The sequence below is a fragment of the Quercus lobata genome, chromosome 1 (assembly GCF_001633185.2).
Source record: "Quercus lobata isolate SW786 chromosome 1, ValleyOak3.0 Primary Assembly, whole genome shotgun sequence".
Classification (NCBI taxonomy): domain Eukaryota; kingdom Viridiplantae; phylum Streptophyta; class Magnoliopsida; order Fagales; family Fagaceae; genus Quercus; species Quercus lobata.
Genome location: NC_044904.1, coordinates 7,728,697 through 7,800,785, shown reverse-complemented (window position 1 = coordinate 7,800,785; position 72,089 = coordinate 7,728,697). Strand labels below are relative to the sequence as shown.

Sequence of the window (72,089 nt, the reverse complement as noted above, 5' to 3'; positions counted from 1 at the left end):
AAATTTATTTATTTATTTTATTGTTACTGTGATACCAAATACATCCATTGTCACATAAATTTCTTAGTATATGTTGTATTAAAATTGGTAATAGTTTTAGCATCTCTTTAAGTAATTAAATTTCTAAACTATTATGTTAGGGAAGTAGGGATATTATAAATTTTACTATATAAATCTTACAAATTAATGTCAACTTTTAAACACAAAGCCAAAAGGTAGTTAGGTTGGCACTAATTATGTTCATTCTTAGTTAATTTTTTTTTTTTTGGTAATAAAATCATAATGCTTTTAATAGTTTTTATTTATATTTAGAAATTGAGTCATTGCTTTATAAAATTTAGGGTTATGTTAATTACAAACACCACTTCGTACACACGTCTTTGTACAAGTGAATTTGAACTGAAATTGTGAGTTGAAGACACGATTTTCAACTCACAATTTTAGTTCAAATTCACATTTGTGCAAAATGGTGTTTAAGGGGTTTTACCACAAGATTTATGTAGTACCATTTGTAAAATTTTCCATTATAAGATTACTACTACGTTCACATGGTGAGTTATACAGAAAACAGATTTGCAACATTGGAACTGATAAAATTAAACTATTAGTTTGATAACAGGCGTTAGTGTATTCTAGCATCAGATAATGTTATACCACCATTTATCTAATGAAAAAGTCTGGTGTCACAACTTTTGCCACAATTTATTTATGTGGTAAGTTGTGTTAGGGAAGGGTGATGGTAGGTCCATATAAGGACACTTCTCTACCAACCATAATTTACTACATAGACAAATTGTGACAGAAATTATGTCACAAATTGTGGCACCAGAACAAACCTTATCTAATTCTTTGTATGCTTTCGCTTTCGGTGTCGGTCTCCTGTATTCACAGACACCTCGTGAGTCCCCACTTTTAGGATAAGGGGCAAATAGGTCGTGCAAATCTTACTCCCACTTGACCCACTTGACCACGTATTGCTCTTTGCATTTTGCACCCATCAAGGCCATTTCCTGGGGTGTCTTCTACTTTCTCTGCTGTGCAGTGCGGTGCTCCATAAATTTTCCATTTATGCGTGTACGTGAGTGACATAATAAAGAAGATAGAAAGAGAGAGAGAGAGAGAGAGAGAGCGACAGTGTAGACAGTGAAGAGTGGACTCTTTTTTATTTGCAGAGTAAAGAGAACATGGGTCTTGTTGTAAGAGTATTTCTAGCTAGGACACAAACTTTAACACACACTTCGTACTAACTTGCTTGGTTTTCAATTACTCCAATTATCAATTGACACTTAAAGAAGTTGCGAGGAAGTTTGTGTTAAATAATGTGTCCATAGACTTTTTGTTGTTCTGCTACTTCTGCTGTCACCAGAGAGAGAGAGAAAGGAATCCTACTTGTTATTGAAGTGAGTGTTAAAAAAGGCAAAAGAGCCAGCACATGAACATGTACTTTGCAGGCCTTGATCTTTGAGTCACCTCTCTTGTCTCCTCCCTAGATTTTTACCATAATTTGCATCTAAACAGTGCTGCACCTTTCTTTTCTTCTTCCTCATTTTTTTTTTTTTTTTTTTTTTTTTTTTGAGTGGGAGTGGGGTGGTTTTTAAAATAATCATATATTCCTTTTCCTGCAAAATGAATATTGAAAAAGACCTTTTTTATGCTAGTAAATTATCAGATAATCTATTTGTTTATGATGTCTTGCATTAATTATTTGTTTATTGAGGGCCTCTGGAGTAGCTGAATAATAAAAATACCATAAACAGGTGCACGTGAAATCTTATTCCTGCACTGTCAACAATCATATATAGTGCAGTAACAATATCCCAACTTGAAGTTTGGTTGGTTGTTGAAATAATCATCTCTCAGACTCTCAGTTATCTGCCATCAATAATACTTCTTTGACTGTCTAGTAAATGTTAAAATTATTAACTGTTTATCTTTTTTGTTGTTTTGGTGCAACTAATCTTATCTTCCTGTATTAAATTTTTAGAGACATACAGTACATATTGAAAATGACATGATTTGCATCCAATGCACTGGACACATGTTTGATTTTGTTATATGTTCGAATTGTGTCCATTCTAGTGTACTAAAGCCATAAAGCACTATTGGAGCCAAACTTTATCCATAATAAAAATACTAGCTCTTCTTGTCTAGTCAATTGAAACTAAAATTTTTTATAAAGTACTACTGGAGTCAAGCCTTACCCATAATGAAAATATTAGCTCTTTCTGTTCACTCAATTGAAACTTAAATTTTCTACGATAGAAATATGTTCTAGACCTGCCTACCTATCCATGCAAGTGGGGTTTCCTTAAAATGATTTTAGATATCTTAGATATTTGTAAGTTGTATTCAGAAAAAGGAATAAGGGAGTGGGCATGGTGAAGCAGAAAACCTTATCTCTTGACCTTATTCCTTTCCCCATTCTTATCATATATGGGCCGTAAATAGATCCATGTAGATTGTAGGGGCTGTCCTCATCACCTCGATTAAAGATAATGCATCAAATTGTTGTGATTAAGCAAATAAAATAATTTCAGCCCTTTATAATTACCTTCTTCCTTTTTTTGCATACTATATATATGGCTCCTGAGCTTTCTTTCTTTCCAACCACAGGCCTCTCTCTCACACACACACATCTACTAGTATTGTCCTATATATATATGCTTGTGGCGAAAAGCATGCTGTTTGTGATCCTAATAAAGATTTAATATCTTCAGCTAGCCTCGCATGTAGGGTGTAGAAAGAATTGTGCAGCCAAGGATGACTTGCCGACTCAATTGGTAGGTTTTTTCCTCTTCATAAATTCAAGGGATTTAGAGACTGAAGTTGGCAAGTTGTCTTTGGCTACGTGTTTCTTTCTTTTCCACATGCCAGGCCTTTGGCGATCACATTATTACTTCTTAACAATATATATGAACCATCTTCAAGAGCTAGCATTGCATATATAGGTATTACTTATGGATTCATGAAGCTGCAACATCAATTGCTGTTTAATTTCTTTTTCTTCATTCTTTCTACTAGTGTCTTGTCAATTATCCAGGTGTAGTATATACTATATGACTTATTTAATATAATTCTTCCTACAATTTAAATATTCAATATGGGGATCTCACACTTAATATCCATCTTCTATCTCTACTGATATATATCTGTTGCCTGGGAAGTTCTCTATCTGGAAACTTACAACCATTAGCCTTACTACCATTGCCATTTATACTTTATCGGTAATATCCTTCAATAATATGGTTCTATCTGTTAAAGTATCGGATTCAAATCCTTTTAATCCAATTGATACAGAATTTTACCCTTTATATCACATATTGTTTTTTTTTTTTTTTTTTTAATTGTTACAATAATGGAGAGAAGAGGATTAGAACCCTAATTTTGCTAATAAGGGAAACCACACAATGTCACTAAGCTACAAGAATTTTAGTATTTTCATACAGCATTTTAACCTTTAGATCACATGTGCTTAGTCAAGCAAGCTTTTGGCATTTTCATAAGTGTTTGATGTTATATATTAGCCTTTGGAGACCGAGATTATGTATGATAGGAAAGTCCAAACGCCAATTTGGTCCGAGGCATATATGTCACAGTGCTTGGTACTCTAATTACATGCTTGGATATATATAAGTTTTCTTCTTTTCTTTCCTCACTTTCTAATTGAATTCTCCTTATAAACCACATATTACAAATGTAGGAGAATTCTGATTCATCCAAAAAAAAAAAAGTAGTAGATAGAGTATCTTTTAGGGTGGCCATCATAGCCTCTACACCTTTACCCTTTCCAAACTGCCATACAATTGAGAGAAGATCATCAAATCCAACACTACCATTTACCATTGTGAGCCATGGATTGAGTGATTGGTTTTGGAAATCACAGTGACTACCCTAAACCTTAAAGTGGCCTTAGAGTACCCATTAGCTTGGATTTGTGATTGGCGTCTCAATTTGCTGAATTAGTACTAATGAAGAGAAAGGGCTAGCTGGTACAAGTAGTCGCTAATAGGAGCAAGGATCTCAGATACTATAGATTAGAAGGATTTGTAAGTGTAACGTATTGCAACTATCTTCTTTAATAGATTTATTTGCTGGCTATGTCCCAAATAATTGTTTTTCTCTCCAGAAATACATCTTGTGTTTGGGATTTGTTGTGAATTGTGTTTATCCATACAATATATAATTGACTAATTATTAATGAATTAAACCTAACTGATCAATCAATTATTATTTGGTAGATAATCGTTCTAGGATCTAAACGTGTTTGTTTTTCAATATCTCATTCTGTATCAAATATCAATCTTAATTTATGGAGGGAGAAAATAAGATGGCCTGGAAGTGACTTTAATTTATTGCTTCCACTAATCAAATTATGATTGATGATTGAAATGATACTAAGTTTCTAAAGATCTTCTCTATTTTACTTGAATCTTCTCTATTTTACTAAAATGAAGATAACCAATTTCACGGTTAAGATTTTTTTTCTTGAATTTAATATATAGTACACATTTAGTGTAAGACGAACAATCTGTGCTCTTGCCAATTGATGTAGAAAAAACAATATAAACCTTTCTTGAACTAAGATTCCATAAGTTGTAAGAATTTTGAAAAGTAGAAAAGTACCAGTTAAAATCATTAACGTTAATAACATAATTAATTTAAATTTGGTGATTTGAAAGGAATCATTGTAGAGATCAAAACTCATTGCCTTAAGCCATGACCTACACCTTTTAAATTCCTTTGTTTAGACTTTCAATTTGTTCCTTTTTTTTTTTTTTTTAATTTAAATTTTCAATGGGGAAGTTAGAATAAAGTCCCATTTGTTGGACGTTTCCCACAGTCCATAGGATCTAATTTTGTAATTTTTAATGATTTCTCCTATTTTCCAAGTTAATTTTGTGCTTAATATAAATTAGGATTTTCTAGAGTTCAATTCTGTAAGTGTATCCTAGCTACATAAGGATTACACACACACATATATATTTGACATTTAGAATTTGATAAATAAATTTTTAGAGAAGGTTTTTTTTTTTTCTCCTCCGGTGGATTCCAGGAACTTTCCTGGTAAATTCTTTGTGGATTCAAACATCATTTTCTTGACAAACGAATTCTGTTCTTTTGGCTTTTGCATGCACCACCAGCACATACATGATAAGAAAAAAATTTCTTGCAAGACAATTGGTCTTGGAGATGAAGAATGAGAAGAACAAAACTAAGTTGATTGCTTTAGATATGAAGATAAAGGAGTCTCTAACAAAAACATTGCTTCAGGCAATGAAACCAAAAGTGGTATCAGAGCTTTATGAGGAATGCTAGTAGGAGGACTCCTATCCAAAAAGAAGAAAAGCAAATGTGGGATAAGTTATAAAAAAGAAATGTAGGGTAGGTATTGGATATGGTGATGAAAACCCAATTGATTAAGAGCTTGGAGTGAAAATTGGTAAGCCTTGGTAGTTTGGATGAAAATTTGTTTTGAATGTCTCTGTGGTGAATTGGCATAATTTTGTAATGTTGTGTTTGAGTGAATATTTTCAAGATTGATAAGGTTCTGGATGAAATTTGCTTACCAAAAAATTTAAAATACACATCAGAATCTGAACTTTATAACTTGACTGTTGACACAAATGCCATAGGGATAATTACCTTTTTTTTTTTTAAATACACATCAGAATCTGAACTTTATAACTTGACTGTTGACACAAAAGCCATAGGGATAATTACTGAAAGCTAAATACTTGTAATTTTTTTTTTTAGGATGAAGTTATGAATTAGACAAAGGCAACAAGAAACAAGCTCTTAAGGGTCAAAACAAATTACAAGGGTGGGTAACATCTAAAAGGCCAATACAAACCAAGAAAAAACCAAAATGAACTGATAAACACAGTTCTTAATTTCTCAGTAGGCCATGATGTACGGGAGATTTCACGACCCCTTTTCGACAATGACTTTTGCAATTGTCAATTCATAATGGCCTAATGGGCACTAAGTTATATTATGTACTCTATCATTGAATTATTGATCCACCATGAACCCTGGACAGTTTCAATGTGCATTAACATCCTAATTTGTGATTAATTTGCAAGATTTACTCCACAGTCTAAATTAACAGATTAGCAGTTAACTTTTTTTTTTTTTTTTTTTAATATTAGATGCAATTGATTTGAACCTATAAATTATGATGTTTCCTTCATCATAATTTTTCTATATCATTAGGCTAAGTAATCAATTGATTTTTTACATAGGCAAGATTTGAACACAAGTCCATTATTCGATAGCAAATTTTTTTTAGCAATAAAGCTATCTAGAATTTATAATGCATAGCTACTTATACTAAACTAGTATGTAGCCCCGTGCTACCGCACGGGAATGGATATATTATTAATCATGAGTTTATTCATGTTTAAAAGGCTCAGTTAAATCTAAATTCATATTATTAACCAAAAAATTTCATTAGCAAAACTTAGCAGTATATATATTTTACACAGAAAGATGAACCTTGGTGACAATGTTTATCTAAAAGATCCATTCACGCTTTTGAATCTTCAATCTCTATTGGTGAATGAAATTTTCTCAGCTTAAAAAATTTAAAATTAAAAAAAAAAAAAAAAAACCCCTCAGAGTTGTACTCATTTTGTAGTTTTACGATGGGTCATTTTGTAACATGATGGGCATTTATGTGAAGAAAAAACCTCTGAAGTTCCATGGCTGATAAAAAAAATTCTCTTCAATCTCTTTTTATAGAGAGAGGGGTTTGTGCGTGTTTTTATACATCCTTCATAGTTGTATTATCACGAAGCAGATCCAATAGATTTAGATTGGTACTATCGATTCTCAAAGCATGAGTGTTTAATGTGTTATTAATTTCATCTCATTGGCTTCTGCACATGACAGCAAAATTAAAAATAATTAGATTGTACACGTGTATAGTAAAATTGGACTCCAATTTTAGATTCTAATTGAACAATTGGAATGATAATATATGATAGTAACAACAATAGGAAAATTCAAATAAAATTTCAAATTAAATTGTAACAATCTGAATAAAAAATTCCAGTAGAAAGACAGGGTGAAGTGATCCATTCCAAGAAGGCGACCAAACTTGCGTAAATATAGAATAATAAATCTCTCTCCGGAAAATTTACATTGTTCATAACCTTTACCTTCATTGAACATTTTAAAAACATAGTGACTCACATTTGCCATCCAGACATCTAAAGCCGGGTCTTCTCCAATTCGCGTGAGATTCCATTGATCACTAAGTTCCTTTGCAGCCTGCAAAAAGTATCATCCATCGGTCCACAGCAGTGCTTTCTTCATTTTATAGGTGCCAAACCTAAACAAAAAGCCAAATACAAGGATAGTGAATTTTAGGCATAATGTGCATCTAATCACATATTAGCAATTTATAACAAATGTAAAGATGCAAACTTTGTAAGTGAATAGTAAACAAAACTCAATGTCAGAACCAAGAAGAAAGCAGTTTAGTCCGAAACTCAGTGTAAATGTAAAAATGCAAACTTTGTAAGCAATTTATAACAAAGATGCAAACTCTGGCTTTGCTATCTTTTTGGAAATTATGCAATGTACCCAAACCAAGTTCTTATCATCACCGATATTAATCTCTTTGGTTTTCGCGTTTGACTACAAAATCAAGAAAAAACTTAATTAGCACAATAACTCACTTGACCCGATACATAGAAGTGGTTTTAATGAGAATGAGTCCACATACATTTAGCCACATGATGCAAAATTCAACTTCAATTTCAGATTCTAGACACATGGCACAAAATTAGAGTTCTAATTTGGAATTCAATTTCACACTCTCTCTGCTTCACCTATTATTTTATATATAGATTAACAGATGTCCCGTGCGATGTGCGTGTTTGTTATTAATTATTTTATAATACTCACATATGTTATAATATTTGAAAAATTAATTTGAATTATATATTATATGTCACTAAAATAATGAAGAAAAAAAATTGTAATACAATATATCCATATATAAGTAACTATAATTAATTGGACCCTAAAAATGCCACTACATGCCTATTGATTTTTTTTTAATCAAGTGTAAATGTATATTTGGTTCTTACATTTGACATTTTCAATATAAAAATTCTTATTATTTCTTCTTCTTTTTTAGGAGTATTTTTTTTTTCTTTTTTTAAAAGAAAACACGTAAACTTTTGAAGACTGAACATGTAAGATTTAAGATTTATAATTTTTAACTTGCAAAACTAAATATGCATTGCCAAGCAATTAAAAATATAATAACAATTGAACAGAGAAATTCAAAATTATACCATTTCATATCTTAAAATTAATTTTACATACGTTAGAGTATCTCAATCACTTACAAAAATTAAGCACTTCCCAAAAATATAAATAAACACAAATAACACATATAAAGGCTTTATGTCTTCCCTAAGCATACCTTTTAAAAACCCCAAATGTCGTTGAAGCACCGTATCAAGTTTTGACAATGTTGTTGAGAGGTTTAGATCATATGCATCTAAAAACAAAACAAAGCCAATTTCATACTCTCTCTCTCTCTCTCTCTCTCTCTCTCTCTCTCTCTCTCTCTCTCTCTCTCTCTCTCTCTCTCTCTCTCTCTCTCTCTCGCCCTTCAATATTTTGTGAAACTAGAATATATAAAATAGGGTTTGCTTTACCTTCAGTACTTTTTTAACTGGACATGTCCTTTTATTTTAAATATACAATGGCAAGTAGTTATGAGTTTTAATCCCTACATTTTATTTAGTTAGTGGGTGATGTGGCAGTCTCTCATTAAAAAAAAATGAGATTCATTTTTAAAAAGTACTAGAGGTAAGCCAAACCCTATAAAATAACATATGTGTTTTTTTTTTTTTTTTTTAAATTTTTATACAAGATATAATTTCTACTTTAACTTAATCTAAGTGTATATATGTGTGAAGCTCCCTCTTGGAGACTTGAACTCTGGCCTTACCCCCCACACCTCACAAGCACTTATACTTGTGGAGTGACCATTGCACCAAGAGTGTGCAGTGGTAAAATAACAGATGTTATAACTTATAACTTGAAAAACTAACATTGAATGGAGAAAACCTTTCATTTTTGAAATTAATAAAATTATAAGTGGAAGAGTTCAAGAAGTTGGAAGAGGGGTGGAAACAAATCTCTTAATCTTTTGTATTTATGGGTTAAACTAGTCATTAATAAGAAGCTAGGGTGAGGTGAAAGGCTAAATGAAATACTACTCATATTCCTCTCTCATAAAGGTCTTTACTTTTACATATACTAGTATTATGTCCGTGCGATGCACGGTTTAATTAAGAATCATATGTAACTTAAACAAAAGATAACAACAACTAAGTTTTTGTATTTATCTAAAAATTGATAGAGAAGTATAGAAAAAATTAATAAGAACAATTATAATTTTGTGTCTATCCATGAGGTGTTTAAAAAAAATAAAAAATAGAATTAAAGGTTGATATTAGTAGTTGTATAGTGTACTATGATTTTTTTTTTTAAATTAATGTTGATATGAACAATTAGTGTGAAACCAAAACTCTAATCCCCTGGAATGCTAGAACTCATAAATCATAAATGAAGTAGATCTCCTATTGGTAATAAAATAAATCACTTAGAAATTATAGATAAATTAATAATAAAAGGATTAGATGAAGAATTTGGATTGTATTCAAATTGAAATTTTTATCAACTTAGAAATTATAGGAGAAGAAGATAAGAAAAAAAAATTATATATATTTTTAAAAATCTAACAAAATTTCTACAATTTATTGAAGCCACATGGCATAACCATGGCTTCTAAGCCCAACTTTTATTATATAGTCATGCGATGCACGGCTTAATCAAGAGTCATGTGTAAATTATTGAAAATAAAAAATAATAATTTTATATTAATTAAAATTAAATAGATAATAAAAATAAACTAATCTTTTACTCTAATTTTTTTTTTTTTAAATGATGTAACCTTTTACTTTTTTTTTATAGAATACTTTGTATTTTAACATACACACAAAGGGAGATGGGAGAAGGGAGAAGGTTTGTAAAGAAACTAACAGTGGTGTATATCTAAATGAATGCATATTGTATAAGATTAAGTTTTTATTAAAAAATTCATATATAAGTCCAAAATTAATTGAATGGAATATAGTAGATAACTATGCAACTAATAAAAAAGGAGATGCTTGAAAAATATAAGGGGAGTTTGCATAATTAAAACTCAATCGCATATTTAAATGAAAAACCTTGAATTCAATAATTAAAAAAAAATTATTTAGAGAATATTTAAGTGGCAACCTCAATGTAATAGTTAAGAAATGCAATCATAAATTTGTATGATCTCAAAAATATAATGAATACATATTTAATTAAAGTTTTTTGTTTTATATTAAATAATATATGATATAAAAGTTGAGCAATCATAGCTCTTCCATATGTCATACATGTCAATAACATTTCAAGCCTTGACATCTCCTTTTTGTATAAATCTTCTATCATCTCTTCTTCTATAAATTGGATATCCATTATCATCAATTGTCGTCTCGTTGTAGTGAATGTGATGAATAGATTAGGATTACCTGCCCATCTACAGACTGCCATGGCATCTTGATAGTTTTGTATCATATATCTTGGTCCACCTATAAAAGTTGCAGGGAGAACTATTCTTTTACCAAGTGATTTACGACTTGTGTCACCTCTAACAACAGCATCACGCACGTTCTTGTAAAAATTTGCTCTTAATTGTGGGTGTTTTTTGCATACAAACCTTAGTCTTTCTTCTTCAATAGCTGTATATGCATCAACTATGAATTGTTGGAAGAGTCGACCACCACAGAGAATTGTTTGTCCTCCATTTCTTCGGTGTTGAATCCTATATGTGTAATACTCCCTCATTGTAACAATTTCTCGCTTTATTTTTCTTCTTCCTTCATTATTGAAATAAGGAATGCCAATGTAGAAACCATCTTCTCCAACAGGAAACAGTATTGGATAATGCATAACCATAAATGACGGATGTAGATCACTAATTCTTTGTAGTCCATCACTTTGAGTTTCTACTATAATACCTCTTTCTCCGTTTGTGCCTGTGAGGTCACCTACAATTAGTGCAGACTTCTGAAGAAGTTGGGGCGTTGTACTGCCTTGCATTTGTTTCTCTCTTGCCTTCGTCCTTCAATAATTCTTGGATCAATCTTCTCAAATTTTTTTACGCTTACTATATGATATATATATATATATATATATATATTTTATAAAGATACACTTACTTTATGATAACAATGAATTAGAGATAAGAATAAATTAGAGTCCTGATTAATCTAATATCCATTTAGAAATTATAAGAGAAGTAAAATTATATGTATATATATATATATGTATATATATATATATATATATGTGTGTGTGTGTGTGTGTATATATATATATATTTTTAAATCTAAAAATTTAATAAAATTTCTGTAATTTGATGAAGTCACGTGGCGCAACCACGACGTCTAAGCCCAACTTTTATTATATATATATATATATATATATATTATTTGTGCATTATTCATTATTTTGATTATGTTATCTCCTACAAGTTATATTTTGTTTACATCTATTTTTTGATAACTTTTCCATTCCCATTCATCACTTTCTTCATCTACTATTTCTTCTCAGTCTTTGTCTACTATAATTTCTTTTGGTGGTAGGCTGAGCCTCCCGTTTAAACTTCTGTTCATTATTCTGTGATTATTTTTTCTCTGGTGTGGTTGGCTTTATAGGCTTCTCTCTTGACTCTATTTTCTTCTGAATCGAATTCTTTGCCTAAGGCATCCATATCAAGGGTGAACTCCTTCCTTATCACCATGAGTTGATGATCTATTTCAGTTTCTGGCTGAAAAGGATCTCGCATATCAGTTCTTGATGGTGAAGGAGGCTTTTGACTATCTTAACTAGTGTTGTCTTCTTCTTGATCAACAACTGAGTCTTGCTTGGCTGTGTAACAAGGGGTACTAACTTGGGATTGGGTTCTTACACCTTGGAGCTCTGGTCCTAGGTCTCTCCTAGATCTGGGAAAGAGTACTAGTTTTCTGGATGAGCTACACTGGGATGCAGGTCTATCTCTAAGAAGGATAGTTGGCTGCCTAAAGGGTTGGTGTAGATCTATTGGGGATCTATACCTGGATTCATCATATTCTAAGGGTGTCCTAAACCTAGATTGGTCAAAATTAAGTCTAACCGTTCCATCGCCTAGTTGCTGGACAAAATCTAGATCTAGATTTCTATCAGGGTTTTGGATCTGTAGATAATGATTCTCATTTTCTAGAGTCCAGTTTGTTGGGAAGGTGACTTCAGACCACTTCAGGGTTCTAGGGACTTGAACTTTGGATCTAATGTCTCTGGTTTGGATGAGAGTGGTTTCTCCCACCTTTCTTTTGTCTATGGCTTGAACATTCATGTTTGTTCTGATGCACTTGTAATACACTTTATATATCAAGGCTAACTGTCGGGTTCCATGTAACATGAGAGTTTTATGGGTCTTGATGTTAAGGGTGAGGACCTTCATGATGTGAGGGTCATCAAGTGCTACTGTGAAGTTGGGGAAGTAGTCGAAATGAACTGGTCCACCACTAAGACTGGATTCTATGGTTCTTAAGAGGCTGTCATTAAATCTGATATGACGGGTGTCTCTAAGGGCCATAAGGATTGAGCTGTTCAACCCTTCTCTAATCAAAGGTTTAACTCCAACATGGACTAAACCTATATGGAGGAATTTGTGTCCATCTTTCCTGTGAGCTTTCAATGCTGCAGAAGGTAACAAGTAGCATGTCTCATACTCCTTATTGATGCTATAAACTTGTTCTATAGTCCTAATATGGTAATCTGTCTTGAAAGTTTTTTTCAAGGACCATGAAGATGACTTATAGATCTGGTTAGTGGGTACCTTGGGTATGTTCCAATTTCCTAGTTTTTGATCTATATTTGATAACCGGTAAGACTCTGAGTTGAGAATTCCATCTTCTTGAGGGATCTCAGGGAGGGATGTACTGGAAGATCTAATGCTGGTAGAAGAGCTGCTTCTAAACAACCTATTCATTATTCTGAATCAAAAGCTTAAGATAAACAATTACAACCTAATCACCTTTATCTTCAAATTTCTGGATCTATCCTTAGATCTAAAACAGGGTGTACAAATGGGACAAATGCCTTCTCTCAAGCTAACTACAATCTCTTATTGCCCTAATCCTTAAACACAGTGGGGACCACCCTTTTCTTCTAGTCCAGCAAAGGCCTTACCTGTGTCGCCATCCATTGTTGCCAACCGTTATTTGGTATCTACCATTCCAAAACCAAACTACAAAAGGCCCCATGGTCAGCACAGTTATAGCTCTGCCCTAGCTACTCCACCTCCCAAGACAATCACCACATACACAATCGAAGAACCTTTTAACCCGATAGTACCCCAAAAGCCTTCTTCTCTTCCTCCCAGAACAGGAAGATCCCCTTATGTTAGAAAGCCTTTTGTCCAGCATATCTCTTATATTGAGCCACACTTGGTTCATATAACAGAACTTTTAACATTAGCAATGGAAGTTTTGCCCTTAGGATAGCATTTCCTCCCCAAGCATCCAAAAAAGAACATCAGATTCTATAAGAGCATTCTCATCCAAGAAAAGTCTGCTCATATAGAAAATGTCATGAACAGGACAAAGCCTTCAGAAGTCCTTTACCATAAATTCATCATTATAGGTTTTGTAAGTTGCAAAGACTGGGGACATCTCTCCTCACTCAAGACTCTTACAACACTTAAGGGATCAGAATCCCAATACAATTATTATGATTATATGGATGCCTTTGAAAATGTTCTATTTTACCAAAATAAGAACTTTGACCATTCTTGGTTCTTGATGTTTGACAAGAAATTCTCCGGCCCAGTACCTTCATGGTTCCTTAAGTGGTGGGAAATGTTTGGATCAATCCCGCAGATCTTCCCAGAACCCCTTTAGGATGCCTTAAGATATTTCAGCTCTAGGTTTCAAGTCACTAGTCATACTTCCCAGTTTCCAGCAATCCTGCATATGACAATCATGTACAGAATTCACTGGATCAGTATGTGGAACTATGCAATCAATCATAATCTCCTGGACAGAGAATTCTCTGTAAAGTGGTGGGATAGTTTCAGGTATAATGACATTATTGCCCAAATTCACAGAGATTTTCCTCCACCAGTTCAGAGAGCTATTGCTCATAATACAAGGTCACAGTCTAGCCTAGACTCCATCCAGATTGCCGGAAAATCTAGCAAGGAATTAAAGGATCTTGCTCAGCAATTGCTTTTACAATCAGAGAAGTTAGAGTCAGAAGAAAAGAACTCTCTTGCCTCTTCAGAAACCTCAGTTAATCACATTTCAGTTGACCCCTTCCAGGATTCTCAAGATCCGTATAATGGTTACAACTTGGATAGTGATTAAGATATTTCGAATAGTTCCAGAACAGCTCCAGAGCTCCATAACAGCTCCAGAACAACCTTTGCAGTCCGGTTATTATTCTGCTACAATACCCGCACCAACAAAGTTCTAGATAGAACACTATTCATCCACAGCACCAATCACTGTGCATGAACAGTAATCTAGAAAAGCAATGGGACAAGTCACTATTCATGAACAGTGACTGTTACTGTTCATCAAACAGTGCCCCGACAGAATCATTCAGAACACTATTTGCTTTCGGTGGAAAAGAAATTCACCTTCAGTAAAAGTAATTTACTCTCCATGATTCCAACAATCTCCTAAAGAATCCAAGGCTTCCTCCAGCTATATAAGGAACCCTCAGCTCCATTCTTCAGCAGGTTCAATTCACCTCAGAGGTCTCATTTTAGGTACAGTTTAGAAACCTACTTCAGAACCTCCCTCTCTTTACAACCTTTAGAACTTGTAATCAGATGGCCCCAGTTTATTTTCCAGTTTACACTTGTAACACCATAGTCATGGTCTTCACAATTGTAATTTTATATTTATGCTTCCACACCCAGATGACCTCAGTCGGCCTCCCCCCCCCCCCCCCCCCAGTCTGTAATATATATATATATATATATATGTGGGGACATTTACAATGTACACCAAACAAAAATAATTATGTAAATAAAATCTTAATTAATTTGAGATTAATCCGCTACTTATCTTTAGACACTAGAATGAATATTGCAAATTAATTTAGCATTCAATTTTTTTTTAATAAAAAAAAAAACACTATTTTGGACAGAAAACCTTTATTATTATTATTATTATTATTATTATTATTATTATTTACTGGAAAACTGATATATATCTATTATATCTATTTTTGATTGTCAGTTTCTTTAAGATTTTCTCCCTTCTCTCGTGTGTGTGTTAAAATACTTAGTATTTTTTTAAAAAAAAAATAATAGTTGTAATTTATAATAACCCAAAAGGAATATCCCCATGCTTAATGATTTATGGGGTCCTCGAACTTTTACACATTGTTGATGAGGTTTGAGCTAAGATTCCCTTTGGTACTCTACTGTATTCGCATTGCTTGTACAAGCCTGTTCATGATAGTAGGGTTTAGTCAAAGTTAGGTTCAACAAATTAGCCCACTTATCAATTTGGGTCCAGTTTATGTTTCTTTTTATGGCAGGCCGCAGGCCCAAGTCTTTTGCACTTGTCCATCGTTTTTCTTTTGCTAGTGCTTGAATTGTTCTATTGATGATTGATCGACCATTGACTCTTGTAGGTTCCAATCAGCTCAACTGGTAAAATCTTCGACGGTTGTATAAAAGATCTGAGGTTCAATCCCCGCCTACACTAAAAACTGATTGATATCTTGGTCTGATGATAAAGAACTATCATCAGGAGCGAACGCCATAGGTTGAAACTCTCTAAAAAAAAAACCATTAACTCTTGAATAATAATAAGAAGAAGAAAAACAATGACTTTGTTGCATGGTAACGTGATTACTAACTCTATTACTCCATACAGTTATACTTTAATTGGTTGACACATTTTGATGTTAGATATTTAAGATTTAAATCCCCTCTTTCTCATTGTAAATATCGAATTATTAAAAAAAAATATTACAAAAAACTCGTAAATAATATTATTATTGGATTTTTTTTATAAAAAAATGTTGATATCTATTTTGTATACATTATATTTAAATTATCATTAGTAATAGTAATTAATTCCTTTATTCAGTATGTCATGAACAGAAGCATAATAAAAATAAATGCTATATTTAAAATTTTAGATATATATAACGAAATTGATATATATATATATATATATATTGGACCGAATGAACCGAAATAGATCAAAATGGACTGAATAGAATTGAATGATCGAAGTGGACAGAATAGGACCAAATAGAAGCAAAATGGACCGACTAAGACCAAAGGGTCAGAATAGACTGAATAGGACCGAAGTGGACCGAATATGGCCTAATGGACTGAATATGATCAACGTGGACTGAGTAGGACCGAATGGGACTGAAGTTGATTGAATAGGACTGAATAAGACCAAGTGAACAGAATGGAGCGAATAAGACCGATGTGGACTGAATTGGATCAAAGTGGACTAAATAGGACTAAAGTAAATTGATAGGACTGAATAAGACCAAAGTGGACAAAATGGACCGAATAAGTCGAAAGTGGACAGAATAGAACCAAAGTGGACTAAATAAGAACAAAGTGGATAGAATGTACTGAATAGGACCGAATAAGACCAAAGTAGAACGAGTAGGACTAAATAGGACTAATGTGGACGAAATAGGATCAAAGTGAACCAAAGTAGACTGAATTGGACTGAAATAGACGGAATAAGACCAAAGTGGATAGAATAGACCAAATATGACTGAATAGAACCGAAGTTGACCTAATATTACCAAAGTGGACCAAATAGACTAAGCTGGACCAAATAAGAACAAATAAGACCGAATAGGACCGAATTATTATTATTATTTTTAAATGTATAAATATTAGTCTTTTAGACTCCCAAAGTATTTTTTTTTATATGTATTTCCTAAGAAATATAAAAATTATTATCAAAGGGTTTAAATTTTATTGCATTTGTTTTACCTATGCTGCTCCTTTTATTATTATTATTATTACTACTACATATATGTTATGTGCACGACTCCAATGCAATATAATAAAATGTAAACATTTAATCTATAGCTTATTTATTCAATATTTTGAAACCAAATGGTTGAAAAAGAACTACTCAAATCTGTCGACAGTACCTTCTATATTAAATTTTAGTTCTATAATAAATTTTTTAGAAAAAAAAAAGTTTTTTATCAACATAATTTTGTTAATTTCATGACTTTCATATGACAAAATATTTTTTCAACACTTCTAAAATGCTTGAATTTGCAAAAAAATGCCCTTCAAAATTAGAGAGGGAAAAAAAGCTAGTAATAATCAATAATTGCATCAACCAATAAACAAATTTAATAAATTTTATTGGAAATATTCACCAATAAATCAGAAAGAAGTACTATTAGGAGATTTTTGGTGATATTCATCACAATTTGAACAAATTATATATTTTTCTTCATTTTTTTAAACAATTCTGTGTTATACATTAAAAACCAATTATTATTTTTCTATATCTACCGAAAAAAAATATTGTATTACATTGCTTAGCAGCATTTTCAATATTTGTTGCTAAAATAAGCAAGTATACCAATATTTAGAGAAATATATGGTGTAATCAAACAAATGGTGGATTATTTAATTTGCACTGTTAACTATTTATAATAACATTAAAAACGTGAAAATAAACAGTAAAAAGAATCAAAATGGTTTATAATGATGAAAAATATAGAAACCAATGGTTGTTTAATATGAAATAAAAATCATATGAGGATTTTTTTTTTTTAATTCATTAATATGTAGCAATGCAGACAAAATATTTAACTTGAAAATGTATAGCAATATTGTGAGGTCAAAGCTGTCATAAGCCCTCCATCAACCATAACATAACCTAAAAAAAACAAAATTTTCATATGCATAATATCTAAAATTGAACATTGGAAATTTGCATATTAATACAATATCTTAATCAATCAAAAAGTCACAACAGAAAAAATTAGAGCATTCCTTTACGTATAGTTTTTTAAAAAGTACCAATCCATGAAAAGGGGAAGGAACACCTTATATTAAAAAATTTTAAAAATACAATAATACTATCTCCAAGTACAAAAAAAAAGTAGGGTGGCGGGGGTGTTGTTAATTACTTTAAAAAATTCTATGAACATATACATTAGATACACTTTGACCTGTAGGGAATTAACCCGAATTCCCAACCTGTGAGAAACAAAAAATAGAAAAAACAATCACACGCATAAGATAATATTTACGTGATTCGGCAATTTGCCTACGTCCACGGAATTGTAGGGATTTCATTATTATCAAGGAAAAGTACAAAGTACGGCTACAATTTTTCTCTCTCACAAAACACGGCAACAACACCCACAATAAAACCCTAATCACCAAAGTCGGTTTCTATATACAAAACGGGCCAAAAAACCACGCAACATTATTTGGATTGGATCAGGTCATCAAACTGGATCAAACAAAACTAGACTCCATAAAGCCCAACATAACCTATGTATGACATTAGAATAATATGAGAAAAAAAATCAGTCATTTACATAAATGTATGATGATAACTTTTTTTAAAATCAAGGGTCCATTAGCTTAATTTTATATATATATAGATATCTTTTCTATTGAAAATATAGGAGGAACCCCCTCTGCCAATGAGTATAATAATTGTGGAGTCAAAAGATATATCTATTTATACGCTGTTGAAAAAATCTCCATTTTTTTTTTTTTTTTTGTTAAGAGGGAAAAATGTTTCACCTTTCACCAAACTCTCCATCCTTCATATTTGATTTCAGATTTTTTTTTTTTTTTTTATACAAGAATTTGAATGCTTGGAAGTGGGAAAAAAAAGAAAGTAAGAAGAAAGAATAGGTTTAGTGAACATTTTATTTATGTTTAAACTTAAAGCAATGGCTTATTTTTCCAAGAAGATATAAGAATTGTCACCCCACCCACACCAATATCATGATATCAATAGTACTATATCAAAAGCAAGTACACATTATTTATTCATCAAGGTTATCTATTTCAAAAGGAATTTGGACCATTATTATTATTATTATTATTATTTTCTTGTTGTTCGGGTCATCATCGTAAGATGGAACAGAATTTTCTTTGGTCCATCGATTGGTCTATGTTGGCGTAGTTTGTAAACATAAAATACTAGATCATCACATTGGACGACAGAGAATGTGGAAGCCTTAATGGTTGGTGAGCTCTAATTACAAGTTATTAATGGCAGATCAATTATTCTTCAGGGTCAGTGAAAGTGAAGTTAAGGCTCTTTTACTCTACCCATAGAGATGAGTAAAAAAAAAAAAAAAATTCATGCTTCAATCCACAATGGGTCCCTCACCAACTGCAACCCCATCTCTCTCTCTCTTATGCAAGGAAAAACCTAAGGTATTTTTGTCAAGAAGCTGCAGGAATCGAACAATGATTATCCGTAATAACATATGAAAGAAATGTGGGCTTAACTTGATGCTTTCACATGGCCTTCATCAGAGATACCTTAATAATTAAAGAAAAGGTTTTCAGGCTTTTTCCCTACGTGTTGAATTGGCTTTTCAACACTAGAGACATAGATTCTTTCTTCAGCATTGTACCACTTGTGAGATTTCAACAACTACCACACTGTCACTCTCTTGCTCTTCTCACCTGTTTCTTCACTTGTTATGCTTATAATATTGTATTCCAAATTCTTTGAAATGGGCATTTGCACATTCAAAGGTTTTTGGTTGGGGCTCTCTTGTAGCCATATTTGACCTTGTCATGGTCCAGGAAGGCTTGATTAGAGTTCAACAATTCAGCTATGGAGGGGCTTTGAATTGCTAAAGCCTTCATCCAGCCTGGTACTCTCTCTCTAGCTTCATTCACCAATTCTACTCAACAATCTTATAGTTACAATTTCTTGTATATTATTACTGTTTCTTAGTTTCCACACCAATTATACTACGATGAGTCTTTTCACATGGTTTAGTTCAGATTGTTGTGTTCTCCATATATATGTTCTCTTGCGTCTCCATTGGTTGCTGATTCTCACTTTTATTGACTCCGCATAATCCAGTGGCACTAACTTTTAAGCCTTCTACACTCAACTGTAACAGATTGATCATTTTGGCAAAAACTTACAATTTAAGATTATAAACTTCCTAAGCAACCCACCAACCCACCCACCTCTCTCTTTTGGTCTCCATGTCCTCCCCTAGGGAAAACCGATTACAACATAAGAATAAAAACTCCAAAACTCCACTAATAATTTCTTCACGACACTCAGAAGAAAAAAGAAAAATTGGTAAATGGGAAGAAGAATTTAAATTCTGGATGTCTTTATTGGAAATACTAGAAAATGTAAATTTAACCATTCATCTTTAATAAAACTATTTGCTCACGTTCAAGCTCCACTAATTAATTCTTGGGCTTTTCTCGTTTCTTGTTTCCATCTCCCGATACACACATCTAATACAGTTGATGTTGTGTTATTATGCTCTCTTCCTATAACTTTACAATCTTTACAACACTATTTATCAATATTTCACGTAAAGATGAAATCTGTTTGACTAACATTTGACCTATATTTAAAGATTAGCTAGTGCAAATCCTTCTTGATTAAGGTGATTGTCAATTTCAAATAATGAGCAATTCTTCTATACATACTAATGAATTATATAAAGCCAATAGCACTAGCTCAATTGACAGGTCCTCCACTCATAATAATGAAATGGAAGGTAAGAATGTGGGTTCAAGAATCACAATGTACACGTATAACTTATCAATAATAATAACAATAAAATTAATGACACACATATATATAATTTATAATAATAATAATAAAAAAAAAAAAAAAAACCTACATAATGGTGTGAGATGTTCTCCATGCAACTAATACATGAAAAGTGGGGCACGTGTTACAAGAGAATTGATAGTAGAGCTTTCACATCACTTTAAAGATTTTGAAAGAGTTATTTAGAAGAGAACCACTTTGCATTACTAAAAGTGTCTAAAGCTACCTTGGGAGTGAGTACTCCTTTTGAGGTGAGTTTGGGGCTTACACTTAGAAGACCTTCATCTAACCTTCTCCTTCTCCTTCTCCTTCTCCTTAGCATTTTCCATCACAAATAAAGATAATTCTCTTTCCCCGTTTTCACTATTAGTTTAAGTTACATATTCAAGTGTTAATCTATATCCAATTATTCATGATTCTGCCTATTTACATATTTTACAGTATCATAAATTAATTTATTTGATTTATGCAATGTGCACTTACAGTATGGACAACAGGACAGAAGAGAAGAGGAGAGAGAACTAACTTTCTATTATATATTACAGCCTAAGAAGACGGATTATGGAGTCAAAAAAATCTGTTCAGAAACTTTCTAGTACAATTCATTCCCTACTAGGACTAAAGGCACGTTTTACTTCCACCTGGGTCAAGTCAGTTTGTGACATAATAAGAAACCTACCACCTGAAGGACCATCCATTGAGTTGAAATCTGCAAACTTAAAGACAAGTCATTCTTCTGGAAACAAAGATTTGGACAGTGCAATTTCAAAGATTAATGGTAACTCCTTTCTTTTAATGTACTCAGATGTATCCCTATGTGCAACAGTGCACGCCTGCAGATGCATGTGAAAATTTTACCTTCTCTCAAATTACACTTCATAGTAATATGCCTATAAATTTTCTTCTGTCATTAACAGATGAACTTGCTGCCTTAACGTCCAACATAAATCAACTGAATACTCAGAGAAGGCAAGTACTCGATGAGTTTCTAGACTTGAAAGGTTAGTCATCTTCAACTAAAACTATTGTCTATTTTCTAGACTGAAGGTATATAAATGTTTTTGTACTTCTAAATGGTCGAGGAAGGGATTGGTGGATTGCCATCTTCCAAATCATAAACTCCAAGGGTCATCTCAGAGAAGAAGGGTCCAAGGACCAAAGTAGAGTTTAGTATTATCAATTCAATGAATAATAGGTTGCACTCAACCTGAAAAATCTTTGTAGCTTCTTTGCTGGAGACACCAATATATAGCATTAATATGCTCACCAAATTTTCCACTGCAGGGAACATTCGTGTATTTTGCCGTATAAGACCCATATCAGAGGGGGAGAATTTTGGCCATTTTAGGCCTGTTGTAGCTTCGGATTCAAGTAATGTTCTTCTAAGGCTTACAGATAATAAGAGTAAAAGTTACAGGTTTGACAAGGTTTTCCATCCAGGTTCATCACAAGGTGCTTGAAGAATATCAAATTTTTTTGTCATTTCATTTCTTAGCAAGGTTCAAAATAAACAATAATTTTTTTTGATATGCAAAAATATACAATCAATATCTTATGTGCAAATAGCAGATACAATATAGTCATTTGTTTTGAGACCAAAAATTGGATTGACAATTTTCAGATGAAGTATTTTCCGAAGTTGAACCAGTCATTAAATCGGCACTGGATGGCTACAATGCATGCATTTTTGCATATGGGCAGACAGGCACAGGAAAGACTTTCACAATGGTAAGGAACATATTATGCCATGGGCTTATTTACACATTCTCAGGAGTCATTACAAGTTAACTCATAACCTAACCAAGCAAGCATGCCACAATTCAGGCTTAAATGGCACCAAAATACTGCAGACTTGGTGCCCTAAGACTTTGTGTCATGCACTGATCTGGCTTATATATATATATATATATATATAAAACTCAAATAAATTATCACTTTTATGGCATATAAAGACAAAAGCTTTGGTGTTTCTATCATAACACATGAGCAACCTTACAAATGAGTTAGCATTACACACTCTGTAGCTTAAAATCAATCAAGGGTATCTCTGAATTCACTTACTCTGACAATACCTGTTGCTGATAAAAAATCACAGGAAGGCAATCCAGATTCTCCAGGGATGGTGCCCCGTGCTATTGAAGCACTCTTTAAGCAAGTGGAGGATAGCAACCATGCATTTCTCTTCACATTCAGTATGCTTGAGATTTACATGGGAAATATCAAAGACTTGCTCGTCCCTCAGCCACGAAAAGCAATGGATCCTATGCCACCATGGTGAGATGCCATTATATAATGCTGGACTACAGTCTAGAACTCTATATGGCCTAGCTACAGGCAGTCATTCCTCATGAACTCCATTTAAATGCTCACTTTAATATGTTTTAGCTAGTATATAAATGCAATTTAAGATAGAGAAGACTGGAGCTTATTATTTTCTCATATTTAACTAATATGCAGCCACTTCTATAAATCTGAACAAGATAATATGGTATAAGTTTTTTGTTAAATTACCTAGCTACAATCACCATACATGACACACCCAAAAATAGGAAAACTAAAAATAGAAGGAAAACTTGATAGGGGTAATTTTTTTTTTCATCAAATTTGATGAGTAATTTCACCACTATGCACCAGCTTGACTGGGTAGTTGTTCTCTCTTGACTTCATTACATTATTAAGGTATTAAGATGGATTGGCCACTGACATAGTTGATTCAATTTCATCAATTTGACTTCATTTTTTTAATTCTATATTGAGGTTAGGAATTGGGATTCTCTCAACCACATTATATACTAAACCTAGAGTGTTAAAAGTCTATAACCTTGCCAGTCATGTATGTGTAATGCCTAAATTCTAGACTGCAATTCTTTTACACCTTTAAAAGTAAAGAACGGTTCTGATTGACAAGGTTTACTTTGTGTCTAAAGAGAATGAGTATAGAGGCTTACATTTCAGATGTAATTAGATGCAATAATTGTTTACATTTAGGATTATGGTTTATCTTTCAGATACTGTCCATCTGCAGCTCCTTGACCATTGGCTCTATGTATGCACTAAATGTAATGGATGTAAACTCTTCTCAACTAAGCACTCTTCACAAAGTAGTTTTATTGTTTGCTTATTTGTATTGCTTGCATACACAATACTGTTTTTTATGGGCACCACTTGTCTTCAATTAACAAAAAGATCAAAGGTAACATTGACCAACTTTAAGTTTCCATTTTTAATTGGAAAGCAAAATCTCATTTTCCATAATCACTAGAAGAGACAACGGGCACATATTTTCAGTAAATAAAGAACTATGGTTCTCAAAGACTTGAGCCAAATGGGCCACTAATTGTTGCGTTTGAATTCAATGAGAAGTTACTCCAAAATAATACTCCTGTCTTTTAGGTTCTGCTTGTTAGGTGTGTTAAGACAGTGCTTACTGGCATAATTTCATATGTTCTATACAGTCTTTCAATCCAAACAGATCCCAAGGGAGGAATTGAAATAGACAACCTTGTGGCCATCCAAGTGAGTGACTTTAAACAAGCATTGAGGCTGTATAGACTAGGATGTCAGTCCAGATCAACTGCTTCAACAAATTCTAACATGAATTCCAGTAGATCACACAGGTAAGCCTTTCCTCAATAAAATCATAAAGAACTGTCTTCAACATTTTGATTAAATAAAGGCCCAAAATAGAACCCAGTGCAGCAAAAGCTGGGAGCAAATCTTGAAACCCATGAATCTGCTTTGAGTTTAAGTAGTAATTTTAGTAACTGATTAGTGAACGATAATAGTGTGCTATTCTGAGTTTTCCTTTCTGTTACTGCTTTAATAGCTTGATTCGCATATCAATCACATGTTTTGATGCTCCTGAGAGGCGAAGGGAAACAAATAAAGTTTGGTTTGTTGACCTTGGCGGAAGTGAGCGCATACTAAAGACGAAGGCATGGGGGAGAAGACTTGAAGAAGGAAAAGCTATTAATTTATCACTTTCTGCTCTTGGAGATGTCATCAGTGCCCTTCAAAGGAAAAGGTTTCACATACCTTATAGGTAACAGCGACACTCTCACTTCGCTGTAACTAGAGCCGTATTATTCTTAAGGGTAACCGAGAAACAAGATTTTTGTAGATCATCAGATAACCATCAAATCTAACTCAATTAATGTGGGATTTTAGACAAATCATGAAAGAGGATTTTTTTTAAAAAAAATCCCACTTGTTTTACATTGACACATGCTTGGTCAATACAATTAATTGACTAATCCAGTAGATTTTATAAATATATATATATAAACAGTCAACAAGGGTTAATTACATTTAGTGGGGCTTCTACTGCATTATGGACCAAACCATAAATGATGACGTTTTTACTTGTGACAGGAATAGCAAGCTGACACAAGTTCTCAAAGATTCACTTGGTAATTATTTTCCACACAGAACTCTGTACAATATGTCATATGTGTAGCTGGTATCTAGTCATTATATCATATCATATACCTGGTATGAGATGGGTGTTGGTCAATTCTTACCATTCATGTAGCAAACTTAACATGTATCTCTTCTTTCATAGTCATATATATCTATGGGAATAATTCCATGTAAATGTCTGCTAGGGAAGGCATGAATATTTTACAGGAATGTTCCACTCTTACAAGTGCTTCTGGCATGTATATGTATTGTTCTTCTTCACCAGCCAAATCTAAGTATCTTGCCTTGATTCAACAACTTAACCTCAGGAAAGGATTCAAAAACACTTATGCTCGTCCATGTTAGTCCCAAAGAAGAAGATCTGTGTGAGACAATATGTTCTTTAAATTTTGCAACAAGGGCAAGAAGCATTCATCTGGGGAGTGAGGGTTCAACTGTAAGTAAATCTAACATTGTGTTTCATATATTGCTATTAGTAACACTTATTGCCTTGGTATTGAAGTTGGCAAAGTACAGATTAAATTGTTAGAGGAGAACCTAAATTAAATTATATGCACCTAGGCAAAGTTAGTCAATGTATTTGATCCTTTAACATAATGATTATACGTGATGAGTTTGTGTTATATGCAAGGATTAACTTATCAAAAAAAGAAGTTATATGCATGGATTAACATGTCAGAGCCTCTATGACGGAATAAGATACTTGATAGGTGTGGATAAAATTTATCAAATCTAGAGCAACCAACGTTATCAATTAAACATGTAACAAGGAAAATAAAAATAGACATCATACAATATTCAAATCTGTCTTCAATGAGAGTGTCAAGGGACAAAAGAAAAAGAGGTATATAAACTGGTCAATATAATTGTCTAGGCAAATTACAGAATAGAAAAATATACAATATATTGGATGTATCCTGTTAACATACTAATAGATAGTTAAGTATACATTAACAATTTGGTGCATCAAAGTACATCCAATTCGGCATCGAATTATCACAGATCAATACCAAAACTCTTAACAATAGACATTTCCAATAATTAACAAGTTGGGTGAATTACCTGGTTTGCTGGCTTGCCATTTCCAAGCTTCATCTCAATTCCCAACTGATGCATAATGCTGCTTTGTCTTATTCTGCATTTTGATCTTTTTCAATTTGAAATGGCCACTGAGGTGAAGTTTCTGAAATCAGGAAGAGAGGCAGCACAAGGAAGTTGCAATGACAAATCTTCATCAAAAAATAAAAATGATTGAAGACGAGCGTCGAGATATTAAGAGAAACATTGAGAAGTTAAATGAGAAATTAGAGACACTAACAAGGGCAGAACCGACTTTCTGTCAACAACCAGATGCTCCTGATTTATCTATTGGATTGGCCCAACCTAATCTGGAAGTTTTAAGCAACAAGACTAGAGATATCCCCAAAGGTCCCATGTCACAGTTACCAAGATTTATGAGGCCAACTATTAGCAGCAAAATAAAATCTGGGACAGAACACCCAATTTCAGAAGAGAAACCTGCATTTCGTGCAAGAAGGAGAAGGCCATTGTATCATCGTGCTGAGTCTGTGACTTTCCCTGTAAAGGGTAATTCAGAATACAGCTCAGACTGCAGTATATCAAGAAGCTGTGTGTTGGCTTTGAACATGAAAAGTAGTGTAGATATTGAAACGGAATACAGCCAAGAAACATATGAATGTGATATTAAAGAGGTAGTATTCCCGGAACAGGAAATATCACCAAGGAATTCCGTTAATCAAAGTGCTCACCTCAGTCACAGTGAGGGATATGGAAATATATTGAAAAATAAAAATAGCTCCACAAAATTTCTGAAGGTTGACAATTGGCTTCACTCACATAAGAATGAAACTTCTAGCAGTAGTTATTCTCATAGGAGCAAACAGGTTCTAGCAATTCCTAACCCAAAGAAAAACAATAGGCCTACTGAGCAGAAGAAAGAAGAGAAGGTAAGAGATGAGAAAGTGCATAATAGCAGCTTTGAAAAAAAAGAGATCTTTTACCATGAGAAGCTGGAGAAACAAGCTGATGTTGAGCGATTTAGAGGATCTTTACTGGAAGAGGGGATTGATAAACCTCAAACACTCATGGAGGATTGTCTCAGTAAAGAGTTAAGGTCTGGTTCCAGTTCACCATTGCACACAATTGGTGGTGACTTAATGATACAAACACAAGATTTGGTACATGGCCCATCAATAGAGGACAATTCCTCTGTTAAGCATGGCAGTTCTTCTCCACCCAATAAGTGCAGCTATAGTATCAATTTGGATCAAGATGACAATGGTGTCAATTTAATGACTATGATTCAGACGGTAACAGGTGAAACAAGATGCCCAGACAATTTCTTGCCAAACAGCTTCGGTTGCTCCCACCTGTTGCCATCTGATTTAGATTACAGTATTGTTGACCCAAAAGAAGATTCTGACATCTCATTCTCCTCATTTGAACTAGAACAACACTGTAAACAAATGACTACTGAAATAGGTGATGAAGATAATGAAAAAGAAGACACGGACACCTCATCTCAAAGCTTGATGAAAGGGAAAAGCCCTGTTCTACAAAAATTGAGATCGCAAAGAGCTCTATTTAGGGTCCATCCAAATCCAAAGAAACCAAACATCTTATTTGTTAAATCACAAGAATATGCACAGAACACAGGTAAAAGATATAAAATCTTAATTAAAATGTGGCTCTTATTTGCTGATCCAATTCATTTTTTAATCAAGCAACACACACTACACACCAGCTTTTGAACAAAATTCAAAATCCCAGCAAACAACTAACATCTTGTGGTTCTTTCACATATTGAAAATTTTACATGTTTTCTTACTCTATTGTGCTCAGGAATATGTCACCTCCTTAAACAGAAAATTCAGATTATATATGCCAGTGCACTTTTAGGATTGGGATTTCAGAAGTTGGGATTTGAGGAAGACTTCTTCTATGGTTTAATGCTTTGAAGTGAGTAGTGACTCCAATGGAAATTTTAATGCTTTTGAAGCAACTCCAGCGGTGAGAGGAAGAAGTTAAGTAGTAATTATTTTCTGATTTGATCCTGGTGGTGGTCATTGTGAAACCCTTAATAGACCAGTGACGTGATCCTTCTATTGTGTATGCTAAGCATCATTCATGCACATGTGCATGAGTATGCAGTGTATCAAGATGTTTGTGTGTATCATATCTAAATTTTTCTTTAGCTCTGTGCCAAGCTCTTTAGCTGAATCTCTCCAACTGAGAAACAAGAGAATGCCAAATTTTTGAATGTGCCTCAGAAAAAGTTGTGTTGACCATATAAATGTGTATCTAGGGAATTATTTTTCTTGTACATCTATTTGTGTGCATAGCTAATTTACCATTTAAAAATCGTGCCTTCTTTTATATAGAATACTTAGGTTATTAGCCGACCAATTATGTTATATTACATGGTTGATTTGATACAATTGTTTTTTTTTTTTTTTTTTGAATGTTTGGATAAGTCTGCAAACAAAATTATTTTGACAAGACCATACATTATTTACAGAATCTCACAGAAAGCATTAAATCTTATTGAAAGAGATCTCAAAGAGGCATCAACCTTTTAGTTCATACAATATCTTCTTGAAAAAAAAAAAAGACAGATATACAAATAAAGCAAACCATCCCCTGACCGAAAGCTTTGTAAAATTTACGATGACCAGAGCTATCCAAGACTACCTCACCCCACAAGTTTGCCAAACCAAGGCTGAGGTATACTAGCAATGCAAGTAAAACTACTTCCCTTTTTACCAAGGAATTTATTCAAAATTACCATCCAAATCAATTCACCCAACAATTTTAAAATCAGTGACCAATAAATTAAATAAATGCATTCCTGTTACACCACTTGTCTCTCCAAATATTAACAATGTTAATATTATGAATGGAACACACGAGTTCTTTTGATTGGCTCTGTCTACTTGTTTTAACAGGTTCTCACTTGGACAAGGATCATCAGGTGCTTTAGGGAAGTAAATAATGCGAATGGTGCTGAGCCTTTTCCTCCTCAGTCAATATACTGATTCATGAAGGGTTGGGAGCAGGGATGGGAAGGGAATGAAACAAGTTTTTGTAAAGCTAAGCTATTCAGCTTCTCAAAAGACATAAATTTTGCATAAAGATACCTACTTTGGTTATGAGATGGCTGGCAAAAAACATGCTGATGCAGCAAAGCTCCCCTCACGACCAAGATGCCACGTAAGTTTGGTAGAACGTCAGATAATATGAAATTGGCTCCTGATTGCATAAAAAGACCAGAAAAACATTGATGTTGCTTTATTGATCTTGTCTATAAACATATTAAGTTCAGATCTTCTCAAAGTCAGTTGAAATTGGTTTGGTTTTCAATTCATGAAGCAGTTGCGGCACATCAGGTGGTTATGACTTACAACACATTATATTCCCAGTGGTACTCAACTCAACAGCCAGTTCAAAACCATTTCTTGTGAATAGTACTAATCCTGATCATTCATCAAATTCAAGTAGCCCACCACCTCCCTTTTGCACATGCCCAACCATCTTCAAATGTCCATTTATGTTAACCAGAATTTCATATATCCCATTGAACTGTGGATGTGATTTCTCTCCAGCAATGAATTCATGAACTCTGTTACTCACTTCAATGAAACTCCCGCCTGGCATCTTCTTTACACCTGTTTCTCTCATCACCTTCCTCACCATCCCAGAGTCATTCCACCTACCTAGACTAGCATATATATTAGATAAAAGTGCATACTTTCCACTGTTATGGGGCTCCAACTGTAGTAGATGCAGCAATGCGTGCTCTCCTAACTCAGCATCACAGTGAACATTGGAGGCAGCAAGAAGAGACCCCCATATAGCTGCATTTGGTTCAAATGGCATCCGCTTAACTAGTTCTAGGGCCTCTTGGAGATAGCCAGATCGACCAAGTAAATCGACCATGCAGCCATAGTGTTCGATTCTTGGTTCAATCCCGTACTTTGATTCCATGTTATTGAAATACCAGCGCCCCATTTCAACCAATCCAACATGGGTACAAGCAGAAAGGATGGCGATGAAAGTGACTTCATTTGGCTTAACTCTAGCCCTCTCCATGCGAAAAAACATATCAAGAGCTTCTCTTCCAAGCCCATGTAAAGCCAGTCCAGCAATAATCGTCGTCCAAGTTATGATACTTTTATGCTTCATAGTTTCAAAGACTTGTAGAGCTTTGGTTATGTTGCCTGACTTTGCGTACATGTCAATGAGTGCATTTCTGAGAGGAATAATATTCTTGTTTAACCCAAGTTTTTCAACATAGTTATGAATCCACTCCCCTAGCTCAAAAGCACCCAAATCAGCACAAGCAGAGAGTACAGCCAACATTGCAATTTCGTCAGGCTCCACATTCTCATCAATTTGCATTCTGCGGAACACATTTATGGCATCATCCGGACGATTATTCTGAGCATACCCTGCAATGAGTGCAGTCCAAGAAATCACATTCCTTTGAGGCATTTTCTCAAACAAGTCCCGCGCGTTCTCTAGATCACCAATCTTAACATAACCAGCAACCATCGCATTCCACATGACCACTACATCTCCTCTAATAAAGCTCACCCCATCATCAAACAACTTACGAGCATCACAAACACATCCCCCACAAGATGAATACATCTGAATCAATGCTGTAACCACATTAACTTCCGAGGCCAACCCAGTAGCAATAGCTTGAGAGTGAACAGCTCTCCCGCATTGAAGCTCGGATAATCGAACAACGGCTTTGAGTACAAAAGGGAAAGAGTAAGTGTCGGGCCGCAACCCGGACAGTTGGATTCTGTTATATACAATGATGGCTTGTTTGGAAAAGCGAGGAGACCGAGATCTAGAGAGAGCCTTGATGGTGGTGTTATAGATATAAAGCGTGTCATTATCATCTGATGTTAACTGAGGTTGTTTGGTTTTGTGGGTGAAGAGTGAATAAGCGTATTCGATAAAGCCGAGAGAGGAAGTGGTGTCAATGAATTGGCTGAGGAGGAGGTTGTGTTGGTCGAGACCTCTCACTACTATGTAGGCATGAGTTTGGTGTATGTGGTTTATGTTGGAGCAATGTTTTAGCAAAAAAACCAGCTCGTTTGGAGGCCATCTTCTCATAGGAGATTGGAGTTTCTCTTCTTCTTTCTTTGGTAGATGAAATTTGTGAAAGAAAAAGAGAAATTTGGTAGCCAAAAAGGCGCGAGAGAGACATAGAGCCAAACGACTAGTAGTTTTAACGGCATCCACTGAGTTAAAAATTTAGCATCACAAAAAGTTAATTTTATCTATTTTATCGTCTCACCTTACAAAACATCTAGCAGCAGTGTATCTATTTTAACTTTCAACATACTAAAATGAAGAGCGTGATATTGAGAAGGGATTTATTACTTGCTCCATGATACCAACTGCTGCATGCAATTTTGGTGTTAGTATATGAGTGTATTCCCTTATCTCATTCCCTTCCCCTATATGTGTGTGTTTCTCAACAAAAAAAAAAAAAACATACAATAAAATAATATAAACAACATAATAAAATAATACATCTACTACAATAAAATAATATATACACCACAACATTCCCTTCCATCATATAATCTAGCTGGGTTCACATTCCACACAAAGACAAACTAGACCCTTCCTTAAAAGATTCTATAGAATATGCCATCTACCATTTAAAATCCTAACCGTCCATTATTCAATTAACCTCTCCACATTTTCAGTCCTTCTCTTTAATTAGTTAATTAAGCTGCATTCCCTTCCATCAACACCTCAGTGATCTTTTAATGTGGGTTTTGTGCCAGCAAAGAGTTTTGAAAGGTGATCAAGAAGAAATAGAGAATTATGGTTCATATGGAGATTAAGAAGAAATGTTTGATGGTAGTGAAGGACAACAGCTCATGTGAGAGTTTTTTTTTTTTTTTTTTTTTTTGAGAATCAGAGAGAGGTGAGAGTTGAGAATGGAGAGTGAGTGAAACGGAGGAAGAAAGAAAGAGAAAAAAGGGAAAGAAGGAAATATTATTTAAATGAGAGGTGGGAATAAAAAACATTATTTGATTTTAGCTTTCAACTACAGTGCATAGCCATATATAGCTGTGCAATGTAACAATGTAGGTAAAAAATTTACCTATACCACCACTATTGCAACACTTTTTTTGTATATAGTGATACTAAAAATAGCTTTTCAGCTTTTTAGCACCACTATTACTAGTGCTCTATGCTAATTTTTTCCCCTTCTTATACAAGGGTGGGTGTAGTTAATAGAGTAAACGCCATATGTTGAAATTCTATCTTATTTATTAAAAAAGGCAATCAATGATAATCCTTAAAATAGAATTGGTTTGGTGACTATTAATCCAAATGTAGCAAAACAAGGAGAAAAAAAAATACTCCTAATTTGGATTACTAAACGTGTCTTTCATTATTGACTTATCTTGAAATTGTTTAAATATAATTATACATGTATCAACTATTGAGATGATTTGCCAAGAGCCTTATAGTTTACTTGTAGTTTAGTGATATTACTTTCCCTCCTTCACAAGGAGAATTAGGATTCAAATAAGTTGTTCTCATGATTATAATTAGGGGTGTTCATGCCCCAATTCGACTAGCAAGATTGACTAGCATTGCACTACTTGAACTACTCAATGGGGCTACTGACAGTGAATGGGGTGGCAATCGAAGGTGAGTGTGGCTTTCCAATGTTGCGCAACGAAATTGTTGACCATGAATCCGTGATTCCAACAATACTGACAAATTGATGATATATATAATACTCATGATCCAGTGATCCGTTCCTTTCCATTTCATGCATATCAATTTTTTTGACTTTCCTAGATGACCAAATCTATTCCTCTCCATCTTTTCTCAATGAGTCGTTGTCGACTACCAGGTGTAATGGTCATGTTACAACTTTCAATCCATATTTGCAGATCGTGTTACAACTCATGTAGATTGAAGTTCTCTTAGGTCAATTTGAGCAAATTATGTTGCTATTTGATCATAACATTGTATATTTCAACGTGGTCATGTTACAACTTTCAATCCATATTTGCAGATCGTGTTACAACTCATGTAGATTGAAGTTCTCCTAGTCAATTTGAGCAAATTATGTTGCTATTTGATCATAGCATTGTATATTTCAACGTGGTTTTAGTTAGATAATCAAAAAAGATTTTTAGACTCATATGCCTTTTTTTGTGTTATGTGATTATGGATTTCAATCTTTTCGATATGTGGCTATGGGTTACTGGGTTTCGATTAGCTTTGTGTTTGTAGATTTCGATTTGGTTTTATAGACGTATGTTGGAATTCAACTGTCCGATCAATAGAAGAGGTCGTTACCAAAGCTTACATTCTAATCCCTATGATGTAGTTGAGGTTCTATTTTTTTAGAAAACTAATCACCACAGTTTGGGTTAAAAATCCCCCAAAACTCGACCATACCAACCAATATTCACCCCTAATTATATATATATATATATATATATATATATATATATAGAGGGTAGTGTTTATTATACCTTCCCTATTACACACATTCATACGCATATATTTGAAAGACATGAAAACAGATGTCCCAAAGGGACAAAGACACGAAATCATGACTTGCATTCTAAGTGTGTAATAAAATGTGTATACTGTATACTAGTATTTTCTCGTATAAAAAAAACAGGTTGAAAAAGACCTTTTGGGTGAGTAGGGGGAGGGGGGACAGATAAAAAACAAAAGAAAAAGGGTAGCAGCAGCGAGTTCAAGGATGATTCTCCTCAAGGGAAGGCGCGTCCATTCCAACAGTCAATGAGAGCTGAAAGACGACATTTGGGAAAACGGAAGGGAAAGAAAGAATGAACAATTGGGTGTCAAGTCAAAAAAGTCATTTTAAAAAGGCATGGTAACTTCCGTCAGGGATCAAAAAGTTAGGATGAGAATCTAGTATAATACTATAAAAAATTAACTCTGCTTTCAGAAACAGAAAAAAAAAAAAAAAAAAAAAAAAAAAAAAAGAAAAACTCTGTTTTAAAGCAAAATGAATACCAAAATAATAACGAAGAGTAGCAATTAATGAGGGTAAAAAAAAAAACACAAATTCACTCCTTCTTATCATAATATTTTCACAATAAATACTAAGTAGCATATTGTTAACAGATGTTATGAATTGCTAAACAAGTAATTTTAGTGACAAATTTAAATTAGAATCAATAATAATTTAATTCTAAAAATTTGTTGTGAAAATAGTATGCAGTTAGCATTTCGATATATTTGCTTTTGTTGCTTATAAATAAAACAAAGAAATAATTAGAAATTGAAAATAGCGTAAAAATGAAAACGAGACCAAGTCAATTCCCACCATCTCCCCATTAATCCTCATCCTCCTCTAAAGTCTAACTCTGCTACAAACCCCTAAATTATACCAAAAACCACAAAACCAAAAAAAAAAAAAAAAACAAATCACAATTTTACACATTAGTGCCCTCAGTACAATTCACCAATTATTGCTCAGATCTACTGCTCATACCTCATATCGCTCAAAACCCAATTTAGTATTTTTATTTTTTAGGAATGGAGGGGAATTCAGGCGGTGGTGGTGGTGGTGGAGGTAGCGGTGGAGCAGGAGCTGGAGGCGGAGGCGGAGGTGGAGGAGGTGGAGGAGGAATAGGAAACGACGTGGAGTTGCTTTGTAAAACGCTGCAAGTTGAACACAAGTTGTTCTACTTCGATCTCAAGGAAAACCCTCGAGGCCGTTATCTCAAGATCTCCGAGAAGACCTCCGCCACTAGGTCCACCATCATCGTCCCTTTCTCCGGCATTTCCTGGTTCCTTGATCTCTTCAATTACTACGTCAATTCCGAAGATCAAGACGTCTTCAGCAAGGAATTGCAGCTCGATACCAAGGCAAATTACAATTTTTTTTTTTTTTTTTTTCATACATTTTCATTATTATTCTCAATTGAAAACTTTTCTTTTGACTTTTTCAGGTGTTTTACTTCGACATTGGCCAAAATCGGAGAGGTCGTTTCTTGAAGGTATACCTCAATTGAAATTCAGTCTTCATTATTCATAGATTGCCACTCAAAAACCATCACATCTGCATTTTTGCTTTTGAACTGTAAGACTTTCGTTAACCGTGTGCGTTTTCTTTTTGTAAAGGTCGTATTCAGTGCACAAAGCTCTCATTTCTGTCATTTTGTTATGCGATCATATGATATCTCGTGTAAGAGATCTTATCAACCATTTTGACCTTACTACTGTATCAGAAATAAAACAGAATTAAGAAGTCCCTAATTAGTAGCGTGTTACTCTCTTAACAATTTAAGATTTAAGGTTTAAGGTTTTTGAGTTAGATTTTGTACTGCCAAAACACGCATACAATTAGGCGGACATATTTGTACTTATTTAGAGTTCTTTTATTTTCTATATCTTATGCCTATATGCTGATCACTTGCACATGTTAAAAGTTTAATGAAAATCTTATGGATATGCTCACATTTATCAAGAATTTTAACTAAATAGTGTGTCAATGGATGCAATTTTTTTAAGTGAGAGGCGTGTGATTTACAATTGCGTTCTATGCTTGCATCCTTTTATTAGACCTTTTTATTGCCTATATGAGTTTTGAGTTTTCAGAAACTGCTTGAAAAGTCAGAAGCTTGCCTAATGTGGGTTACCTAAGTACTTTAATTTCTAGGGAGGACAAATTAGCAGTTTTGCTTGCTTTTAATGCCACTGGTTAATGATTAGCCTAATACGCATGTTTTTAGTAAGCCTTATAATAAATTCATATGTCTAACTACAACATGAGTATTCATGCTCACCCTTGATGCGTATCTAATTACTCCTGGTCTATGAGCCTTTTTTTGTCTTATATTGCTTTGAAGGTTTATGCAGCTCACATCCAGTGTTAGGTTAGATGAATGTGTTACACTAATATGCTGAAAACAACTAAAATCAGTTATAACTTCATCCCTGGACATAGCTTATATGTGGTAAAAGGGTTGGTTGGCGTGGGGGCTGGGGGAATTGGATCATGAACTCTGACCTTGAGCTACTGTTGAATGATGATGTTGAAAATGCACGATATTGTAACTGGACATAACACGTCTCCTGACTACCATATATATTTGTTTAGTGGATTTGCATTAGTCTTACACTTTGTGTTAGAATTTAACTAGATTTATTCCTGTATTTTCATTTCATCTCTACACACATGTATGTATTCATCAGTGTCAGGTGCAGAGCCAGTGCTTTAGAAGAAAAAGGGGGGGATTGTATGAGATTTAAGATTAGGTAGCCTTATGAGGAACAAGTTAATTTTCACTAAAAATTGTTCCTGGATGTAAAGCAACTTTAAACAATTCCAAATGGCTCAAGCTACAATATAGATCCGCTATCTTTGGTCCTACTTGTGCTATGGAAGATAATTCACTAATTCAAATATAAATCCTGGAATAAAATTTTCGCCAATGTATTTGAGGGGTTTGCGTTTCACTAAGCACCCCAGTTTGAGAGACCGTTTTATATAATCCAAATTATATGATGGGGGTTAACACTATGCAGATAGAGTAGCACTTTAACATGCTTTCTGCCTGCCTAGGTTGGGCGCAGGGCCTAGGGAGCCCATCAGGTACATTGCTAACTTATCTCTAAGAAGGGATGACTCAAATAAATTCCTTGCATCATACAAGCTCCTCCTTGAGTCATTTTGGGAATGTTTAAGGATCTTGGCTTGGTGGCTAAAGTTAAGTGTTGTGCTTGGCCTTGGGAGGTGCAATCATCCACAACCTTTCCAAGGAAGTTGGGCTTACATGTCCTCCCTATTACTTGTCACTCTCTCACATGCTCCTCTAGGACATTTGACTCTCTCTTTCTCTCTCTTTTTATGGACTGAGCCATGCTTCAAATGATTCCAGTTGGCTGGATGATGATGGCATGGGGGATCTCATTGGCTAAGATGACACCTTCTACTGCTATAATTACCCCTGTGCTAGAATTTTTGTTTCTCATTCATTGATTCACTCACTAGAGAAAGAGAGAGCTTTTTAAAAAAAAATTATTATTAATAATAACCCCCCCCCCCCCCCCCCCAAAAAAAAAGTCACCCAAGTATGCAGGATGTATATAACTGGTGACCAATACATTCAAACACACAAATTACAAAGATCCATCAAATTGCAAACCGAACATGTAAAATGACCTCCTACAATAAACATCCATGAAAACAAAGTTTTAAAGATATAAGGTCCGTTAAAGTCCTCTCAAAATTCTCAAATCTCTAACTATTTCTCTCTTGCCAAATGCACCAAATCAAACAATGAGGAATAGCCATCCAAATAATGCCATTGCGATGACACCCAAACTTCCCTTTCCAACAAGCTAGTAGATCAACCACTGTGTTTGGCATCACCCAATGAACTCCAAACAAAGCAAACACAATAGTCCCCAGCTCAGTAGCAGTAGGACAATGAAGTAACATATGGTCTACTGATTCCCTGTTATTTTTACACATATAACACCAATCCAATATCCAAACATTTCTTTTTCGTAAATTATCAATTGTTGAAATTTTCCCCAAAGATACAGTCCCAAAAAAAAAAAAAATCTCTATAAGGAACTTTTGGCTTCCATATACTTTTCCAAGGGAATGAGTGATTACTAGCAGTATTGAAAACCTGGTAATAGCTACTAACCTCAAAACCCCTACTCTTAGCTGGCTGCCAACACATGTTATCCTCCCCACCTCCCATCACAGACACACCATAAATAATATCCATAAAATTGGACAAAGACTCCAACTCTCAATCCTGTACAGCTCTCAAAAACTTCAGATCCCAACAAAGAACCCCATTGGAGAACTTCATAAGATCTGCCACACAAGCCTCCTTATCCTAGCTGATCCTGAATATCTTGGAAACACACGTTTTTAGAGGGCTCTCCCTGCACCACAAATCCTCCCAAAACTTCACTCTAAACCCATCCCCAATCTTGTACTGAAAAGGTAGGCCAGCCATGTCTTATAGTCCTCCACAAACTCACACCATAAGGACCTGTAACTGAATTAGAGAGAGAGAGAGCTTAATCCTTGGATCCTACCCTCTTAGTGGATGGTTTCAAAACAATTTAAAGTAGCATACCAGGGAACTGAAAATACTTCCGGTTAGTGTGAGTCTCTCCTTAGAATGGCCTCACTTTCCTCAAGGTACAACTCTGGTCTTTGATGCAGGACAAAAGGATGGAAAATAGAAATAAGGGAGAAAAAAAAAAAAAAAATGAAGAAGAAGAAGACAACCTCTAGGCTTCACCACCTAAGGGTGCTTTGAATAACCACCAAGCTTAGAGAAAAATCTATAATCAGAAATACTTAATTCAAATTGCACTTCTCAAAATATTTCCTAGAGCCTTTTTTTACCCCTTTAATAGGGCTTTCAGAGATACATCAAAAGGAAAGCCTAAATTAAGCAAAATATATCCCACAAAATCATCCTATGAAATCCTCAACAATATTAAGGAATAAATTTAAAATTCAAAAATGAATTTGGAAAAGATTCTAAAATAATTTTGGTTGTTCTCCTTGCTCTCTCAATGCACTTTCTCTTTCAAATCCGAAAACCCGGAACAATCTTCTCTAAAATAGTTTTCTCTACACCAGACCAAAAAGTTTGTTTGTAGTAACATAACAATGAACCTGCAAGAATCTTACTACCAAATCACTATCCTCTTTGTGAAGCACCTTTGATTATTTGAATTTATCTTTCCCACCTGCCGAGTAGCTTTCGGCAACTTTCTGGCCTAGCCGACACTGATACCAAATTGTTGACTATAATGGCAGTTTCTTTTGCCTTATAAATGTTACGTCTAAATCTATTACCTTTTACTTACACCTGTTAACTGAGATACTAATTGTTCTAATCTTGCTTTGCATGAAGTCTAGCAATCATGAACAAGAGAAGGAATTTTTAGCTAGACTCTCATTTTTGTTTCCCTTACACTAATGGCTCTAATTGATCATTTTGGGCAGGTATCTGAAGCCTCAGTAAGTAGAAATCGCAGTACAATCATTGTTCCTGCAGGAAGCACCCGGGATGAAGGGTGGGCAGCATTTAGAAACATTTTGGCAGAAATCAATGAAGCATCAAGGCTTTTCATACTGCCGAATCAGGTATTCTTGTTTTTTCATTAACAAACTCCTCTCCTTCCGGTTTTCACAGTGAAATTATTGCCAACTATAAAGGGGTCTCACATTTATTCTTCCCTCTCTCCACGTTAACGTTGCATGCAGCCAAGTTCTGAATCTTCAGAACGTCTTGTTGGGCTTTCTGATGATGTAGGTGCTGGCTTCATTTCTGGCCACAGTAGTCAACCTGCCCCAAGTTCTGACTTGAACGTGGACAGATCAGTCGAATTGCCGGCACAAGATGAAATAGGTAACATGGGGGTTTCAAAAGTAATTAGAGCTGACCAGAAGAGATTCTTCTTTGATCTTGGGAGCAATAACAGAGGCCATTTCTTAAGGATATCTGAGGTATGCCCATGGAAAACTTATCTTTGAGATGCTACAGAGGATTTATTTGTGTAATTTCTTATTGAAAATTGATGATGTAAAATACATATGCATATTAATCCTATGAAAATTGCAGGTTGCCGGTTCCGATCGGTCCTCCATCATTCTCCCATTGTCAGGGTTGAAGCAGTTCCACGAAATAGTGGGCCACTTTGTGGAGATTACCAAAGACCGAATTGAAGGAATGACAGGCGCAAATGTTCGGACGGTGGATCCTCCTCAAAGATGAAGATGAATGCTAGTCTTGGGTTTGGTGATAAAACAAATAAATTTATTTTGTCAAGGTTGTTTTAGAGCCACAGATAGGTGTTTGATTAGATGTGCAATTATGCTCTCAGTTGTGCTCTGTTATTTTCTTCTCTTCCTTTGTTCTCTCATTCAAGTTTGAAAATAATCAAATTTCTGTTTGATCAACAGAAGTTTCGAAGATGCTTTGCCAAGCGTAGTTTCGAACAGGAAATAACAGAAAAAGAAAAAGAAAAAAAAAATTGTAATTGTCAGCTTGATAGTGTGGCACCACGTTACATTATATTAATAATGCTCATTCAAGATGTGATTTCTTTCGTTACTGTGCAAGATATTTGTCATGGTTACCATTAGATTCCAAGCTTGTAGTGCAGGTTATTGGTTACACTTGTTTTAACTTTTAACCATTGTTAGCAGTAGATTGCAAGGATGTCAACAGTGGCCTAAGCAATCGTACATTTATTACACACTGGGGAACCCTAGCAAAAGCTTAAAAAAAAAAAAAATGCATTGGCAAATCTCTCTCGGATTGTTGGGCCTTCTCTGATCAACAGTAAAATTTAATCAAAATTGCCACATCTTTGAGCTAGTGACACTGTACTTCAGTAGTAACTTTGGACTTCTACTCCTAGTTTCCTTGTAATCTTTATTCTCATTAATTTTCTATGCTGCATGCCGCAAAGAATTTCCTAAATTTTCAATTAACTTTTGTGTTTATCCTGCACCAAGAAATGAAAAATACTTTAAAGTAATTAGGATTGAACCAATTTTAAAGCATAGTACAAACTATGCTTAACACTGTTATGTAATGTTGGGAGCTTTTGACCATTTTTTTTTAAAAAAATTTAGAAAAATGATAGTTTGGTGTCGAGTCAAAATTATTTGGTGTGATGGCTGTTTTGACATTGGGTTTTCAAGATAAGGGTTTCTGATTTTGAAATGGTATCATAAACTATTTTTTATATTTTTGAGTTGGCAAAATTGACTTTATTATTATTTTTTTGCCCACACTCCTGACTCCACACTATGTTACCTCTTTATTCTGTTGAGTTGGCTTATTCGACTTGGACTATTTTTTTCTATGACCATGTCAAAACTAGTAGGTAAATCGTGTATTGATTCTTTATCAGTTTTAATGCCAATTCATTGCAGATCACCTTTTTTTTTTCCTGGTCAAAGATCAGTTCTTTCACTTCTTTGTCTCAATGTTTTCACATTGATAATTTTTTTTTGCAGATGAAGAGATGTTGAAGGAGCTTCTTTGTTGTGAAAAATCGGACTGCACATGATTTATGAAAAGAAATGAGAGAAATCAACATATTGGATTCACGTAATTAGGTAGCGTGCCCATGTCCACAAAAGCGAGCGGCTAATAATTCATTATAGGAAAAAAATAGAGTTACGATATCGTTTATATATAATAATCCAACCTGGTACAAATTTTTAAAATACCCTTATACCCACAAGGCACCCAACTTAGAGGTCCAATAACAAGTATGAACTCCAAGATTCTTACTTACGAAACAAATCTTCAAATTGTTGATTTATTGTCAGAGTCGGCTAAGAACTAATAGTTTACTATTTAATGGATTTTTTTTTTTTTAATTTTAATTTTTGTTTTGATACTCCACAACCACAAGAAAGTTATCATGTATTTATCAAACGTGCTCCTATCTAAAACATTGTTGATCATATGACAACACAGTTTGGGCGCATGTGCGGGTCTATATGGGTTGGGGCCTATCTGTCCAATATTGCATAAAAGTCAAGGGGGAAGGGGAGGAAAATGATGACGCACGTGTTTTCTTCTTGGGCCACTATTTCCTTATCTCTCCAAATTGGGAAGAAAATGGAGGGGAGAGGGTTTTAGATGGAAATTTACCTATTCACCCCTCTCTTCTTCCACTTAGTTTTTTTTATTCTAAACATTAGGGTTTTTTTTTTTTTTGTTTTTTTTTTTGTGTGTGTGCTTATAAACTATTAATTTTTTTTCCTATATAGAGATATGAGAGTAAATTTATACCAACTATATTTCTTATCATCTCATTTTATTTTTCAACCAAATAAAAGAGTTTTTATTCTTTCATTTTTCCACCCTGCTCCTAACTAAAAAAATATAAGAAAAAACTAAAATTTTCTATCTTCGCCTTTTTCCGCCCAACCAATCAAAGCCTTGATGATTGGCCTTGATGATTGGTCAAATGTTTAAAATTGAAACTTAAAGGCCAACACATCATTGTACATTGACAAGATTCCTTTTAAGAAAGAGATAAGACAGAGTTGACAAGTCGATTTGATATTCAAAGTCATTTTCTTGTCAAAGCGGTTAACAAATGACACATGATAATAAGGAATAATGCATGCAAGTTTCAATCTTCCCGCTGGAAGTTTAGGTAGGATTTTTTGTTGTTGTTATAGTAGTAGTAGTAGTAGTAGTTGTTGTTGTTATTGTAGTGAGGGAGAAGGAATGCCTTTTATAAGATTAAAGGAAGAGAATAGTGGGGAGCTCTTTTGAATTGGTCTATAGTCCGGTTCCCATCTCGACTGGTCGAGTTTTGGCTAGAGATGGCCTAGGCCCAGCCTTTCTTGATGTACTTTTGAGTTGTTTGATAAATAAAATATTTATTTAGGAAAAAATAGATTTCAGTTAGCTTAGTTGGTATTATCTTGAATTTGGTTTAAATTCAGTTTATATTAAAAATTAATTGGTGTTTTAATTTGATGATAAAAATAATCATTATAAATTGAATGTTATAGGTTTAAATTCTATTATAACAATTAAAAAAGAAAAAAAGAAGGAGAGAGAGAGAGCTTTAAATTTAGGTCAATTGATCTTTCAAGTTTCATTTTTTCTCATTTTTGTGCTGAAATAAAATATATAATTTAATTAATAATAGTAAAAAAAAAAAAAAAAAAAAAGGTCGATAACCACCTTGACCAATACTGCTGTGAAATGTGAATCGTTATTGCCACAGCTGATTCCCAAGCCATCATATATTGTAGAACCACAAATCATTTCAACCGAGCCCTACATCAAATTTCGAAACCTTTTTCTCTCTATAATAAGAACACCAAATACTTCAATCCTTACATACCCAACACATCTATTAAATCCTCACACCAGAAAGAATGCACCAAATAAAAAACAAGCACAAGTGAGGTGAGGTCTCAAATCTGAAATCAACCAAAATTTATTTAATTTTTTTGGAGAGAGGAAATCAACCAAATAACCAAACAAAAACTTATCGAAGGAAATGGATGGAATGATCAAATTGACAACAAATGTAGACTTTAAGGACGAAAAGGCCAAATATTATCCAAATTTAAATGACGTAATTTATATTTTTACCATTTTTTTTCCTAATAATTGTTGAGATAAATTAAAATGTGTGTAATATCATTTTTCATTATCAATCAGGAATTTTTTATATCCATAACTTAATTGTTAAAGAATATTATTATTATTATTTTTTTGTGGGGGAGGATATATATACTTGTACTTTGTACATTCCATATGAATCACAGCAATGTTGATGGCAACCATTCGAAAGGGTTGTCAGACAGAGAATCCCAGTTGAATGATAGAGACCAATAAGTGGTGACCCTTTCTTTCCTTTGGAAAACTTGATGCTTGGATTTCAGTTTCACTCACTTGTCAGCAAGCAGTAACAGTGGGGTTCCACTCATGCAGGCATATATGGCCTCTCTGAGTCTGACTGAGTGAACTGTTAGTCCTCATGAACCTATCAATGGAACAACTGAAAAAGCTTCCTCTCCTACCACTAGGACTACCACTTTTTTCTTTCACAAAAAGATAGCTAGGGGTCCATCTATAACCCATTCCCTTCCCCCATTCAGGCAAAAATTACAGTAACTTTAATAATTAGGGTTTTACTAACGTATGATACTTCCTTCTTTCCTATTGAGCAAGTCATCCAGTGTGTGAATACTGCACATACATACCAAGAATAGTGAACACTAGTGCACACTTGCTATTTAGCACAAAAGGTGTGAATGATTGTGTGTAATAAGAGTATTCACATTAGTTAATGCAAAAATATGTCTATTTTAGTATAAGAACTTATTTTTATTTTTTATTTTATAACTCACTTTTCAAAACACCTAACATCAGATTGTCCATTTTACATTATATTTCATTAAAATATCAAATTTTCTTGACTTCACACACAACGACCACCGTCTACTCTCTTCCTTCATCCTCGAGATATGTAAATAAAGAACAAACAATTAAATACAAAATGACTAGTGTTAGTGTAACACGGTTATTGTAGCAAATTTGTAAATTTACACAATTATATATGAATTGATGTGAGTTATTTTTAAGCAAAACTATGTAAATTTTACACATTTTTTCTATTATACACAAATGCTCTAATAAATTAATAGGTGTGAAATACAAGAAATACATGTACTCCGCCAAACAAAAAAAAAAAGGACTACATGTACAGGGATGTTCTTAGGTGCTCTGGTAACCAATATATATATATAGTTAAAGTTCAAAGAAAATTCAATTAGATTTTAATTAGATTCTCAATTTTGCGTTATGTGTCCCATTTTATTTTTAATTTTTTCCCAAGTGAATTATTGAGTGTAAAATCGAGGAGTTTAAATCTAATTAAATTCTAAATTGGATTTCAATTGCAGTCCAATTAAAGTGTCAAGTTTTAAATTTTTGTGAGAAGTGAATTATTAGGTGCAAAAATTAAAAAGTCTAAAACCAATTAAATTCTAAATTATATATATATATATATATATATGTTGAGAAACTATTACATATGTAAGGACACGATTCTTTGGCGGCCCAATAAGGATGTTGGGTTCGCGCATGAAAGATCCCTCACAATATGATTTGTAGAGAGTGGACTTGAAAAACTAGCCGTTGGTCACGGGGCGATGCTCCGGTCTTGATTTTAGAGGAATTCATATAGCAAGAGGAGTTGGGTTTGAATATTTAAGCTCTGCAGGGTCGCATCCTATGGGGTTGGACTCCTCGGACTTGATCTGAGGGTCATTAAGGTCTTACCCCGGTTACCCGGCAGTGGGTTTTTCTGTGATGTGCAGGTGTTCTCCTGATGTTTTCCCCCATGGAGTTTTTGTTTTTTGGAGGTGGAATGGGGCCTCCTTTTAGATTTACTTACTTTCTTCTTTTATACTCGTCTACGTTAACTGTCCTTCGTCCACGTGTAGGGTCAACCTTTACAAGACTGATATTTGTCCCATCAGTCTAATCCCAGAATTGTTGGGGATGATTGATAAGGCTGAAGAATACGGCTCTGCTAGGTGCAGAGTCTTATCTAGGAAGGGTTATAAGGGTAACTTTCCCAAGATATTTTAGGTCTCCTTTCAAGTTTAGTCCTATACCAATTTTACCCCTTTATTCCAGTGGGATTTTGGATCTGCCGAGGACTGAACTGTCCTCGGCTGTATTCCAAAACAGTCTTGTGCTCTATGTTATCGGGCTTGGGCTATAGCTCTCCTCGGCTTGGGCCTTCGGACTCTCCACGAGCAAATGGGCCTGGCCCATAGATTATTGGGCCCCACAACATATTTTTGAAATGTATGATTTAAAAAAAATATAAGCTAATATTATGTATAATTTGAACGTCTAAAAAAAAGATATAATTTGAACCATATAATTGTAATTATTTTTAATTGTATCAGTGCACATACATAAGGTTACACACTAATATATAATAGTTGAAAATATTCCAAATATTCCATGGAGATGTAGGTGGAAGAGGATCACTGTTTTTTCCTGAAGAATGTTGTACCATTGTACGTGCGGTTAGTTTGTGATGCATACTCCCTAATCAAGAAATGATCACCCCAAATAGATTGTGAGGTCTCAATTAGGACCCGTGGACCTCTCTCCGCCAAAGTCATAGTTCTATCAAATGTAAAAGTTCCACCTGTAAAAAAATATTCTTAACCAAACAATCTCAAAGTAAAAAAATATTCTTAATAGAAGCTACCCTATATTTAAAGGAAAGGTCCCCATATTTAAGGTTTGTTTGGATATAATTTATTTTGTTAAAAATTGAAAATTGAAAACTAAAAATACTGTAACAAAATAATTTTTAAATGTGTGAATAGTACCGTAGGACCCATTTTTAATTATTTTTTTGAATAAAGTGGTTGTGGGTCCCATAAACAGTGCATGAACAGTGCACTTTGTCTCCTAAAAACTAAAACGCATGCATCAAAAAAAAAAAAAAAAACTGGAAAACGCAAAACGCCAAACATAGGAAAATAATTCATATCCAAACGTATACTTCGTGTTTGTTTGGTTAGTTTATTTTTTGCCAACTTATTTTATTATTCAACTTATTTTTGTTACTATTTATGGGTCTTACTGCACTTTTTGGTACTATTTATGGGTACTACTGTACTATTTCAACTAACATTTACCTTTATCTACGGCACTTTCAGTAAAAAGTTTTCAATTTCAACAAAATAAACGAATTCCAAATAGACCCTTAGTATTATCTTTTTGTGCATTTTTGCTTATTCATTAAACATTTTCATTTTAGCTTTACTCATTTTATGAATAGTTAGTCTTATGAAAATTTTATAAAATTTTCTCTTTGGCCTAATAGATATTCTGGGATCACATAAGACTTCTCATGTGCTTTTACACTTCATCCACCTAGCTTTTATCCAACGATTCACATCATTTTCAATTTCTCAATCTTTATGAATTATTAATCCAAAATATTGAAAGCTTTCACTTTTTAGTATTTCTTGGTTGTCAAGTCTTACCAATTCATTTTTGTTTTTACTTTCACTATATCTACATTTCATATCCTTTAATCCCACATAATTGAAGCCTTTAGATTCAAAGTGTTGCCAAAATTTTAACTTATCGCATTAATTACACTTCTAATTTCATCTACCAAAATAAAAATAAATGTTTCATTCAATTATTTATGCTTATTAATTATTCAATGAATGATTATGATTTGAACAATTGAACATAATATTCTAATTTTATCAAAACTAAGTCTCAAACTATCAAAAAAAAAAAAAAAAAAAAAAATCAAACTAACAAATGTTACCTAAGTCTCAAAATCCAAATAAACCCAACTTCCGCCATTTATTTAAACTATAAATGGCGGAAGTTGGGTTTATGGTATAATTTGAAAACTTGTACCTTACCCATTTAGTAATATGGTGGGCTTTAGGTCAAATTGCTTAGAAAAATGTTATGTCCACAATATTTTCACAATACTTTCACAACAAATCTTAAGTAGCAGGTTGTTATTGGTTGTTATGGTAAGTAAAAAAGTAATTTAAATTGTAGATTCAAATTAGAACTAATAATAACTTATCACTTATGATTTGTTGTGAAAGTATTATGAAAATATTGTTAATGGAGTACTCCTCAACCAATTATGGTATTTAGAATTGTTTTATCTGTTTTATTTATTTTAACCAGGCTCGAATAATTTGGTGGAGTTTCTTTTGCAACATGTCGGATTAGGATGAGCTTGTATCTATCAAGACAACTCAAGTTATAATAGAAAAGGTACAATTATCCATATCCACCACGTACCCAACATATATTACATTTTTCCTGTTCTTAGGGAAAACCAATATATTAATTAATTAGGTAAGCACTATAGTAAAAAGAAACCACCCTTTTGAATTTTGAATTGGTGAGAATAAGAAACTGCAGCAAGTTCTTTAACTTGCCAAACTTGGGGCACTTTTTATTTACCTTTAATCATTCCAAACTTATTTTACCAAAATTCTAGAAGTGTAAATCATATGAATTTTATCTTGTCTTTTAATTAAAAATATGAATTTTGTCCTGTCGTTGAAAACTAAAATGTTGGCTCAATTTGATGTAGGTGTAGAACCTATATGGTGATTGCTATGGACATAAGGGGGACAATTTACCACCTGAACAGGAGGTCATAAATCATTATCAAAGAAATGGCATTGGGAAATAAAATGCGAATTTATGGTCCAAATCAAGAAATCTTTGAGGCCCTTCGAGGATCCAACATAAAACTGATCTTGGATGTCACTAATGATCCCAATTTTTTTTTTACCTCGATTAAAAAAAGAAAAAAAAGTTCCATTACCAAAGGATTTCAGAAATTCAAATAAACAAATACTATCGTGTATTCTTGATGCGGTGGTCACTCTACAAGTATAAATATTTGTGGAATGTGGGAGGTAAGGGTTGGGGAGGCAAGGATCGGGGTTCAAGTCTCCAAGAGAGAGATTTACACACATATACACTTAGATTATGTTAAAATATAATTTCTATTTTGTATTGAAAAAATTCAAAAAAATAATTATTTATTTTATATTATTTTAATAATTCACCATAAAGTCTATTGTTTTAATAAATCTAAGTTTTATTATTTAAAATAATTTAATCATTTATTGTAATATATTTTATTATTTGACCAGAGTGTATTGTAATATTTATTAGTCTTCTATTTGTGCTTGTTATTTCCGCTATTCATGTGTGTGGTTTTCTCTTTTTTGGCTGAATATTCATGGTAGGAACTAGGAAGTGTGATTGCATGAATAATATGCTAATTTTATCACTAATAAACCCATTGGCGACTTGTTCATGTGGAGAGTAGAAACAAGAAAGAATAATCATTACTCGTAAAATATCAGGTAGAAGAAGATGAGAAATTCAAATGGCTTCTCAAGATTCCCATGTGCAGTCCCGTATAAAGTACCATAGCTAACAGTTAATAACCCTAACCAATGGAGAAAAGTTGTTTATACCCTACCCAGCCCCCAATTATAAACGCAGAGCGAACCCTAGGGACCTAGGGTACCAAGAAGCAAAAAGATACCTGAAAGCTCTCCTCTCTAGTGTGCAGTGAAGTCTCTCCTTGGCTTTTGTGGGGGCCTCAAACATCTGTCTATATAGGAGGGAGCTCTCGTTTTACCTTTCTCTTATAAAGGTCATTTCATGTCAAATCATACATGATGTGACATTGAATATGTTTTAAATTTATTATATTTAATTTAGATTCATTTCAAATAAAAAAATATTTTATAAAATAATAATATGGATTTTCTATTATATTTTAAATTTATTATTATTGTACATTAATAAACTATTTTGAAAATTTTATTATATATTAATAAATTGTTTTAAGAAATTTTTTATGAGAAAAAAAATTACTAACTAATAACCGGATCCTAATAATGTTATTATTAATAAGACCATATTTTCCACCATTTTTTGTGTGTTTTTTAATTATTGATATTAATTATTTTATTTTATTTTGCTTCAGATTGATATTAATTATTATTATTAGAGTAACATTACTTTTTATCCCATCCATCACTAATATTTGTTTTTTTTTTTTTTTTTTGGGGATAATTGTAACAAGTGAGGTTCTTTATTTATTTACTTGGGTACATCAAGACAAAGAAAAAGGCGCTAGGAAGGGCAAGGAACAGAATGCAAAACACTCCCCAGAGGCATCAGAATCAACTAAATTTCCCATGAACAGCGTCAGCTCAACAAAATTCGAGGCATAAAGTGATAATTTATATTTTAATTATTGAATTTTTTTATGGAAAGATGGAAGGATAATTTTTTTGGCAAATGATGAAACTACTTTTGTAAGTGATATAGGGAGAAAAATGCATATAATTTTCTTAAATTTTAGCTTAAAAAAACACTTTTCAAACATAAAAAAATAAAGATTAATGTTATAAATACAAATTATTTTACAACTGTGGGGCCCAAATGATTTATGGGCCAGGCGCATCTACCCGGGGAGAATCCAAAGGCCCAAGCCGAGGAAGGCTATGGCCCAAGCTCGACAAAATAGCCTATGGATACCGCCAAGGACAGCTCAGTCCTCGACAGACCCAAAGTCCCCCCTGAAAGAGGGGTAAAAACGGTATAGGACTGAAACTTGGAAGAAAGATCTAAAATATCCGGGGAAAGTTGCCCTTACTGCCATTCAATGCTCTGAACCTGACAGAGCCGCATTCTTTGGCTTTTACAACCACCCCCAACGACTTTGAATATGGGCTGATGGGACAAGTATCAATCTTGGAAAGGTTGATCCTATACGTGGACGAAGGACAATGAACGCAGGCAAATATAAAAGGAAAAATAAGTAACCTAAAGAGGAGGTTGGGAAAAATGGCCAAAAACCAGAGCCTCCCAACCCACCTCCAGGAGAAAGACTCCAGGGGTGAAGGAAAACTTAAACTTGTACGAACATCACGAAAAACCCACCGCCTGTCGATCAAGGCCTAGCCTTCCAAACCCACGCTCTACAAATGATATTGTTAGGGCCTTTTCACGTGCGAACCCTACACTGTTACGGTCTGCCACGAATCGTGTCCTTACAATTGGCGCCGTCTGTGGGGAAGGCTTGTGTGTTGGCATAGGCGGTAGGTCGAAATAGTTCCTTTTTTATTCCTAACAATTGGTTATAGAGTTTCAGCGCAAAGTTCCGTTAGGGGCTATGCTTCTTGATTAGGGGCTACGTTTGTCAGCGTTAATCGCGCGAATAATTCTAGGGGCTTGGCCGAGGAGTTAACTCCCGTAAAACTAAGTTTTAGTGCCAAAGAAAATTAGGTTTCGGACAGAACCAAGGCATTGCATAGTCCACGGACTCAAGCCTATGGGGAAACCAACTACTTGGATGAGGAAAAATAGGTTTTGGACAGAACCAAGGCATTGCATGGTCCACAGACTCAAGCCTATGGGGAAACCAACTACTTGGATGAGGAAAACTAGGTTTTAGACAGAACCAAGGCATTGCATAGTCCACGGACTCAAGCCTATGGGGAAACCAACTGCCTAGATGAGGAAAACTAGGTTTTGGACAGAACCAAGGCATTGCATGGTCCACGGACTCAAGCCTATGGGGGAAACCAACTACTTGGATGAGGAAAACTAGGTTTTGGACAGAACCAAGGCATTGCATAGTCCTCGGACTCAAGCCTATGGGGAAACCAACTGCCTGGATGAGGAAAACTAGGTTTTGGACAGAACTAAGGCATTGCATAGTCCACGGACTCAAGCCTATGGGGAAACCAACTACTTGGATGAGGAAAACTAGGTTTTGAACAGAACCAAGACATTGCATAGTCCACGGACTCAAGCCTATGGGGAAACCAACTACTTGGATGAGGAAAACTAGGTTTTGGACAGAACCAAGGTATTGCATAGTCCTCGGCCTCAAGCCTATGGGGAAACCAACTACCTGGATGAGGAACCAACTATTTAAAAAAAAAAAAAAAAAAAACTATGGCACATAAACCTCAAAATCCATCCGAAGAGAACTCCGCGTTAACAGATGGGTTAATACCTTGATTGCGCGGATTCCTCGGTCTACCCTCTGATCCCCAGTATCAAAGGGGTTGATGCGATACAGCGCAACATATTACCCAAAAGCACAACCAAAGTCCCTCGCTACTCGGCTACCCTCTCAGACGAATTACTTAGAGTTTATCGTTCTCGGACATCGCTCTAGCATGCATCGCGCAACACTCAGCGGTTATCCCGGTTAGTTCCAAGAGTTTAATTTATTGATGATTAACCTTATTATGCTTGATAATATTTGTAAGTTTAAACTAGTAGGAATCTGTGTTAAGGCATTTTTCTGCCTGGAATATCATTAAGGGCAAGCTTATATTAAATATTCATGCATAAAGTAGTTGTTACGGAGAAGAAAGATATGTATAGAGAAATAGACACATATTTTATTAAGACAAAGGAACAGTACAGTGTACAATGAAAAGCTGAAACAAAGCCTACATTGAAGCTAACTACGTAAGTAACGAAAAATACAAGAGAGTGAAGATGAAGCCGAGGAGGTAGCACAGAGGAGAAGTTGGCTACTGCCTCGAGACCTTATTCCTCCTCAATACTTTTGCACGCCCATAACTCAGGCAGCAAAAGAACCCAACTTGGGGTCTGCACCGGTGAAGAAAAGGTGCAGGGAACCTGACCTCAGGCTAACACCATCTACAGAAAAGGTGCAGAGAGCCGGAAGTTGGGGAGCCCCCGCAAAAATTTGCCTGCTACAAGGCAGACAGCGCTGATGGCGGAAATTCCTTCTTCTGACATACCAAAAATCTGGCATGACCAGAACCTGCTTCGGATTTTGACTAAAAGAAGGAGGTGTACCATCTTCCTCCTGTCAAGACGGAGGGCTGGCTTGAATCTGTGCCATCCTTGTCCATACCATATCACCTTGAGGATTCGGTGCCTCTGAAGCGTGCGAAGACCTTTCATCCCCATCCACGCCTCAAACATCTTGCTTTGAGGCAGTGGCACTAGAAAGAGAGATCGCGGATATGGAAGAAATATGGTTCTGAAGGGAACAGGAGAGTTTATGTGCAAGTGAAGTGATCCTCTATCCCATTTATACCCAGAAGTAAACCGGTGGCATTTAATTCACGCAGTGTCCCAAGGAACGCTACAGACAAAACGTCTCTGGCTCGATTTCCAACGTCGTCTGCAACCCTGAGGTTAAAGGAGTCTCGAGAAGGCGCACCTCGAACACTGGGACGCCAAAAAGTACCGCGTGATCAAAGACTATGGAAATACCTCTTAATTTGCGGGCCCAGTAAATTCGTGGCCCAGGCCCGTTCAGCATAGTAGCCCAGGGACAGAACCAAGGCCTTGCATGGTCCTCGGACCCAAGCCTATGGGAAAACCAAGTACAAAAAATTATAATTATTACAAGTTTTGGACAGAACCAAGGCCTTGCATGATCCTTGGACCCAAGCCTATGGGAAAACCAAGTACAAAAAATTATAATTATTACAAGTTTTGGACAGAACTAAGGCCTTGTATGGTCCTCGGACCCAAGCCAATGGGGAAACCAAATACTTGGATAAGAAAATGTTTGAATTTCGTAAGATGGGTTACTTAATAAAAATGTTAGGTCACTTCATCCACGGCTTAAACACCATAAAAGGTTAAGACCAATAAAGTTGTAAGGAAGGTGGTGGAACGCCCCAGCATTTAGTCGTATAAGAAGGCTGTTCATTTGGTGGGTGATATATCTTCAAATGGTTATTCCTCACACGGCATCAAACCTTCGTCTTACTCCTCGGCTAGCATGGGGTAAGTATTACTTTTCACTGGTCGGCCTTATTGTGCCAAGCATTTCTATTAAAGTTATGGCGACATCTTTTTATTATCAAGTATTTTGGTCTTAGTCGTCATTGATTTAGATGCTATATTATTGTGCCGAGCAGCGTTTGTAAATTTAAAAAAAAAAGAAAAGGCATAGAGACAAAACATGCGAAATAAAATAACAACAATTTTTATTAATACGAAAAATTATTACAACGTACAAAGAGGGGCTCAAACGAGCCTATACAAAATGTGAACTGCCTAAGCAACAATTACATCCGTAGTACAGATAAGTAAACTGTCAGGCGTCTTTTAAACTCGTCTTCAAAGTCTCTCCAATCTCTGCCTCAATACTGCTCATATTACGATAAGAACCTTCTTTGGGAAAAAATGAAGGAGAAGGAAATAGTAAGGAAGAAATCAATGAAGAAGATGGAGGAGATGAATGAAGAAGATGGAGGACATGAGTAAAGAAGGAGGAGAAGAAGAGAGAAGAGATGAAAAGAAAGAAAAAGGAGCAAAAGAGGGAGAAGTGAAAGCACCAGGATGGATCTGGTGCTGGGAAGACTAAGAAAGGGAGACGGAGGATAGCACCAGTGAAGGAAGAGAGGAAGAAGTAGAGACACTTAGTCCCTGCCTCGATCCTGACTCCCAACACACTGGAGCCATACTAGGTATGCTCATAGGAGAGCGGTTGGTACTGATGATGGGTGTTCTCGACTCAGTCACGCCGAAAGTTTGACGTGACAAGTCCCTGCTTCGGATTTTGACTGAAAGAAGGGTGAGGTTGATTTTGAGTCTTCGCCACCCCTGTCCCGATTGAGCCATAATGAGCTTTATTGGAACATGGCGTTAATGGGAGGGGTTTGGCTCCTGCATCACTCGTTGTTATGGTAAAGTGTATCACGATTTAGTTTATAAACCAGTGGGTAAAATGAACCCTAGGGGAGGCCAAGTATCTCAAATCTCAGAAGGATGAAAAGGGATTCTTTACAAAAACAATAACCTCCTCCCTTCCTTCTTATACAAATGGTGGAGCGGGAGACATTTAATAGGTTCAGATCTCCAAAGGAATCTGCCAACACAAACATGCCGGTTCCGTTTCTCCACCCCATCAAAACAAACCGCCGAATTAAAGTAGTCTCGTAAATAGTGGTCATTAAAAGCGCGTCTTGGATACCCAAACGATAAGAACGCATCAAGCGCGATATCAAAAAACTGTCTCATAGACCGGTGCATTTCTTGGACAGATGAAGAGCCGCCAGCATTATTAATAGGCCAAATTGATTGGGCTGTGGGAAGAGGTTCGGCATCACCAAAACCCCCCTTTCCAACCAAGAGGTTGGACAGTCGGGTTTTGAGGGGTTATTGTGGGGCCCAAATGATTTATGGGCCAGGCGCATCTACCCGGGGAGAATCCAAAGGCCCAAGCCGAGGAAGGCTATGGCCCAAACTCGACAAAATAGCCTATGGATACCGCCGAGGACAGCTCGGTCCTCGGTAGACCCAAAGTCCCCCCTGAAAGAGGGGTAAAAACGGTATAGGACTGAAACTTGGAAGAAAGATCTAAAATATCCGGGGAAAGTTGCCCTTACTGCCATTCAATGCTCTGAACCTGACAGAGCCGCATTCTTTGGCTTTTACAACCACCCCCAACGACTTTGAATATGAGCTGATGGGACAAGTATCAATCTTGGAAAGGTTGATCCTATACGTGGACGAAGGACAATGAACGCAGACAAATATAAAAGGAAAAATAAGTAACCTAAAGAGGAGGTTGGGAAAAATGGCCAAAAACCAGAGCCTCCCAGCCCACCTCCAGGAGAAAGACTCTAGGGGTGAAGGAAAATTTAAACTTGTACGAACACCACGAAAAACCCACCGCCTGTCGATCAAGGCCTAGCCTTCCAAACTCACGCTCTACAAATGATATTGTTAGGGTCTTTTTACGTGCGAACCCGACACTATTACGGTCCGCCACGAATCGTGTCCTTACAACAACATTTTTATAAACTATTGATGTGGCAAATTCTTACTAATTCTAATATGGATCTATCACGAACATCAGATTTTTACTTACAATAACTATTTGGAAAATACTAAAGCCACATCAGTAGTTTGTAAAAATATTGTAGAATAGTTTGTATCTGTAGTATTACTTAAAAATAAATAAATAAATATATATATATATATATATATATATATATATAATTAATTAATTTTAGACTGTTATATAAATATACCGGTATAGTTTAAAAGCAAACTACTAAAGAAATTGGTTCTGATTGGGGTTTCATGAAGCTTCTTCTCTCATTAACCAAGAGTCAAATGATGCAAGTGATGAATCTGTGGGGATCTGGTTAGTGGAGATTAGTTTGGCTAAGAGATATTGTGGCTATGAAGGAAAATGTATGCAACTTCTTTTCACTCTTCAATTCCGTTGTATTCTATTGCAATATGGTAAACAAAATTAAGACTATTGGTCAATCATTGCATAGAATTTAGAGTCCGGATTTGGTAAGAATGGAGTGTAAAACTTATGTTTTACACCATCTATTAAGATATTGTTACATCAAACTTTTATTTAAAATTTAATATATCAAATTTAATAAACTTACAGTTAAATTGGATTTTCAAATAAGTATTAGAATTGATTGAGTGTGGTTGTGCCTATTCTTTAATATGTAATTTGATGATGTGGCATGTTGGGTTTGGAGGGGTAAAACTTTGTTTTTACACCACATCCTTATTGAATTTAATCCCTAGAATTAAAGATAATATTATGAGATTAAATTGAATGTGGTGTAAAACCCAAGTTTTATCCCTTCAATCCTAATATGTCACATTATCATATTACATATTAAAGAATAAGTATAATCACACTCAATCAATTCTAATACCCATTTGAAAATCCAATTTAACTGTCAGTTTATTAAGATATTGTTATGTGTGGTAGTCCGTATTGAATTTTAAGTAAAAAACTGATGTGGTAATTTCTTATTGGATGGTATAAAACATAGGTTTACATCCCATACTTACCAAATTCAGACTCTAATATTATTGGCTTTGGACTTAGAAGGAGTTTGTGAATTTGGTTGTTGAGATTAGTCTAGTTAGGGAGATAGATTACTTTATGATTCAAAAGTTGCACAAAAGGAAGATAATGTTTTAAAACAGTAAACTTGCTGATTAGTGTAAGCAGTCAACAAGTTTTGGAAATACTTTAACAAAACTAGTGCATAAATTATAATCATTGACAAGTAAAGAAACATTTTTATGTACCATAGAGGCAGTTTCAGTGCGTAGACGATTACAGCCGAGACCAGTAAAGACAGCTCCACAAGAGGAGTGTCAAAAATAGCAAAATCCTATTGAAGGTGGACTACCATTTTTGCAAGCACATTGGCATAAGTATTGGCTTCCCTATAGCGGTGGTTAGCTTCCACCTGAGAATTTGGTTCGTTAAGTTCTTGTAATCATCAGACATAGGGGCAGAGTCAGAAATTTTTGTTTTGGGGGCCAAGTTGCAACACTAATATATTTATCAAGACAACCTCATACACACACATAAATACACATGCTTTTTTTTATTATATACACACTTTTTTATTTGATAAGTTATATATATACACACACTCAACAAAAAAAGAGTTTAATATTTTCAATCAAAATTATGTTTGATGGCTATCTTTCATAAAATTAATAAAATTCATTTTCACAATTTTTATAGTGAAATTCTTAAAAAGTTTCATTTTCTATAAAAATTATCAAATTTTATACTAATGTAAGTAAAATTATTCAATTGAACTAATGTAATTTTCAAAAACAAGAATGATCCAAAACTTGGAGGAACAAATTAGACTTCAAACATATTTGAAGTTATTTTGCTTTGACCCATTATGTGGTAACAAAAGAGACATTTCATGTGTAGTTTTAGTGACAAGAATTTTTTAATGAGTCAATGACTTGTTAATCGTCACATAACGGATTGAAAAAGATAAATTCAAACATATTTGGTGCCAAACTTTTTCAAATATTTAACAGATATAAAAACACATTTTATAATAAAAAATAGAATTACGAAAAATAAAGTTTTGTCTCTATAAAGACCAATTTTTTTTTTTTTTAAAGTATCATTGGACTAATTCAAATACTTAGGGGGGGCCAACTCTTATTTTTGTAGACTAAATTTTGAAAACATTAAAATAATTATATATATATATATATATATAAATTTCAAAGTTTTGGGGGGCCATGGCCCCCCCCCCCCACCCCCACCCTTCAACATGGCTCGGCCCATGATCAACCATTGGTGCAAAATTAGCTAGAGAGTCATCATTGCTGTTTAGTAACCCAACAACAGAGTTAACATCTAATTCGATTTCAAAGGGCAATGCCATCTCTCACGACCCAAAGTTCAGCATGTAAACAATTAGACCAACCTATAGATAGGGATGAAGCCATCATTGGACTATGGGGGGCAATAGCCCCCCATATTTTTTTAATTAAATTTTTTTTTTTATTATATATGTGTACTAATTTTAGAAATTTTATTCAATAAAATTACATTTTGTTTTTCTTAAACAATATTATTGATTCTTTTAAGAGTAATGTTATACTCACAAACTTTTTTATAATATTTTTACAAACTGTTTTGGTAATAAATTCTTACTGGTTTACATATGGGCCTATCACTCATATCATTTTTTTTTTTTCTTTTTACTAGTAACCTTTTATCACATTAGTAATTTATAAAAAAAATTTGTAGTTCTAGCGCCCGCTAAAAATTTTGGTACAAAAAGCCAAAAGGAATTCAATTCCTATGCATTTCTTTTTCTTCTCTCAAATACCCTATTATACATACTCTTATGCATATCATGTGAACTAGTTTTTACCCTTTTTCCTTATCTTAGTTTTGTTTCTCTCTTCTAGTAATTATCATAACATATTTGGATTTTTATGCATTGTTTTTACAGCATAGTGCATGTGACAGATATGTAATTAAGTGCTATATCTAATAGTCTACTAGTGATTTGTTGATAATTATAAAACTATGGAAGCACTGCTGTTCTTATCCTAGTTAACGTATAGATTGTTATATATCTACAAGCTTCCATGGACAGATGGACTTACGCATGTCCTTGCGTGTAAACACTACAAAAAAGAGAAAAAGAAATTGAGATTAACACGTAGCACAAATACTTTTACCAAATACTTCTACCTACCAAATTCTGTGACCCCATAACACATCTAGTGCGTCAGCAAGCACATTTTGAAACCTTCAAGCATATTTATTCCACCATACTTAATTACCTACGACTACAACTCTACAAGTGCTAGCTTATTTACTTATAGCTTAAGATATAGTCATTGGTATCGATTTTCAAGAATCTGTAGTTGTTTTACACTCCCGGTAAGAAGATTGAAGAAGATGGAATTGTCGAGACCAATGACCATATCCACCACTAGTCCTAGAGAGGGTTTAGAGACAAACTACGAGGAGCACAAGCAGAAATGGGCAGGAGGGCTTCAAAGGGTTTTATGTATGCAAGGTGGAGATGATGATGGCAGCTATGCCAAGAATTCAGAAGCTCCAGCATCTGCAATCACCTTATCTAAGCCATTGCTCTTAACAGCTATACAATCACTGAATTTGAAACTTTTCTCTAGGATAGAGGAGGAAAAGGATTGTTGTATAAGGATTGCTGACTTGGGTTGCGCAACTGGGTACAACACCTTGGCCACAATTGACATGGTTGTTGAGTGCCTGAGAAAGAAATACATCCATGAGTGTGGCGTTGAGCCAGAGTTTGAGGCCTTCTTCTCTGATCTCCCTTCAAATGATTTCAACTCTTTATTCAGATCACTGCCTGCGGCCACAACAAGGCACTATTATGCTGCAGGTGTGCCTGGATCCTTCTATGGTCGACTTTTTCCTAAGAGAAAGCTTCATGTTGTGGTTAGCTTAAGTGCTTTAAACTGGCTCTCCCAGGTACTAATTAAATTAACTAACAATATATAGTAATAGTTATACTTTTACATACATATATATTCATCTATCTCACATTCATACACACGCACAAACCAAACACACTATTCCATTGATATCTCGTGAAATTGTTTTCAAAAGTGTCCTCTACTTTTGTGTCTTGTTGGTTATATTGTGACACAAAATAGTTCATCTCACATCTAAGCTATATTCGAACCAAATAATACGTGCTTCCTTGCCAAAAAAGAAAAGAAAAATGACTAAATATGTTCAATTTTCCTTTATATATAAATCAGGTACCAGATGCAGTACTAGATAAGAGATCAGCAGCTTGGAATAAAGGAAGAGCGTGGATCAATGGAGCGAAGAAAGAGGTAGTTGAAGCATATGCAAAGCAATCAGAAGAGGATCTGGAGAACTTTTTAAGATGCCGGAAAGAGGAGATTGTTCATGGAGGAATGCTGTTTATGCTAATGGGAGGAAGGCCTGGATTCCAGCATCCTGAGAATCAATTAGGGGATCCTGACTCGAGTGCCAAGCACCCTTTTGCCACTTCCATGGATCAAGCTTGGCAAGACCTATTAAAAATGGTATCTTGCTCTCTTATCTCCCCCTGCCTATTTATCATCTCACACACACACACACACACACACACACACACATATATATATATATATATATATATATATATTTACATTCATAAACCTCCACTTTCCAATCATACAATTTCCATGATATCACTTGAGTTTTCTTTTTTTTGAGTAACATCAATGGTATAACATTTTTTACTTACAAGTTACGACTGACCATGTTAATTAATAGTTTTAAAAAAAATGTGATAAATGTTGTCACCAAATTTATTGTTATTTCCTTTTCGATCACCTTTTTGTAGCTGTCCTTCATGATTAGTCCTACATATATTATTGTACTTGTACCAAGATTTTTTTTTTTTTTTTTAAACCTTTATCTCACAACAATTCTTCCTTATCATGCTTCATGCATATCATGATTTTGCAATATATAAACTAGACCTAATCACATCGGCATCTTGATACTGATTCACTTCCTTTTGCTTTTTCCCCAATTTTTTTCCTTGAAAAAAAAAAACAATGGAAGGGTTTGATAGACGAAGAGACGAGAGACGGGTTCAATATTCCGGCATATATGAGAAGCATGGAGGAGGTGGAGGTGGCAATAAAGAGGTGCGGTGGTTTTGAGATACAAAAGATGGAGTACCATAAAATAATGGAGCATTCAGAAGAGAAGCATAAGGAGTGGATCAGGGATCCGGTTTCCTATGGGAGAGCCAAAACCAACATGGTCCGTGCCGCTTTGAGGCCCATAGCTGAGGCCCACCTTGGTCCCAACATCTCTGAGGAGTTGTTCAAGTGTTATGAAAAACAGGTTTCTTCTGATATTACCCTCCTCCATAAGACTGGTTTCTATGGTGCTATTGCTGCCTGTCTAATTAGAATGTGAGAATAATTAGCTATCCCCTCGGTAAGACTTGGGTATAGTTTCTTAAGGGAAGTATATTAGGTTTTCTAATTATATTTAGACATATAGTTAGAAAACATGTGTATTGTATAATTTTGTTTTAGAAAATGTTTCGACTTCAAAAGACCAATCGATGCCACCTACATGGTCCTATATTCAATAATAAACCATGACATTCCATCTGTATAAATAAAAAATATACATTTTGTAAACTATATGATAAAAATTGAGACCTTGGAAGCTGTGGTTATGTCAAAGTGGTTGTTTTCTATTTGCAGCAAATGGCTAAACTCTCCTTTTTGCCAAGTGACTATTGTTTATTAGATTGGTTTTAAAATCATGGGGTTTTTTTTTTTTTTTTTTTAATTTAATTATTTTAATATATTTTTTCAACAAGGCACTATAAATTAAATTAGAAGCAAATACGTTGTGATTAAAACCAATCGAATTTATTTATTTTTAATCTTTTATTGAAACTTATAATATTCCTGTTATACTATAAGAGAGTTATGAAATTATATAATAATTACTAATCCCAAAAGTGAAATTATATGATAATCAGTAATTCAATTATTTTCAATAAACATTCTCAATAAAATTACATATTATAGAAGCTCTAGTCCAAATGATATCGTATACTATACTTCATATATTATATAATAAAAGTTGTATCCTATAAAGTGAAGGCTTTGATTCAAGCATTTATCTATTTTAATATGGGCCTCAAATAATGGATCATTGGATTCTCAAAAAATAAATAATGGATCATTGTAAAATCGGGTTGGGTTGTTTGGTGTGGGCCAGTCCTACACATGGGAAAGAGTCGTTACTTAATTTTAAATGGACTGAGAGTCACTTTGAACCTCATATATAAATGTCTAACTTAATAAAGGCGTTAGGTACCCAAACTTACGGATCTACATGTGGAGAAATTATAGAGTCCTCTGGTGGACCACGTCACTTGTTCACCATTCTACTAAAAAACTTCTACTTGTTTAAAATTGCTGAGTCAGTAATTAATTTCTGTTTAAAAAAATTTTCTAACTAACAATTTTAAATAGGTGGAAGTTTTTTAATGGAATTGTGGACCACATCACTTGTCCATCATATGGATCTTATAATTTCTCCCACATGTGGCCCTCACTTGCGTTATTGGGTCATATTTAAGGAGGACTTACTAAAGAAATCCTAACCTAATCCCATAATTTACAATTATATCACCATATTTACCATATGCTAAATTCAAGATCAAAGTTTAAGAAAGGAAAGCAACCAACACAAAATTAGAATAGGATGCATTAATCACACATTAAATTCGGAAATGATAATTAGTCAACTAAACATGTGATGTAATTAAAAGCATTATACATATTAATTTCATAAATTCAAATTAGTCAACCTAATATGTGATGGAATTAAAAAAATCACACACGTTAAATGCAAAAAATTCAAAATGGAGAATCAACAAAATTTTTAATACCACTTTTATATGTGGGAAACACACAAATTTAAAAGCTAGCTAATTATTAAACATATAACCATCTCATAAACAGGAAAATAAAATAAAAAATTTCATTTGAGAATCAACAAAGACTCATTAGGTCTTTAATTAGCTTTTGGTTAGCAAATTTAAGTAAAATAAATAACTAAAATAATCATTGAAATTGAACACAGTACTTATTTATTCCTATTACATGAACACTACTACTAGGAAAGTATAAAAATAAATAAATAAAAATCAGAGAGTAAGTATTGTATTGCATTTTGGAAAGGGTTGATACAAATTAAGTAGAGTCAGCCACTCCAATATTCCTTTAAAATTAAAATTAGTGGCAGCATAGCTGTGTGTGTGAGGTCAAATTTTAGATGGTGTAAGGTGGGGGCTTGGGCAAGTTCTTGACTAGGCCACAGAGCAAGCAATTGTCTGGGATGTTGTATTCGTCCCTGAGAGAACGTTCTGGGGAGAGAACGCTCACGTAAAGCTGTTGTCCAAGGTAGCGATTCTCTGTCAGCTCCGACCTCAAGTTCCACATTCCAGCATTGTCAAATGTCAACAGGATCGCTGCCCATGAATTTGGGTAAACTTGGACTGTGTGCCTACTCACTGCATCAAGAAGGTTGTAGTTCTTTCTACGTTCTGGGCTCCATCTCCCTGGTTCAATGCTGCATGCATGTTTAGAGTGCTTACATTAGTCCATGTATAATAGCATAAAGGGTAAATTTTACACTTTAATATCAAAAATCACCAACATCAGTTAAGTTAAAATTGTGTATGCATGCAAGTCTATCTTTTAATACTTTCTTTACTCATATACACAAAAATAGAAAGATAAATTGAGAGAATAATAAAAAATTGATAAAAAAATAATATTCTAATGACATGTAACGTGAAATAAATCATTGTTTATAGATGTTTTTGAAAAATGGTTAAGTAAATTAGAAAAAATAATAGTTTTTTTTTTTTTTTTATTATATTAAAATAGCCAGAAATTTTTGCAGGAATTAATACAAATGCTCTTAAATTTAAGTTGTGAAATTTGTTATGTACGTAAAATCAAGTAAAATAATTAAGATTATAATAGCTAGTTTAGTTAGTTTCTTACGCAACAGCGAAGAAGGAGTATCCATCCAAATGCCATGACTGCAGGCTCTTCTCGTGGTTCTCAAAGATGATCTCCACGAAGTTACGGAAGGTGGTGTTGACGACATTGGGTTGCACGGTGACCTTATTTGGAGCAATATGCTTGGGATCGTCTGGGATCGTGTCATATTTGAAGACCTTGTTGGCAATACCATAGTACTCAGCTAGCTTGAGTGGAGTGGCAGTGTCGATGTGGGATACACCATTGATTGCATAACGACGCTTACCACCTGCTCTACTAGCAGAGTTAACAAGCTTGATGGTTCGGGTAATGTTAATAGCACCATAGTGATATGAGCCCTGAGGGTTAGGCCTGGCTGCACTAGCTGTAAGGTTCCAACGGAAGGTACGGAACTGGTTAAGGGACCAAGCCCAACCAACTGGGGCTGGAGGGAGCTTAGGTGAGGCTGGGCCCTTGCCATTGGTGTAGCCAATGATAGCTTTACCAACGAGCACATTTTTCAAGAATCGAGTTGAAGCTACAATGTAATAGTTATGGGGCTTTTGGTTAGCAGTGACAAGAACTGAGAAACATTGCCCTACGTGAACGTCAAGGGATTCGTATGTGTTTTGGACTGTGTGGGAGCCTTCCATCTCAACCAGCTTCATAGTGTGACCTTGGATCCTGAAGTTGAGGGATGCCTTAAGCCCAACATTGCAGATTCTGTACTTGTAGGTCTTGCCTGGCTTCATGGTGAAAAGGGGTTTATCCTTGCCCTTACCATTGGAAGATTTTCCATTGATGAGTACACCGCTTGGTCTACCAAGGGAACGACCAGTGTCCAATAACTTCCTGAGTGTTGAGTGACTCTTGGTGTACCAGTCACCAATGAGGACAGTGTAGTCATCCTCAGGATCAGCATATGGGACAGGAATGAGCAACCGGCTGTTCACACGGAGGCCGCCAAAGGCACCCGCTGCCCGGTGCACGGCAGTGGTGGGATAGTAGATGTAACTTCCAATCTGATCCTTCACTTGGAAGTGATAGGTGTAGTTTTTCCCAGGGGCAATGGGGCAATTGGTTCCGGGCACTCCATCTTGCCATGAGTTCTTTCTATGTTGGATGCCATTCCTGCATGTCATACGAATTAGAAAATATTAATTCACTATATTTGCGGTTTATAAAATAGTTTATAACTCTAACATTTTCCTGTGTATAATATATAAAAAAATAGAATTATATATTTTAAATTTAATTATTTTTTTTCTTATAACATATGTAATGAAACAAGATCTTCTCATTTTCAAGTGAAACAGAGAATTTATAGTTTATATATATTTAAAATTTATTTTGACTATAAAAAATGTCAAGTTATTTAAAATTTTAAGATAGATAATGTAGATGCTAATAGCATGTCATTGTTGGCGGCACACAACAATAAAAAAGTCAATGAAGAAAAAAGAAAGAAATGAATACCATGTCAAGAGGAATGGTTCATCAAGGTAATTGTGGACGTTGATGACAATGTTGTTGTTGGTGGTGGAATTGATATTGGGTCCTGGAAATTGACCATTGATGAGAATGCCTTGTTGGGGGATCCCCAATGGAGAGATGGTGCCATAGGTGACTTTCCATGTGAAGAAAAGGTAAGGATCTTCACCTCGGACTACAGACATTACTCCAATGGTGAGGCATAGCAACAATATAAGCTTCACCTCAACCATTTTTTTTTTCTTTCTTTCCTATATATTTTTCACTATTTTTTTTTTTTTTTGTGTGTTTTTTGATCTTTGTTAGATCAACCCTTTCCTACGTACCCACTATATATCAGTCCCTATTTTAGAAGAAGATGATTGGCCTCCTTCTAGCGTTTCCGATGGACATTCTCTTCCTCCTCTTATATACATTTAATAGGATATTTCTCTACCATACAAACTCTCCGCAATCTTCTCTGAGCTCACCCTTTTCTCTTGCCCCTTGCATTCCGTCCTTCCTCTCAATTTTCTCTCATTCCTCTCTCTCTCTTTTCCCCTAAATACATGCACTCGCTTTTTCTCTTAACTAACTTAACACATTATGTCTTGGTTAATGTCAAACTAATTGCCACTGTCCAAAACTATTCCCAACTCAATTTTTCAACGGCAGAAGATATTTTTTAGGTTAAAAAAACGGCAGAATACTAGAACTAGTCTAAACTCTAAAGTTAGTATTGAGTTTGTGTGTTAAAAAAGAGCCAAAAATTTTAGTTTAATATTTGAACATGTATGATCTACTTGAAGCATACCGTTCTCACTAAATTGTTAATATTTTCCATAATGGTTAATCTTGTCAATACAACAAAAAAAAAAAAAAAAAGTTGAAAACTAATGCTTAAGATTGTTGAAGAATGATGCACATAAAGTTCAACCAAAAAATTGCAAATTTAATCATTCTTGTTACAATACAGCTTGGGGGTGTTGTGAAGTCTCTCCTTGTTACAATACAGCTAAAAGACTGCAATTTAATCGTTCTTGTACACTACAGCTAAAAGACTGCAATTTAATCATTCTTGTTACAATACAGCTTGGGGCTGTTGTGAAGACACTGTTACAATACAGCTAGAAGACTCTTCTTGTTATTATGCTATACATGATTTCTCTTCTTTTTTCTTTTTATGGATAATTCGATAGTTAGGAGAGTAGCCATTGAATTACAAGGCTTGCTATATGATCTTGTTTATAAATATAATAATAATCACCAACAATTTTGGACCTCATATATCCTTTTCCTTCTTGAAATTATTCAGTAAAATAAAAAGAGTAGGGTTGAATGGATCATATATAGTTTTATAAGTGCTTAAACCACCGTGAGAGTCTTGGGATATGCTAAAGAATTGCATATAGGCTATATGACCTCATCCAACCTTCTTTCCTTAAAAATAAATTAGCAGAAAAAAAACCTATTAAATCTGTAATTCTTGTAATTTTTAGCTTATAATTTTATGTAAGATTATCATATCTGTGAATTACATAAGTGGCAGAAGAACTTTATTACTTCAGAAAAATTGAATTGTTGGTATCCTTCGTCGTCATAGCTTTACATTCAATTACATGCATGTTTTAATATTATAGTTGTATTAATTTTGATGTAAAATATAGAATAGTTAATAATTCAGGACTAGTTATTATTTTGAATTTAATTGGGGAGTCTAGTATAATTTCTTAAGTGTTGTACCTTAAATTTTTCAACTAATTCCAACGTATAGTTGTATTGACTAATAAAGAACATAATTGAAAAAGATAACATTATATTTGCATTAGTCAATGCAATCATGTGATTGAAAATTAATTGGAAAACCGAGACTACATCTTATATATGTAAGTTAATGCAACATCATGCAACTCCATTCCTTTTAATTGAAAGAGTATTTTCACGAATTAATTGTTCGATATTGCCTCTTTATACCCATCATGTTGCAAAATATCAAGATGATTGAAAGTCAATAAGTTGGTAGAGTCATGATTTTATTCCAAGGCAAGATTAAAATAAAAGGTTGAATGCAAAAATAATGTTAAAATTGTTAATTAATATAAGTAAAAATTACTAAAATTCTGTAATTAAATAAAATGTAACTTATAATTTATATTTTCCTGTCTAGTGGCAATTCATTTTATTATGTCTACTGTTAGAATTAGACTTAATAATCATTGGAATATTTAAACTACTTCATAATCTGGATGACTACAAGTATATATGTATTTTACATAAATAAAATATATAAATGAAAATAATCAATATATATATAATCATTAATAGATGAATTTAAAAACTAATGGTAAGACATTCAAACAAGTTATTTTGATTGTTTAAAAGTAAAATATATAAATAAATTAATAGATATATGCATATCTTCGAAGTATCAAAAATATGATAATTTACTTGACATCTTTAAATTTTTAAGTAAGCCTTGAATTTAAAATGTTCTATATGTGTATATGGTGTCTTTATTTGTAAATTAACTCAAAGTATCAATGGTTTCTTTTTTTATTTCTATATTGACTACACTTCCAACTATCAAAATGTGGTTTATTTAAAAAAGAAAACAATGAAAAGTATAAAGTATTGTTCAAGAAGTAAATACAACAATAACAATAAATAAAATTGGGCACATTGGTAAGGGAATGTTGCAATACCATAACATTTTATATTTTAAGGCTACACATAAAAGATTTTTTTTTTCTTAAACAGATTAGGAGAATTAGAAAATATTTTGAGTTCATATTAATATTAAAAAATGGGATATTTTCTTTTAAAGAATGGAGGATATGAGTGGGCTGGAGGGTATTTATCAAACTCTCCCTGGCTCCGCCCATGTCAATAATTATCACATCATAAAACAGATTAAATTTTAAGGGTTTATTTATTTTAACTTCAAAATTATTTATAAAATATGAGTTTCAAGATCAAATAGAAAATAACATTCAGTTAACACAAAATTTAATGTGTATATTAAAAGCAACAAAAATACATAATCCAATAATCGGATTTTCAAAATATTAATTATATAAAAAAAAATTATTGACTAATGCAATATACGAATATTGCAAAGGGTTACACTAAGAGTAATTTGATAATTTTCTAAAAAAAGAAGAAGAAGAGTAATTTGATAAGGGTAAAATTTGTTGAGTAAGTTTGCAAAATTACTATTAAAGAAATAATGTCTGTTTCTTAGTGTGAAAGGTGGCGGTTTTCACCCTCCTCTCCTCTTGTCGGAAAACTTCATCTTTGGTCTCAAAGAGTCAAAATGGCTTTTAAATTATTATTTTGAGTAAATTGCAAATTACAGTACGCGGAAATTGATTAAGAATGGAAACCTACTTGAAAAAGCATTTTCTGTTTTTAGAATCAGAAAACGTTTTTTTTTTTGCCACCCTTTTGTTCCATTAATTTCTCCATACTTTAGTACTGCCAGCAACACCACTATCACTACTGTCACTACAACCACCACTATTGTCGTCACACCACCATCACAACGGCTATAATTAACAGAATTTGATGAAAAGATTGTATTGAATTGAATAATTGATATACAACAATAGCCATATATATAGGCTAATCCAAAACACAGAGGGAAAAATAACTAACCTAAGTAACACTAACAGCTAGCGTATAGGTTTGGTTACAACAAACATGCGCGTGGAACACGTGTGACTAACAGTGATTAATGAATACAAGAAAAACGACCTGTAGCTTAAGGTCTAAAATACAAAAGCTACTTGTAGCTTAACACTGTTTCTTCTTTTCTTCTTTGTTCTTCTTCTTCTCTTCTCTACTTTTATTGGTAATACTCTGGTAATAACCTGTCCCCACTGCTACCACTGTGCGTTTGTAAAATGTTAATGAATTCATTGAAACCATAAAGGCATAAACCCTAAAACATTAAGTGTCCGTTTGGATTCCACTGAAGCTGCGTCTGCGTTTGTGAAGCTGCGTTTTTGTTCTTTTTTTTTTTTCACGCATTTTGGAGTAATGCGGTACTGTTCATGCACTGTTTATTGAACAGTAACCGTAAATGTTGACTTTCCACAGTGAACAATGTATATGTGCACTGTTCATGGACCCACAAATTACACTTTTCAGCAACTTTTTCATTAAAAATGGGTCCCACGGTACTATTCACATATTTAAAAATTATTTTGCTACAGTGTTTTTAATTTTCAGTTTCAGCAAAATAAGTTCTATCCAAACAGACCCTAAGTCTTAATTAAAGTCATTGAAAACATAAACTCTGAGACCTAAAATTCATAAACCTCTAATCCCTATGCCCTAAAGCCCAAGAGAAAGAGGGAAAAAAATCAAAACAAAACACCTCAAATTTAGTTAAATACCATTATTTAAGTAAATGCAACTAAAATCAATTATTTTTCTCAAGCTAATTAAAAGAAAAGAAAATGCTTTTCTCCTTTTTCTTTCCCTTCTTTAAAAAAAAAAAAAAAAAAATTCAAACCTAGATTTTGACACCTTGAATGTTGGGCCAAACGACTATCTAGGTGTGAATTAACTTTAACAAACTCAAGCAATAGTGAAAATAAAAAAAAATCAAGCACCAAGAAAACAAACTCACTAAAACACACCAAATATAAGTGAAAAACCTCTTAGGAAAATCCACAAGACAAATCCGATAATTTCACTTTAGTTAAATAGGTATTACAAAATTCAATTTTATGTCAAAAACTTAAATTCACAACAGATTAGAGAGAAAAAAAAATACAAGAATAAATATTCTCTAGGAATAAAATACATGTTTCTAAAAAAAAATGAATAAAATACATTATCACCGATCTATATCTATAAAATATCTAAAAGTTAAAGCGTAACATTTATTATTGCTATGATTTGTTGAGCCACATCAGCATAGTATTTCGGTCCACTTTGGTCAATTTCAGTCCATTATGGTTTACTTTGGTCCAGTTCGGTCAATTTTAGTCCATTTGATCAGTTCTGGTCCAATTCAGTCCATTCAGTCCACTATGTCTACTTTGGTCCATTCTATCCTCTTCAGTCTATTCAGTCCTATTTGGTCCAGTTAGGTCCCTTTTGGCCACTTTGGTGCATTCGGTCTATTAGTTCCACCTCAGTCTATTTGGTCTATGATGTCCAATTCAATCCATTCTGTCCACTTCAGTCTAATTTGGTTTCTTTTAGTCCATTTATGTCCACTTTGGTTCATTCTGTTCAATTCTGTCTATTCGGTCCATTTAGGTTCAATTCGGATTCATTCAGTCCAATTTGGTCCTTTTCGATCCACATTATGTCTACTTTGGTCCATTCGGTCCATTTTAGTCCACATGGGTCCATTTGGTCCACACCTTCGATATTGTTACACATGGACATACGTGAATATTATATACTTTAGATAAATACCTTATCTATAACAATTTTACTTCACAAGTATAAATGCTTGTGAGGTGTGGGGAGCAAAGGCCGAGGTCTAAGTTTTTAAGAGGGAGCTTCACACATATATATACTTAGATTATGTTAGAGTAGAATTTCTATCTTGTATAAAAAAAATAATAATAATAATTTGCTACATAAGATTTGTTGTGATAATCATTTGAAAGGTGGTAAATTTGAAAACCTAACAACTTGCCACCTAAGATTTGCCACCTAAAATTTATTGTGATACTCTTTTGTCTCTTTTGGTTATCCCTTTTTTTTTTCTCTCTCTCTCTAATTTTCAATTTGGAACTAGTCTTGGAGTTGGGTATATGTTTTAGGTTGGGTATATTTTGATTTTATTTTATTTTAAAATCACTTTATTTAAACTATTTTTATTAATTTAATTTTTATTTCATTAGCTTAATTATTTAATTTTATATATATACTTTTTCAAATTTATTTGGGTGATAGGTGCTCTATATTTACTTAACAAACATAGTTACTATCTAACTGTTTTTTTCCCCTTTTGTAGTTCTTATTTTATAGTTAAGTTTTTCTAATATAGTTATTAACAATGTGTTTACTTAAAAAAAATTTGTTCATTTTGACGTTCTTTCTTATGTTGTTAGAGCATTAGCATCAGATGTTATAAAAAATGCTATTTTTTGACACACTTAAAACTATTTTTTTTTTTACACATCACTTTACACTATACCCTACATCACATGTTCTATTCTACAATTCAATATATTAAAATAATATTTACAGCACATTAAAATAATATTAAGTAAAAACTAGTCAAACCTAGTGGTGGCCACCACCCAAAACTACCAAAATAAAACCCCAAAAACAAAAGCAAAAAAGAAAAAAAGAAAAAGAAAAGAGAGATGAATCTAATCAACCAACCAAAAATCAACACAAACCCTCAAAGCCAAACCAAAGAACCCAAATCCACAAACCTAAATAATAAACCCCCCAAAATCCATTCCTTTCAAACCCTAAACAACTACCAATCCAACAAATCCCCTAACCCACACAAAATCAAAATGGGAAAAGAAGGCAATTTTCGGCCAAAAACAAAACAAAAAAAAAAAAATAAGGGAAAAATGAGAGAGAGAGAGAGAGGGGGGGATGATGACCACCTCAATAATGGTGTTGGCCGTATGGCTTAGGCCATGGTTGCGCTTGTGCGAGAAGAGATACAAGCCAATGAGGGAGAATCTCAAAGGGTGGCTTACGGTGGTCTATGTGATGGAGCGGTGGAGGTTCAGTGTAGAGAGAGATGAAGAGCCATTAAAGTAGTGAGTTTTGAGAGAAGAGAGAGAACACCGAGAAAAAAGAGAGAGTTAGTGGAAAGGAGAAAGACTCGAATAAAAAATAAATAAAACTTTGACAAATTTTTCCGTACCCTCTCAAATTTAGAATGTCACTGTAGCTAAATGCCAATTTTTTTTTTTTTTAATTTGAGACATTTGATATAGGTGGGTTTTTGGTGTTTAATGTGCCACACCTAATGCTAATACTCTTATATCCTATTGGCTTCCATGGTAATTGGTAACTTAATCTCCAGTTTGAATTTACGGGCCATGACTAAAAAAAATCATTTATTTATTCATCCAAAAAGTTAGTTTTATTGTACAATTTTGTTTCAAGTTTATGATCATGATTGCAAGCCAAAAAAAAAAAAAAGTTTATGATCATGACTACAACTGTTTCTTGCTCGATTGAGAAAATGATGGGATGCTTATGATGAATAGATGACACTTATAATCATTAGCAGTTTTAAATCTTTAAAGCCACTAAAAAACCTAACATTTCATTTAAATTTTGTTTTTTA

General features: G+C 34.1%; 5 protein-coding genes across 13 annotated transcripts; 3 read left to right on the top strand and 2 right to left on the bottom strand.

Moving 5' to 3' along the window:
* Positions 1-19,607: 19,607 nt before the first annotated feature.
* LOC115976870 (kinesin-like protein KIN-14T) lies at positions 19,608-28,606 on the top strand. 3 transcript variants are annotated; one of them, XM_031098385.1, is made up of 12 exons: positions 19,608-19,974; positions 21,452-21,684; positions 21,824-21,907; positions 22,191-22,358; positions 22,528-22,634; positions 23,002-23,180; positions 24,362-24,523; positions 24,733-24,948; positions 25,278-25,315; positions 25,634-25,761; positions 26,519-28,001; positions 28,188-28,606. In XM_031098385.1, the coding sequence occupies exons 2-12, from the start codon at positions 21,468-21,470 to the stop codon at positions 28,301-28,303; spliced, it is 2,898 nt and encodes a 965-aa protein (XP_030954245.1). In that variant the 5' UTR covers positions 19,608-19,974; positions 21,452-21,467; the 3' UTR covers positions 28,304-28,606. The 3 variants fall into 3 exon arrangements, with proteins under 3 accessions (XP_030954245.1, XP_030954254.1, XP_030954262.1); XM_031098394.1 differs by having other exon boundaries at positions 21,392-21,684; positions 28,188-28,467; XM_031098402.1 differs by lacking the exon at positions 19,608-19,974 and adding an exon at positions 21,103-21,157 and having other exon boundaries at positions 28,188-28,467.
* LOC115976888 (pentatricopeptide repeat-containing protein At5g56310) lies at positions 23,087-31,550 on the bottom strand. Of its 6 annotated transcripts, none has more exons than XM_031098435.1 (3): positions 29,487-31,550; positions 26,388-26,554; positions 23,087-23,167 (listed from the first exon to the last, which is right to left on the bottom strand). In XM_031098435.1, the coding sequence occupies exon 1, from the start codon at positions 31,470-31,472 to the stop codon at positions 29,823-29,825; it is 1,650 nt and encodes a 549-aa protein (XP_030954295.1). In that variant the 5' UTR covers positions 31,473-31,550; the 3' UTR covers positions 23,087-23,167; positions 26,388-26,554; positions 29,487-29,822. The 6 variants fall into 6 exon arrangements, 5 of the variants coding, with proteins under 5 accessions (XP_030954295.1, XP_030954269.1, XP_030954278.1 ...); XM_031098409.1 differs by having other exon boundaries at positions 26,388-26,508; XR_004088458.1 differs by lacking the exons at positions 23,087-23,167; positions 29,487-31,550 and adding exons at positions 25,328-25,740; positions 26,644-26,750 and having other exon boundaries at positions 26,388-26,508.
* Positions 31,551-34,670: 3,120 nt separating this feature from the next.
* Positions 34,671-40,478, top strand: LOC115976865 (transcription factor Pur-alpha 1). Its single transcript, XM_031098381.1, has 5 exons — positions 34,671-35,246; positions 35,330-35,377; positions 39,367-39,507; positions 39,628-39,870; positions 39,986-40,478. Exons 1-5 carry the CDS (start codon positions 34,914-34,916, stop codon positions 40,136-40,138), a joined length of 918 nt encoding a protein of 305 aa, XP_030954241.1. The 5' UTR covers positions 34,671-34,913; the 3' UTR covers positions 40,139-40,478.
* An 18,130-nt stretch (positions 40,479-58,608) lies between these two features.
* On the top strand, positions 58,609-60,989 carry LOC115974754 (gibberellic acid methyltransferase 2-like). 2 transcript variants are annotated; one of them, XM_031095298.1, is made up of 3 exons: positions 58,609-59,258; positions 59,552-59,845; positions 60,372-60,989. In XM_031095298.1, the coding sequence occupies exons 1-3, from the start codon at positions 58,698-58,700 to the stop codon at positions 60,732-60,734; spliced, it is 1,218 nt and encodes a 405-aa protein (XP_030951158.1). In that variant the 5' UTR covers positions 58,609-58,697; the 3' UTR covers positions 60,735-60,989. The 2 variants fall into 2 exon arrangements, with proteins under 2 accessions (XP_030951158.1, XP_030951233.1); XM_031095373.1 differs by having other exon boundaries at positions 60,382-60,513.
* A 1,438-nt stretch (positions 60,990-62,427) lies between these two features.
* On the bottom strand, positions 62,428-65,186 carry LOC115974675 (L-ascorbate oxidase homolog). The gene is made up of 3 exons (XM_031095178.1): positions 64,811-65,186; positions 63,356-64,465; positions 62,428-62,915 (listed from the first exon to the last, which is right to left on the bottom strand). The coding sequence occupies exons 1-3, from the start codon at positions 65,056-65,058 to the stop codon at positions 62,615-62,617; spliced, it is 1,659 nt and encodes a 552-aa protein (XP_030951038.1). The 5' UTR covers positions 65,059-65,186; the 3' UTR covers positions 62,428-62,614.
* Positions 65,187-72,089: the final 6,903 nt, after the last annotated feature.

Excerpts from the sequence above, each read along its gene's own strand:
- LOC115976870 (XM_031098385.1), top strand. The coding sequence starts at position 21,468 with ATGGAGTCAAAAAAATCTGTTCAGAAACTTTCTAGTACAATTCATTCC. Across the intron at positions 24,524-24,732 it reads AATTCCAGTAGATCACACAG|CTTGATTCGCATATCAATCA; the intron begins GTAAGCCTTTCC and ends CTGCTTTAATAG. Across the intron at positions 25,316-25,633 it reads AGTTCTCAAAGATTCACTTG|GAAAGGATTCAAAAACACTT; the intron begins GTAATTATTTTC and ends ACTTAACCTCAG.
- LOC115976888 (XM_031098435.1), bottom strand. The coding sequence starts at position 31,472 with ATGAGAAGATGGCCTCCAAACGAGCTGGTTTTTTTGCTAAAACATTGC.
- LOC115976865 (XM_031098381.1), top strand. The coding sequence starts at position 34,914 with ATGGAGGGGAATTCAGGCGGTGGTGGTGGTGGTGGAGGTAGCGGTGGA. Across the intron at positions 35,247-35,329 it reads AATTGCAGCTCGATACCAAG|GTGTTTTACTTCGACATTGG; the intron begins GCAAATTACAAT and ends TGACTTTTTCAG. Across the intron at positions 39,871-39,985 it reads ATTTCTTAAGGATATCTGAG|GTTGCCGGTTCCGATCGGTC; the intron begins GTATGCCCATGG and ends TGAAAATTGCAG.
- LOC115974754 (XM_031095298.1), top strand. The coding sequence starts at position 58,698 with ATGGAATTGTCGAGACCAATGACCATATCCACCACTAGTCCTAGAGAG. Across the intron at positions 59,259-59,551 it reads CTTTAAACTGGCTCTCCCAG|GTACCAGATGCAGTACTAGA; the intron begins GTACTAATTAAA and ends TATATAAATCAG. Across the intron at positions 59,846-60,371 it reads GGCAAGACCTATTAAAAATG|GGTTTGATAGACGAAGAGAC; the intron begins GTATCTTGCTCT and ends AAACAATGGAAG.
- LOC115974675 (XM_031095178.1), bottom strand. The coding sequence starts at position 65,058 with ATGGTTGAGGTGAAGCTTATATTGTTGCTATGCCTCACCATTGGAGTA. Across the intron at positions 64,466-64,810 it reads GAACCATTCCTCTTGACATG|GAATGGCATCCAACATAGAA; the intron begins GTATTCATTTCT and ends TATGACATGCAG. Across the intron at positions 62,916-63,355 it reads TACTCCTTCTTCGCTGTTGC|CATTGAACCAGGGAGATGGA; the intron begins GTAAGAAACTAA and ends ACATGCATGCAG.